The following is a 72,089-nucleotide window of genomic DNA, read 5'->3' as shown; positions in this document are numbered from 1 at the left end:
ATTTGAGTTTCAAACTTCTTATCCTTCAGAAAATGGATACCAATGTAAAATATGTTATTCTAGCAACTTTTTAGGTGGGGATTTAATGAACTCAATGTAGGAATAGTGGGAAGCCTACACTGAGTTTAATGTAGCCGTGTCTGTGACTTCCCTCAGCAGTGTGCCTTGCATATTAATGAAGGTGCACTACTGAGAGAGAGCTGTGTAACATGGTTAGAGAATCAGTGTAGAGGGTATGTTACAGTGTCTGGAGATGAGTAACATGCCCCCTGCACTATTAAAGTGCTGGATGGCACTGAAATATAAAAGTAAAATATGTTATTTCATTTTAGTTTTTTTGTGTGTGTTTGTGTGGTACGGTGCTTAGCAGTGGATATGTGCCAGACATCTAATAATAAAAAATGGATACTTTTAATTTTCATATCAAAGGTCAAGTTTAAGCATAGCTGAGTGTGTTTGCGTGGCATGGTGCTGAAACATAATGGAGATATATATATATATAGAAATGTATAGCAGTTTACAACATATTCTCGTAGATGAATCGTTAGAGTCATGGCCCTGTGTGCAGTAGGTGCACGGTTCGAATACACAGACAGACCATTCAGCATTTTACATTTGATAGCAGTATGTCATATATTTTTTACTTTATCAATTATGTATGTATTGACATTTGTTAACCGGGTTAGTCCAGCTGGGCCAGAACTCAATGTTTAGTGGACACTGAGGAGAAAAGATCCAGTTACACACAGGTCCACAATACCTAAAATACACACTCCAAGATAAACAATTAAAACAGAGAAGGTCAAGAAATATAGAAGTGTAATACATGCACAGAATAATAAAGTAGTAGTATTGAATAAATAATGTAATATTAGCATCATTTTGTTTTTTTATTTGTTTTATTTTTCTTTTTGAAATGTGGTTTGCCTTTAGCTTAGCTCTGCTAAGCACTGCTAAGCAAAGCCAAGCAGTGCTTAAACAGGACCCATTTTAGCAGTACTTAGCAATGCGCAGCTCCGCTTAGCTGGTTTAGGCACTGTTAAGCAAATGTGTTTAAGCAGTCCTTAGTTCAGCTATGCTAGTTTGCACCCCATTAAGCATTGCTAAGCATTGCCAGTTGAAGCACTGCTTGGCTGAGCTCAGCGGGTTTGCCCAGTGCTAAGCAAAGAGACGCATTTTTAATAATGGCCCAAAGGTGGCAAAGGGCTAGAACACAGCCTTATTTAAGCTGAACAGGTGGGAATAAAGCCAGAACCTGTTGGAGTTTCACCCAAGCAGGAACTATGTCAGGAGTTGGAGAGGGTGAGCATTTTCGGGAGCAGCAGTGGGGCATGTTGGAGTCCAGGGTCATGATTGGACTCCTTGTGAAAGACCATGACATCTGGCTACTGTAGGGCCAGTGCCAGGGGTTGGAATACAAATCAGAGGACTGGAACTGGCTGGCACGTAACCTCACCAGTGCAACTACTATTTCCCACAGAGGTGAGCAGGTGCATCATCACTATGGTGACCTGAAGAATAGGAAGTTGGATCTCTTGGCCACTTGGATCCAAGATGCTTGGGCGGACAATGCCCCACAAGTTTGTAAGTATTGTAAGATTGTTTTGCAAAATTCTAGTATGAATGTGTGATAGACAGGTACGCATAATGGTGTTATTCTCTCCCCACAGCTGCAGAGGAGAGAGCTCGCAACCTGGAGGCCCATGCAGGGCTCCTGGCTAGATTGCACTGAGAGTGTGGTCAGTACAGATGTATCTTGCAATACATATAAATATAAATAAGATAGAATACAGTAATAACTGCCAGTAGTTTTTTTTCTGTTTTGAGTGTTCTGCAATGGATGTGGTCATAGTCCTGGGCTGATATAAGTGAGTAATGTTAGGTACAGTTCAGTATAGATGAAAGCATGACACCTGATTACCTGAAGGAAAGAATGTTATTACTGCAGTAATAATAAGGAAATAAAAGTGTATAATGTACTAATAATAATGTTAGGGTAAGAAAGTACAACTGCATTCATAGATGTTAAGGGAAGAAATGAACTGCATTCATACTTTTAAGTAAAAAAAAGTACAACTGCATTCAGACTGGTCAAGGAAATAAAGTTCAAAACCAAAATAAAGCACAAGGCACACCAATGTCATTAATTGGATTAAAGATGTGATTGGTTGACAGTTTTAGGGGATGATATTTAAGGAAAACCAGTAGATTATGTATTGTAATGTGTGGTGAAGTCTTTTGAATGTAAACGTATTTGCATTGACGTTAAAATAAATCAGCTTCCTTCAGGCTTTATTGTGTGACCATTCCTTTACAGCCTGTTCTCTGTGTTGGTGTGCCTCGTGCTTCATTTGGTTTTGAGCCTCTTTTTTTTTGGCAAATTCTCCTGAAGGAAATAAAGTTAGTACTGCATACATTATAGAATAACAGCTGTCTTTCAATGCCTGTATTATTTAAAGTGTTCATCAATAAAGACTGTGTATACCAATCACTGTTTCATGTCACCCGTAATAAAGCTGTGTTTTGCCAAATGTGTGTATTTTGAGCTTTTGGTCAAGAAATCCAGTATTACAAGTGCTATGAAGTAAACACGGGAATAATACCTTGAAGTGACTGAGGGTTAGCTGATAAAGACTGTTTTGCTAAAGTGTAGATGTGGAGTTGTACTACAAGATATAATGCATTATGATATTTGCTCTGCACCATGATCTGAACCTGGATTAGTAATGGCTAAGGTATTATAGTGCATTTCTCTCAGGATTGTCTTGTGTTAACTGTTGCATTTCAGATATATGAATTCCTGACCTTATTAATGCTGCTGCAGACAAGTATGAAAGTGTAATAGCTGTAGACTGCAAATATACCATCTGCAACTGTATATGGGTCAGGTAGGCAACCCAACACTCCAATATGGTCAGTACACATCACACATATTCCCATCCATTTGGGGTTGTGTCCACACCTACATTCTAAGTAGCAATACACAGTTCATCTACTATATCTGTCATGCATGAATCACATGCATCTGGTGTTCAAATGTCATGGCAATCTTATATGACACTTTACCTGTATTACCAGGTCGCAGTTCATTACCAGGTGAGCTCTTGGCATCTATTATTCAGTCAGTATTCAGCAATGGCTCAGTAACTCAGCATGATAAATGTTAGGTATGATATACATTTTTTTCACACATAGACTGGGGTTCGAATCCAGGAGCATGTGTTACTAAATATTACTAGAAACTGTTATGTATTGTTAACAGATGTTCTCCCCACAGGAATTACAGGTAAATAAATGGCTGTATTATTTGTTCAAATGGGTAACTCATTTGTGTGTCCAGAGGTACCAGAGTGTTAACAGAAATGCTCAGCAAGGTGATAGGACTCCAGTAAATGAAAAGTCAAAATGTACAATACTAACACAAGATATTACAACAAATAAAAATGTTTAATGTTGGTAAGGCTTTTTGCCTGGTGTGTCTGTGAATGTCTGCTGATAGTTTAACCCCATGCCTGCCAAGGATGGCATGATAAGCCTAAACTCTCTGTACTGTGCATGATACATGTCTCTCAATTGTCATGTTGTCACGGACTATGATCACTGTTGCCAAATCCCTGGGACACAGATTTAACAGCCACTTGATTTATCCGAATAGCACAGTTGTACTACATCAGTCCACAGTACTCCATGGTAGTCACATATGTTCCCCTGAACTGTAATAGTCCCTGTAGTTATGTACCTATAAGTGTTACAGCTTGGACCATACAGCCCCATGCGGATAGCTTGAGAGGTATGTAGGTGCTACGGAAAGCTATAGGGCACAAGTATAGCTAAAGTAAGGGCAGACCTGTATAGTATAGAATAGTTCTGTTGCAAACAATATAGCCTATACTGGTAGTAATGACATGATTTTTTCTCTCCCCCACCCCTTATCTGGAACATAATTTATACATCAGGTTTGCTTTTGACATATGTTGTTCACTAAACATTATGTTGGGCCTTGTGTTTTATTATTATGTATTACAATGGTTGCATACTAACATGCCTTGTTGAATTATCTATGTTGTTGGCCTTATGCCATAACTGTTATTGGCACGCTGTTACAATACTGACTGTTATCCCAGTTATTATCCTGTATTATATGCTATGCCATGTTACGTTACTGGGTTTTGTTATTTGTTCTGCATGCTGTTACAACTTACCACATGATCTCTTCATTACTAACCTATGCACTTTGAGAAACCTCAGCACCATAGTTCTACTGGGTAGGCCAGTTCACATGGATCCACCTACCTGACCTCAACTGGCTGTGGCACTGGGTCCCAGCATATCTGGGACCCAGCCTGGAGCTGCCCCCTCCACTGGTCATGCACCAACTATGGGTGGAACCACCTCAAGGGATGGGGCCCGCCCCCCGGGTGTGGGTACAGAGAGGGAGTGGTCATGCAGCAACAGCTCCCTGGGATGGTGCGCAGGATTGTCCAGTGTGATTTGGACAATCAACTACACTGGATTGAGGACAGACTGGCTGATGTGGAGGGGTAGGCTGGCCCTGGCACCCAGCCCCTAGCACAGCCACTTTTGGAGCCGTGAATGAGCAGTGGTGAATCCCAATGGGTGGGAAGCTCAGTCGCACTGCTACCACCTGGGGGCACTTGGTTTTCCAAATCCAAAACACTCTCCTCGTCCAAGGTGTTTACACTGCCCCTGTCTGCTTTGTCTGTTTGCAAATGCTACCTTCCTACCCAACTTACTTCCCCACATGTACCTGTAACGCTCCCCAACATTCCACTATCTTGCCTTACAAAACAAATGGGCATCTGTCCCACAAAAAAACAACAACAAAAAAATCACCCCATACATACCTCTCCATTTCACACCCACTTACCCTGACCACAGTCAATCATTACAGCAATTAATCAACAAAGTTATGTCACCCATACCCCTCCTTCTGGGATGTGAGGCTCCAAATTGTCCACAACCTGCACAGCTGTTGCTCTACAAGAAATGGAGAGCTATGGTCCTTTTCTACACCCATCCTGCACATCCCTACCTAATTTTCACATTGTTTTTCCCCCTGCTTGCCCCAATTTCACCACTTGCCTATCATCTCTTTTTTCTTTTCTTTTTTTGGAACTAGCACTGGTTTAAGTGGGGCTAAGCACTGCTTCGCATCGCTGCGTGTCACACAAACCCACTTAAAGCTGCTTTAATCACCTTCTGTCTTTCTGACACTGTCCTGCAAACAGTACAATGATCACCCTGCTAAGTCTCAAACCCGGGACCCTGGCAACTACGACATAGTGCATTAGCCAACTGTTTTATGCAACTATTACAAAAATGTAAAGGTTAAGTTGTTTTCACAGGATACACCTGTCCACACATGGACCGCAACCTGCACAGTGAAACAGTTGGTGGCCCTAACACAATCACGCTGCTGTAAGGGGATATATGGATACCCACACAGACATACTCATTAACTGCCCTTGTTGACAGTAGAACTCTTACCTGTCTAGTTGTACATACTATAGCGCTACATACATATCGCATGCACCATGGAGCTTATATGTTTTTGCAGTGTCTGCTGCTACTATTCAGGTAGATAACATCTGCAGGCACTGTAAAGGTTGCCACTGGGGGGGGGGCAACAAGTTTGCTCAGGCCCTTAAAATGGTACAACTGTTGCACACACACAGGCAAGACAGACACACAGCTGCAAGGAGATATGCATACACATGCACACACACTCATGCAGTTGCCAGTATTGAGATTAGAACTCCTACCTCTCTACACTAGAGTAGTACGTATATATCGCATGTGCCATTGTGTTATTGTGTTGGGAGGAAGTCTAACTGTGCTTCTAAGGTGGAGGACATCAGTATGCCCTAACTGGTTGCCAATGGGGGGTTAACAGGTTTTCACAGGCCTTTAAAATGATATAACCATCACACACCACAGCCAAGACAGCCACACTGCTGCAGGGGATATGCTTACACACATACACTCACTGAGTTGCCATTGCTGGGATTAGAGCCCCTACCTATCTAGATGTATATATTATAGTGATACATACTTATCTCATGTGCCACAGAGCCTATGTGTCTGGAAAGTCTCTAACTGTGCTTGGTGGATGACATCAGCAGGCCCTGTGAAGTAAGCCAATGTGGGGGTTAACAGGTAGGCACAGGCCTTAAAATGTATTGGTATTGCCCACATATAGGCAAGACAGACACCCAGCTGCAAGGGGTTAAACTTACACTTCCCATTGCTGGGATTAGACACACTACCTATCTTGTTGTATATACTGTAGTGCTATGTAGTTATCGCATGCACCACAGAGCTTATGCATTTAGAGATTGTCACTGCTGTTGAGTTGGATGACATCAGCAGCTGTTGACAGGTAGGCCACTGTTGTGGAGGACACTGTTCACAGGACCATAAAATGAGTGACCATTGCACAGACATAGGCCAGGCATGTGTATACTGCTGTCTGTGTAATATCTACAAACACACACACACACACACACACACACACACACACACACACACACACACACTGGCTGATGTGAGATTAGAACCCCTACCTACCTACTATTACACACTACAGCTCACCGTACTAATTGCACATGCCACTGGTTACACTTGGTGTACAAGTGGCTGCAGCAATACATCACACTATATGCCATTCTGTGTGTCTCTCTCCCTCCCTCCCTCCCTCCTCTCTCTGTCTCTGTATGTTGTTATCTTTCGGCTTTTCTCGGTTAGGGGTTGCCACAGCGGAACTCCGGTCTGCTAATGATTGGCAGTAGATTTTCACGAATGCGAGGTGCCAGCTCAACGTTCAACCTTCAACAAAGTCACGCCCATTTACGCATGTCTTTCAAATGCCCACCCAACCACGGGGAGGACATGCAGACTCCACACAGAAGGCACGCCCTGCACTCCAACCGAGAATCGAACAGGAGAACCTCTTGCTGTGAGGCAACAACGCTACCGCTGCACCACCGCGGAAGTATGTCTCTGTATATATATATATATATATATATATATATATATATATATATATATAAATATATAATATAAATATATATAATGTTTTATATATATATATATATATATATATATATATATATATATATATAGTTTCACTTCGTAAACATGAATTGCTGAAATATCGAATTTCAGAAATTCATGTCCATGAAGTCAAAACTTCAAAATAATGAAAGTGCATAAGCGCAAATAGGACTATGTCGAATTCGCACTTATGCATGTATGTTATGTTGCGGAAGTGTTTGGCTGGGATGGTGTCTGCAGTTTAAGGTGAGTGAGTGTGTGTGAGTGTTTTTGTAACTTGTACAAGTGGGTTAGGGTAGGGAGGTGGAGGTATGATTGTGTGTGTGTTGGCTGTGTGTGATTTTTTTTCTTTACTGTTTGAGCAATCTCAGAGTTAGTATATATATATAAGTAGGGGGATGTGGGGGGCTTGCCCCCCTGCATTTGTGTAGTGTAGGTGTGTGTCTGTGTGGTGTTTTGTTGTATTTAATTGTTTTGTGCTGTGGGTGTTGTGGTTTGTGTGTTGTGTGCTGTATTATGTATGTTCAATGTTTTGGTTTCGTGATTGTGAAGTGTCAGTGTTATGATGGTTTCGGCTTTATACTGTTGAAATGCTGAAATTCGATATTTCAGCATTTCGGTAATATGAAGTGAAACCATATATATATATATATATATATATATATATATATATATATATATATATATATATATATATATATATATATATATATATATATATATATATATTTTATATGTGCCACATACTGATAGATAAGTGCAATCATGTCTGCTGGGGATAGGGAGAAACAGTTAGTCATACATAGCTGTCTGTATGCAGACATATATGGATATCTCAATTCTATAGTCAGATGTGCCTTCAGACATGGGCTGAAATTAGCTAAGTGTAGGAGCATGCCCAGTGTGACCATCAGTACTTACAAGGGGACTCCAGGTCAGACCTACCTGTACTCCAGTCCAGGAGTGTGTGTGCTATAGACAATTGGCTGCTGCATCTCATAAAACAGTCCAGCACCTCCATGATATGATGCTTGAGGGATTTCCTGGCTGTGTGCTGTTTGTGATATCTGACTCATATCTAGGGTGTGTACTGAGTGTATTAGCATGAACAGAGTTTTACATCATATGTCTTGTACATTTTATATAGCAATGTGATATCCTGGTACATCAGTGGCAAATAATTGTAAATTGATGTGAGGAACTGCTGACAGACATTTTGGGTTACTGACTCTATACACTGCCTGGGACCCATGCAACTGAACAAACTCTTCTATTCTGCACTTTCTACATTTGTCTGGCCATTAGTTCCTCCTTTTCCTTATATGTGGGCCTTTGTCCTGCCCTTCTCCAGTTCCTGGCTTTGTCCACAGTTGCTGCTCTATGTAGTTGTAGGAATGCTGTGACTGGGGTATGTGATGTAACACCACACACAGGGTTACAGACTTCACACCTCTGACTGTACCTGTTTTGCAGGATGTCCAGCATTACGCCCCATAAGGCTGCTCTGGTCCTCAGATGGTTTGTGTTGTACTGTTATTATATGGCTACATGGTGCCCACATCTCTCAACCTCTTGGAGCCAGAGATCTGGACAAAGCCATGTATAAAAGTGTGACACAGACACAGGCACAAACATAGGGACAAGTGTTTCAAATTGCTCTTATGAGCTTAGTTGGTAGAATTTAGATTTTGTATTAGCATAAATATTCTGATGGGTATGAAGTGTGCATCTCAACTGTCTGTCATTATTTTCTCACATCAACCTTTGTTGATTTACCAGTAATTGGTCAGAAAAATGCAATGTTATCAAAAACAGACCATATATATGAGGCAAAATCTGGAAATTCTGTGACACTTTTACATTCATTCTAAGGGGATCCAGTATCTGTCTGCCTGGGATGACGTGATTGACAGACCACGATGCTTTGCCAGAGATGGCCTACACTTGTCACCCCTGGGATTCTGGATAATGGCTAAGGCTCTTGCCACCCCTATAGTGTCTTTTTTAGGCAAGGTTCAAATGACAACTTCACCACTGTAACAGGTACAAGCAAGCAAAATCTGAGGGTAATGCTACTCAATGCTAGTCTAAATCTCAAAATGCATTCACTCAAGGCACTCCTTAAAATGGAGAACATCTGTGCAGTGACAGAGACCTGGTTCAAGGCTCCAGAGAGCACTGCTGCATTACCAGGCTATAATTCATACCACAACTTTCGGCCACCTGACCTGGACTGAAACACTAAATGTGGAGGCATGTCCATATTCATTAAGGATATCCACACCTCCAGGCTAGTTGCTCAGCATAATGCATCCGAGATTATCCAAGTGCAACTAATTCTGGACAAGACCGCAATCCAAATTGTAACTTGCTACAGATCCCCCACCATGCCCCAGGATTCCCACTCCTCATTTCCTGATACACTGGAAAATATAAGGGTACTACCCAACACCCTAATAATGGGTGATTTCAACTACCCCACCATTAACTGGGTAAACTACTCATGTACCAACTCTTTTGCTCAACATTTTCTGGAATTCATAAATTCCAATGCCTTGGATCAGCTTATCCACACCCCCACCAGGGACAGCAATATCCTAGACCTGGTCATTACCAGCATGGGTGACTGGTGTTCCACACCAGAGGTCAATTCCTCATTGGTCAGATCCGACCACAAACTAATTACCTTAGATATCAACATCCCACCCCCCATTAGGGAAACCACCGTAAAAATTTTTTCCAAAGCAAACTTCACGCTTCTTAAGACAGAAGTGGCAAACTTCACGACAGCCATGCAGATGGACAATAGAGGTACGACTGCTGAATCCTACACAAATGCACTTTATAAGTACTTACACGAGTGCAAGGATCATGCTATCCCTAACAGAACCAAGATGCTATACTCCAAAAAAAGGAAGCCAGTCTGGTGATCCCCTGCCATAAACAAACTATGCAACAGAAGAAAGAAACTGTTGCAAAAAAGAGTAAAATCCCATGATTGGAGGAACTCCCCGATCAGCCTCAGTAAGAAGCTAAGATCCTTCATAAAATCCTCCAAAACTAGTTATGAAAACAAAATCACCACTTATTCTAAAGACAACCACAAAGCATTCTATAGCTATGTCAAGAATCTCAATGGCAACACTCAGATCTTCTCTGAGTTACAGCACAATGGCACTAAATATACAGAACCAACTAATATTGCCAACATCCTGGCAGATAGGTTCAGTGCTAACTTTACCCCTCTCCCATCCCCTAAAGGGCCCATCTCTATACCGGAAGAATGCAAAGTTCCTGTAATCATGGCTGCACAGGTAAAAACCACACTCTCCAAAGCTAAGAACACAGCATCCATGGGACCTGACAACATCCCAGGCTGCATTCTATATGAACTACAGAATGAACTGGCACCCCACCTAAGCACCATGTTCAATCATAGCCTCACCTCAGGCTTTATAGCCACTGAATGGTGCACAGCGATGGTTGTCCCACTCCACGAAGGGGGAGCCACCACAGACCCTGGGAACTACTGCCCCATTAGCCTAATGAGCCTGTTCTGCAAGGCCATGGAACATATCATCATGGAACTTATAAACAAAGACATTAGTAATCTCCAAACTCTGGACCCCACCCAGTTTGGGTTTGTAAAAGGCAGATCATGTTTCCTAAACCTGATAGACTTCTTTGAAGCAGTCACCAAAGCCGTAGATGAGGGTAAGGTGGTTCACACAGCCTATCTGGATCTCGCAAAGGCTTTTGACACCACTCCCCACTTTGGAATTATAGATAAACTCACTAAACTAGGTATAAATCCCTATGTCACAAGATGGGTTGCCAACTGGCTCACTGACAGAACCCACACTGTAAAAGTAGCAGATTCCAAATCCGACTTCAGACCAGTGACAAGTGGAATATCACAGGGTTCAGTCCTGGGTCCTCTCCTGTTTGGTATCTACTTTTCTGAAGTACAGGCTAACACAGAAGTTCTTTGAGTAATGAAGATCGCAGATGACTGCAAACTAGGAGCCATAATCAAAACTCCTAATGATGTGGACATCCTACAAAAGGGCCTCACTGAGACAGATGCCTGGTGTCAAAGTCATGGCCTCAAGCTCAATGCCAAAAGTGCATTGTCATCCCCTTTGGTAAAAACTTTGTACCCATGAGCTACCACATAGGTTCTAGTCTACTTAACACCAAAAGTGTGATAAGAGACCTTGGGACACAGGTGGACAGTAGTCTGTTCTTTGATAATCACATCGCCACAGTAGTCAGGAAATCCTTCTACATGGCACACCTCATCACAAAAGGTTTCTCATCCAGGAAAAAAGAGGTTATTGTTCCTCTCTACTCGTCACTCATTAGACCCATTATAGAGTACAACTCCCCTTTTGGTATGTACCTCACAAGACATCTACAACAACTGGAAAGGCCACAGAAATACCTCACAAAGAGGATTACTGGCCTCAAACAGATGCCCTATGCAGACCGACTCAAAAAACTCCAGCTTTACTCCGTCGCATATCAACTTTTCAGAGGCAATCTCTGCCTAACATACAAAGCTATGTCAAACCCAGAGCTGTTGGACATGCTCCACTTAAAGAAATCCCAATCCCTCTAAGCTACATGCTCTAGGGACCCAAACCTTGTCACCACAATAAACAGAACATGCTGGAGGGATAGAGTCCTGTCCCAGAGACTTCCCATACTCTGGAACAAACTACCTATCTATATCAAACAAAGCTCCTCATTAGCACTCTTCAAGAAAAATCTTGATGATTGGATGGGAAATAGGAAATTCACCCCGGGGATCACCTTTGTGGTTCTGCTCAACAGGGGCACAGGAAAATAATTTTTTTAAGTGGCGAAAGCCAGGGTACCTTTTTGGCTAGGCTTATATAGGCCCTAGGGCCAATAGCCTAGTACTTACCTATGAACCTATGATGGTGCCCACTGACTTGTTGTAAGTACTGACACAGTTACATGACAGCCTTGACATCCTGCTGCTACTTTGACTTGTTACAACCTGCTGTTCTACTAGCCACCATCTAGGTTACTCAGAGCTGTATACTGTCCATATCTGTGGCCCCCTGTCCCTCCATTGTCTCTGGCTTTGTCTAGCTTTCCTGCAGTAACAAATAGTGACATATGGGGAGTCTGATTAACTTCTACCACAGGTGTAGCTCACATGCAGAATAGTAGGTGCAGCCAGTCTCAATCCATGAGCACCATCAACCGTGGTAATATACTTAGCCCACTAAGCCACGATAGCCATCAAACAGTACAGTTAAACTGGTGGAGTACCCAGGATGCACATGCTTGTGAGACCCCCCCATTATGTCCCCAGTTGGTCTTTGAAATGTACTTGTAGCTAATATTCTAAGGGCTACTCATACCTTTGTTTCTGCTGGGATGGGTTCTCCTCGGTTGGCTTTGGGTCTGAGTTGAGGGAAGCAAATTCTTGTAGTATGTCCCTGTCTGCCCTGTTGTAGTATGTCCCTGTCTGCCCTGTAGTGCTCTACAGTCTCTAGCTCATGTAGTCTCTGGAAGGTTACCCTGGGCCTGAACACTCTTCTCCTTCTCAGTCTGGGCACATTGTTACTATCAGCATCATCACTGACCTCAGCTTCTAGCACATACAGATGTAGCACAGCAGCAGCAGCCCCTATCATTTTGTCAGTTAAAATTCCCAATTTGTACTCCAGTAGTGCAGAGTATGTGGGGAAAATCAGATTGTAGGATTTATGCATACCTTATACTGGTGTGCTGCAGATGCAGGCTGTGTGATTGGCTCACTATAATGCATTCCAACTCTCAGGTATATTATTGGGGGTTTGAATGCACCAGTATCTGTTGAACAGGGCTTATCTGTCACTTTTACTTGATTGGTTTCCCCTAGCTATTTCCTTTTTATTTACTTTTTTCACTGCTAAGCACTGGAGCATGATGTGCAAACCTGAGCACTAGTGTAAACACTGCTCAGCAATGTGGACACTCCCCTGTGCACGGGCATACTCAGCTTTTCTTAAACTGCTAAGCATGACTTTGCAGTATCAGACACACTCCCCTGCTTAGCAGTGCTTAGCTGAATACAAAAACAGGCACCACTAAGCTCCAATCCACTTACACATAGCTTGACACACACCCTTTGATGTCCACTGCCTGTTCTACTACTACCTACATGATTCTAGCCCTACCATGAGCTGTATATGTGGAAACAGTGGTCCTTTTTGCTATTCAGTAACCCAGGATCATTTACATGCAGCTAATTGAGTATACCCTGGATACTTCAATACTTCAGGGCCTGCCTCTGTAACAAACACTGAAACCTGCCATTGTAAGACTCTGTATGCTGGTTGCTATAATGCAATACTTTTGCAACTGTCTAATCTTCAGATTTTACACTTTTTTAATTTTTTTTGCATAACGGTATGTTTGCACGCTTTGTGCTGCACAAACGTAATATAGGTATTAAAAAATATATTTTTTATTGATTTTCATTGCTTTTTGGAATCACTGGCCATAGTTTTGGCCATTTGCATGTCTACAATGCAATATCCACCCTTTTATTTGGGCTTTTATAATCCTTGTTTAAGTTTTACATTCCGGTACACGGTTTCTTTCTGCATACATTTCTAACACCAACACGGCACCTACAGGGGTGCCTTTCTGCTTCTTGGATCACAACTCAACCTTATTTGCATGAATTTCACCTGCTTATGAGGTGATTTGCATTCCACGGACACTTCCATGCACACCCCTCTGCCCTATTTACTGGATCACTCGGTGGCTTATGCTCCGTGTTGGGGCCATGCCCTATGCCTACGTGGAGAATTGCTCCATGTAGGCTTTATTGAATTTCCCCCTTAATCTTGTACATTTGTCCCCCATTATTTTAAGCTTCATCCAGAATTCTTCTGTGAAGAGGTTAAAAGGTATGAACATTACTATTACCTGTAGTCATCGCATGTATGGAGTTTTTGTTATCTCTTGATTTAGGTATGCTTTCAGTGTCTACTCTGTTGAATTCCACAGTCCAGGATCAGCACTTCATTTACTTTTCTACCTTGTAAGTCCTGAGAAGGTGCACATGTCGAGTAACACCTATGATGTGATTTCAGTGCTCACTACTTTTAATTAAATCCCAGCAAATTTGCTAGGGATTCCTTTATGTGGCATGCAGTTTGATACTCTTCCTGCTCCACCAGGAAAGATAATTTTTATGTATACTTCTGGTTATTTGCCACAGAAAGAAATAATAATATAATTTTACTTTCAAGTAAGCTTATAACATTTTACAGCTAGCGGCATCCCCACTCCAGTTGCTGTCTTGCAGTTCCCGTGCCATGCAGTTAGAGTGCCAGTCTTATTAGCATACTAATTGTATTACCACTAGAGTGAGACTACCAGGTTTTGTCTGACAATATTCAGGTTGCAGTATCATTGGGATTTCTGTTTTTCCTAAGTTGTGGCACCCTCAGAACTGCTGTATATTGAATGATGAAATGTTTGAACATCTAATGATTGAGCACAAATACTTGATCCACAAAAAAAAAAAAAAAAAAATTGCAGGGGAACATGTTCCTGTGCACCCCCATGGCTCCTGCTAATTGCATGTACCAAGATAGCATTACTGTGGGAAAAGGGCAAATTCCCCAATATCTACTGTACATCAATCTCACATAGAAAAAAAGTTGGTATACATGCAATCAGCTGATTTTTGATCACACATGCTATCTTTTTCTCAGTTTGATATGATAAACTTTCAATTAAACATATATATATATATATATATATATATATATATATATATATATATATATATATGAATGTGTGTGTGTGTGTTTATATACACACATATATATATATATATATATATATATGTGTGTGTGTGTGTGTGTGTGTGTATGTATTTGTATATCTGTGTGTGTATGTATATGTGTGTGTGTATGTATATATATATATATATATATATATATATATATATATATATGTGTATGTGTATGTATATATATATATATATATATATATATATATATGTGTGTGTGTGTGTGTGTGTGTGTGTGTGTGTGTGTGCATGTGTGTATATTTATTTATATATATATATATATATATATATATATATACATATATATATATATATATATATATATATATATATATATACATATATATATATATATATATATATATATATATATATATATATATATATATATATCAGTAGACCGAAATTCCATTTAATCGAATCTTACTTAACGAAGATGACAACACCAAATCTTATTTCAATGAATGCTCACATCACTGGAATTCTAATTCGGTAAGGGAGGCAGTTGGCTAACATTAAAAAAAAAACACACTGAAGCATGTCTAACCCACCCAATGGGGGGCTTCACCCCCCCACTCCCCCTAACTGAATATAACAACTCCAAGACTGCACTATAGTGGGAAAAACGTCAAATTTCCCCAAGTTGGTCAACTGCCTCCTTTCTCTGGATTAAAATTCCGGTTATCTGAATGTTCATTGAAATAAGGTTTTGGTGTTGTCTTTTCGGTTAAAGTAAGATTCGATTAAATGAAATTTTGGTCTACTGAAGTAGACCCATATATACACAAGGGTGCAGCTTCCACATTATGGAATGCACAGAGCTTTCCCTTGGAAAGAATGCATCTTTTAACACTTTTTCACTTTGAATACTGTTTTATTTGAGTGATGTTATTCTTTTGTAATACAATTTTTACTGTAAAAAACATTTGTAGCTTGATTAGGAATCCATGCAGTTATAGTCACCCTTGTGAAACTTTTTTTGAGATGCAGGTTGAGTTACATATTTAATACAAATAGTCACTTTTTTAATACTTCAATGATCAAAGCTATCCAATTGTGACAAAGCTGAAATTCTATTAATATTTATTGTGATATGAATAAACAGTAGGTTTACTGTGCTGGACTCCCTAGTTAGAAAAGTAATATGTTTAATGTTGCATAAACCCATGCCTAGTAATGCTTTCTAGCAATATAATTTTCTCAGTTTGTCTTATGGAAAGGTTAATAACCAAGTCAGTCCAATTTGAATTTAAGTCACCAACCGTAAGTTGGTACTCTAAAAACATCTGAATAAGGATTCCAGAAACCAGTTCTCCTGCTTGTTTGGTGAATTTATGGCTGCTATAAAGCCGACTACAAGTCAGTTGACAGAAACACCCATTATTTCAATACTTTCTTTGTTAAATAGGATGGATGAGTGAAGACTATATTAGTTACAAACTTTGAAACCTCTCCAGTGATATCAGATTTTGCATTGTGTGATAATCATTTAACATTTACTGAAAATAGAAAATTAATATTGTTAAACAGTGTTTCAGACATAATCAATACAGCTACTCTTTTCTGATGTGCTCAGTGACACAAATAATCAATTTTATTACTCAAATTTCTGGCATTACATGTTATTGTAGTTACTGAGGTTTTATGTAACTTTTTCCAGTCTGAAGATAAGATCAGAAAATATTTCACAAGTTTAATCATTCTTGCAGCCAGCATTTTGTTTCTGGTGTGTCCTTTTGGTATAGCAGTCCCTAACACAAAATGTGTTTCTTCCAAATGTTTTATTTTTTTTTACTAGTAGTAGACATGAGAAAAGCCCAATTCTAACCCCATTCTTCCAGAGCCACTGCTAAAATTTGTTGTTAAGATAGTCATGGTGATAGAAGGACATTTGCAGTTGTGAAACCAAAGCCCATACTGATATATATTTTTGTTTTTTGCCAAATTTCAACAGTAACAGGTGCATCCTGCTATAAGTACTTGAATTACTGATCATTGAGTCCTACAACAATTTCTAGATAATGATATTACTTTGTGACCATTAAGTTAAAATGGTCTGTTGCTTAGGTATTACCCTAAGAGGTTGTCTTTTTCTCCCTATATAAGGACTAGTTATGGGTGATTTCTGATCTCTATGAAGTCTTATTTCCTTTTGTATAATGCTGTCTTTAGGAGGATGGCATTAAAGCAAAAACATCAGCATCACTATATCAAGGCAATGTTTATTGGTCCTAAATATGAATAGTGTGAAATGCTGCTATTGTTCTGAATGGACTTGGTTGAAGTGTCTCATGAATAATGCAACATCTAGGGAGCTTTCATTCTGACAGTGCTTGTGATAAAGTGTTTGGCTCAGCCATTGAGAGCAGTGGTTGGCAGTACTTGCCATACCAGTCTCATCATGTTTATCTGTTCGGCATTTCCCGGTTAAGGGTCGCCACAGCGGAACTCCAGTCCGCTAATGATTGGCAGTCGATTTTTATGGTGCCGAGTTGCCAGCCCAATGCCCAACCTTCAGTGAAGGCACGCCCATTCACGCATGTCTTTCGGAGGCCACTCGACCGCTGGGAGGACATGTAGACTCTACACAGAAGGCACTCCAGCCGAGCATCGAACAGGAGAACCTCTTGCTCTGAGGTAACAACGCTATACCACTGTGGATGTTAACTCTATTTCAAAAATTTTACTATATATAACATCTTTATATAAAAAAATAAAAATATCAAATGACAAGTGATTGAACACCAGCTAATTGAAAATGCACACAAAAAAATTAAAACTTTCTTTTGGTGGGGGCAAGATGTATCAGCTTTTTTTTTTCTGGTCAACAAAATGAACTGTTGACCACATATATATATATATATATATATATATATATATATATATATATATATAAAACACTTACCCACCCTTTTCACAGGTATTAGAAGCTTCATTGGATAACATGTTGTGCATCAAGGACTACCTAAAACAACCCTAGTTCAGTAAGTTATCAAGGCAGTAGTTGTCAAATGAATCCATAAGCAGTATTTGTATAACTAGCATACAAGGTTGCTAAATATACTGAGATGTACTAAGATAACATGATATACTTTAAGATAAATATGCAATACTTCTGAGCAGCAAGGTGGTAACTATACATGAAATATGGATTTTCCTTGTGCTTGAGACCCATGATGATCACCTGTTTCCATTTTCATATTCTGCATAATGTAGAATATCATTAGAAACTCTCAAGACTAAGAATCTGTTGCCAGAATCCATCAGTGGTTAAGTATCCTTGACCTCTATGTCACCAAACTGCTTCCAATTTTTACATCATTCTTAATTTTCACTTTGCATGTTTCACAGGATACCCTGTAATTGGTAGTTTAAGGACCCTTATCCTTTCTTGCTAGCCTAAAAGCTCAAGAATTGCAAAACCTATGTTGGCTCAATAAATGGTATTACATCATGTCTATGTACCATTGTCTTTGTGACATTCTCATAGCAATGTATCAGATTAGGTAGACATTCCCTTTCATACACTAATATGTTTAGGGTCTAGGTGAATTAGACTTTTGATATCCTAGTTTATGAAGCCTTGTTTGATGTATTCCATGACCTTGCATATTAGACTAATTTGACTGACAGAGTCTCCAGTTCCATGTGTCTGTGGTCAGACACAACAGCAGTTCTCCCTACTTCAGAGATATATCCTGTAGCTAAACTTAAGTTAAAGACATTCAAGAGAGGTTCCTTGAGGGCATGTTTAACATTTTGCATCCAGGTATGTTGTTTGGACCCAGTTAAGTGGTAATTTTTGGTTTTTGAGAACATAGTTAAATGAGAACTGCATCCAAAAATTGAAAAAAAGTCATATGCCTTTCAGCACATCCTAAACTTTTCTGCATTACTAATGTCTCTGTATTGAAGTAAGTGCTTATTACTATTTTCTAACTTGTTTTACCCCAAAATGACTTGAAAGGGGACTACCATGGGTAGCATGATTTTGTTTTACAGTCGGTGCTTTAACCTTCCTGTTGTCATTTTAGAGGGACAGTGAGAAATTCCTATGATGAGAGACTTGTTTACTGAGGTTCTCTCTTTCATCAGCTTACAGCTGTACTGTGACTGCCAGCCTTTCACTGTCGGCACGGATCTGCATTTTTTATTACTTTGCTTCCTCTGATTGTTATTATTAGTGGAGTCTCTGATGCAGTATGTTTGAATGACAGGCTGTATTTGAATGTTTGAATTTGAATATTGAATGTAGCTGCATTTATTTTCCTTTCAAAGTAACAACTGCAGTTCAGTTTTCCAATGTGAGAAAGCTGTCCCTGTGATTAAGATCTGTTAGGCTGGGGTCTCACAGTGGCACAGCAGATAGCAACGTCACCTCATAGCATGAGGTTCCCCGATTCGATTCCTGGTTGGGGTGCCTTCTGTGTGGAGTCTGCATATTCTCCCTGTATTTGTGTGGGTTTTCTCCAGGTGCTTCAGTTTCCACCCACATTCCAAAGATGTGCAGTAGGTGGATTGGACACTTTAAATTGGCCATAGGCATGAGTGTAGTGTGAAAGAACTACCAGAGCAGGGCTATCCACCCGGTGGTATAAACACTGGCTCTAGATGACTGTCACTACTGAAGTGACTCCCCAACCCCATGTGCAAAAATGGGGAAAAAGGGGTTGTGGATGGATAGACTTAGGCTGAGCTGGTTTGTGATGCATTTACAGATTTTAATACTGTTGCTGGAATTTAAGCCTTTGATATTAGTCTTAATTCCTCAACTCCCTGACTTCAATAAAAAAAACACTGTATGCATTGCAAAAATGCTGTAACAAAACTCCACAAAGAGCATGCATTTTTACATAAAATACAATGTAGAAAAATACAAAATCAAATACTGATAGAAAATCAGAAGAGTAAAATAAAATATTTTCTTTCTTTCTAGCACTCAGAGTTTGATTAAAGGGAAGGAACTAATTTATACTAAGGAAAAAATAAGTGGGAATTGTATTTTCTTGTTCATTTTCTTCTGAAAATTAAGCTCAAAAGCCCTGTTTTTTTCAGACTTGTGGTTACACTATTTATCTGAGGTGTGATGCTGACAGTCTGTGACTGACAAGGCACATAAAATGCCAATGTTTAATAGGCATTGTTTTCTTAATGATCATGTAGATGGAATAAGTGAGCTAACCTAATTACGCTGCCACTCTTAGTAACCTTCATGATGTATCAGATAATGAGACAAATGTAGGAAAGAAAAGAAAACAAATAAGTTCAGACATAAAACAAATGTAATAATTTTTTTAAAGGATGCTTTTTCTGTATGTGACATGTTTAGTGCTGGATTACAGGGAAAGGATATTACTTTTTGGAAGAAAAACCTTGACATTTTGGTGGAGTTCTCCTTTAACTCATAACATCCAAGTGACGTCTCCAAGTGCATCTGCAGATAACTCCTATTGATGCCCCTAGGTGTCAAATATTGCCTGTTTATATTTGCATCAATAATTCCAAACCATGCTATGTGCAAAGTTTTAAATATTTCATCTTAAAGCTTACAGAACAGCAAACTCAACTCGTTAATATTTGACCTTTGTCTAGTGCACCAAAACTGATATTAACTGTTATTTTTATGATATTAATTTATATAGCTATAATTTTCACATTTCTAAATATCTCAGCAACCAAGTAATACAGACATAACCTCCTGGCCTCATTTGAAAGCTCCCAGCTAGATGAATAAAATGCGGGTGACAGTATGACTGTAACGTGAGTGGTTGCTGAGATATTGTAAGTTGTTTATAAAATATTACAAATGTAATAGTTACTGTGTTTACTGTGACTTATAGAATTCAGTTTAAGACCTAGAACCTAAATAATACAACTACTATAAAAATAGTTTGTGCTGAAGAGTTTGCCATTTATACTTCTTTAGTAACTTCTATGGTTTCAGTGATATAAACATTTGTTTGAAATGTGAGGACATAATTTGATTCTGTCAAAAGGCTGAGGCTTCGCCCATTGGAAGTTACAATGCAAACTTCCTGAGTGCCATTGGAGTGAATGAGTTAAGATACATTTCTTTATAATCTTAGAGTATGTCCGGTTTTCAAGAATTTGCAGAATTTTGATAACTGTGCCATGTTAGAATTTTCATCTAAAAGCATATTAGTTTTTGTCTTTGGGTCTTTGTAAGTGCTGCCATTTTGAATTTGTTCAGATCACTGAATTCTTTTCATTCACATGGTCCAGTCAGATTATTTGCTGTTATTGGAGATGGTAACATTGTGAAAGAATGCTGTAGTTTTTTAAGTGTTTGGAGATATAGGAGTACATGGGTCAGTGCCACTTACTACCAGTGGCTATTCTACAATGTAGGTAGTAGTGTTGCCATGGGAAGATTGAGCCATGCTGTTTTCTTTTCTAGTACCTGAAGGAGATAATGCCTCATATTGCAGTCATCCCTTTATATACATTTGATAAGTACAGGTTTTAGTTAAGGATAGTATGTGGTATTGCTGTGGTTGTGGTAGGCCAATATGTTGGTTTCATGCTGGGTAATTAAAAAAGCATTTCTAATAGCTACCCTCTCTCTATCCACTAGTAAATATCTAGTTTTCCCTTCTCATTATCAGAAATTAGTTCTTTCTCTTTAATCAAACTATTCCCCTTTGGTAGCTATGAATACTACCTACCCATAAATAAAATCTAATTTTTCACAGTACCTTGAAGATGTGGCCAGTATTTCAAAACTCAGAAAATTTGCTATGTCTATTACTTGTTCATTAATAGACATTTTTGAATTAATACTGACTTAAACTATCTATATATTTTTCAGAAAATAACTGAAAACATTTTGCTTCTTTAAATGAATTGTTCAACATTTTTCTCTTAGTTACATTTAAGGATTCTTTGCTAAAAAATGGATGACACCTTATGCCTGCAGTCTAAATAAATTCACTCTATGTCCAGTGTTCTGCCTCCTTGTTAATAAGTATTTCATTAGTTTCTTACCCTGCTGTTTCTTTGACCTGACATTAGCACATCATTCTTGCAGAAAACTTAGTATCAAATGTTCTGATGATTTTCTGTCTTAGTTATGGGGAGTCTTGGCTTCTGCAGTAACATACATTAAAGCTTGAGAACACTGTTTCAAAAATACAACTTTTTACCAAAATTACCAAGGAAAAGAGAAAGGCAAATACTTTGTTGTTTTATGCAAAATCCAAGTATTTGCCTTCTTTCCAGTTAAAAAAAAGTCTTTTACGTGATTATATGAAGTAGGTTATGAAATGGGGGATACAGACTCCTGCATGGTAGAACAAAGGACTCATCCTGTGCATAACTCAATCATTTCAGACAAATGGCACAATCTTCTGATATTGGCTTTGTATGTTTTTTACTGGAATGCTCATTTTTTTCTAGGAGACTAGCTGTAAGTTAGTAATCTATATTTATTCTTTTATTCTCTTTACTCACTTAATTTAGTTAATGGTCCACACAGGAGCTGCACCCTTTCCTAGCAGATAATGGGAGAATGGCAGAATCAGGCTAACAGGGTCACGCAACATGGACACATAAATTAGCTCACACGTGGCACCCACATGTGAGCAATTTGGAAGATTACTGATTACTTGCAGTACTCATTTTTTAGGAGTTTTGTTGTGTTTTAATGGGGAAGTTTTTATAAAACAGTGTGAGATCTCTTTAAGAATGTGATTACTGCTTCGTTGATTAGCTTGTTATATATTCTAAAAGCATGGCTTTGTGCTAACACAAGTTAGAATGCAGGAATTGAGGTGCTAGGGGGAAAAGAATAATTTTTTTGTATTCAGCAGCTGTAGAGGTCTCTATTTGGTATGCTATTCTAGTGTTGCATTTGATATGTATTGTAAAATATATTTTTATTCTTGCAAAACTTACAGAAAGGTGTGCGGATTCTGAATGAGAACTACTTTGAAATGCTGGCCATGACCAAGAGTTAATGAAATGAGCAAGTTTTCAGTTTTTTAACACATTTGACTTTTATAACCTTTGGAGAATCTGCTTTGAAGCAAGTTATGCTATATTGAAGTAAATTTACACAAAAAATAGTTATAGCTTAATATACAGTGCTGCTGGGAGATGTATTAAAAATTGGAAGCAGTCTGGGGACTGAGAGGTCAAGGATACTTAACCTCTAATGGATTCTGGCAACAGATTCTTAGTCTTGAGAGTTTCTAATGATATTCTACATTATGCAGAATATGAAAATGGAAACAGGTGATCATCATGGGTGTCAAGCACAATATAAAGATCCTTTTAAGATGTGTTAGTGTTCTGTGAAAATATATTTACCATTATTGTGAGACAGAAATTGCCACTATAAATCTAAAAATCATATAGCATATTTTGCCAACAGGAGGCTTTGTTGACTAAGTTAATCCATGAGATCTGTGTAGAATGCAGTGTAATGTAAATGATAGATTAGGTAGTAAAACATAAAACAGACGTTAGACATTAGAGGCAAGAGGGCAAATACTGTAGCCAATTATGAAGACAGAGTTTTTCTAATGAGACAATTTAAAAAGTCTGGTTGCAAGGTACTTTTATTTATCTTATCTGGTAATACAGGAGAACAAGAAATAATGTGAACTGAGGAGAATAAAGGTTTTACATGGCTAAGTGGCATTGTTGAGTATGCTATAAATTGCTTTATTTATATATACATATATGTGCGCGCGTGTGTGTTTGTGTGTGTTTTATATATATATATGTATGTAGGGTCTATGTTCAGCTACTGAATACTAGAAAACTCAAACTGCAAAACATCGAAAGAAAAACAGCGAAAGGGACAATTATCGAACAACCTCAACTTCAAAAAAAAAAAAGAAAATACATTGAATGGCCATAGTTGACCAACATAGCACACACAACCAATCAAGGTGGGGTGCTGTGTTTCCCACACCCTCGTAACTATATAGACTAAATCCAAGATCACACTACAGTGAGAAATAGGGCAAATTTAAAAAGGTTTCCCTTCACTTACCTTATGCATCGTGCTACTTCCTGGTTGTTGGCCAACTATGGTCATTCAGTGTATTTTTTTTTGAAGTTGTCATTGTTTGATAGCTGTCCCTTTCAGTGTTTTACATTCGTTATTTCTTGGTTTGAGCTTTTTAGTATTTGGTAGCGAAACATCGACCCAAATATATGTATATAGATGATGATGATGATGATCTTATAAAAGCTAAGACTTCAATTACCATAGCCACTGTTTTGACACATTTTTTGCATTGTTTTTGTCACATTAAATGTGTGTTTCTCTGTTGAATAGTTGTACTTTTTAAACTTTTTTTACAGTCTTTAGATAGAACTGCTGCTCTCCATGTCACAGCATCTAGCAGTGGTCTGTACAGATGGTGATTTCTCATGGCATAATTCCCCCTTGTAATCTCTTTAGATACAATCTCTTACAGTGGAAGTTTCATTAAAATACCCTTGCTGTCTGGACAGATTTTTTACCTACTAGAGCATTTAGTTTGCACATAGTTGAGCATTGCTCATCAAGTTCCTTGTATTATTCAACTATTCAATATTTAAATTTCCCTCTCTCCTCCATAGTAGATCAGTAGCCATGGATATGCACTTCCTAACTCTCTGTGGCCGGTTTGGTTGAGATGAGTATTTTGAGGCATTGTAGCAGTTGCCTTATATATACTGACAGCCCAGTTATTCTTAATAAAACAGATAAAGTATGTGAGAGGTGTAAATACACTTTAATGCTGGTGGCAAAACTCTGTCATACAACCAAAACTTGTTAGAAACACTTGCACCACATCTACTGCACAGGGTAAAGACCCTACACATAAAATTAGTTATACTGAGACACTTACAGGTACCCTTTCTAAAACAGTAAGATGACCTGCACAATGCAATCAAACAAAATAAAGGGTCCTCAGTCATCAATTAAACATTCCATTAATACCCCACCCAGAGTTACACTGTATCCAATGCCTCTTCTGCTAAACCCTTAAGGAAAACCAAAACACAGCCAACTTTCCTGATCATTGGTGATTCTATAGTGAGGCACACTGATATTCCCTCACCAGACTGAGTAAGGAGAGAGTCACTGTTAGATGTTTTTCCAGGCTAGGATCCATCAGTTCACACAGGCTATCAAGTCATTGAACCACATGTACCAGTATGACTCTGTCATAGACAACATGGGTGTTAACGACCTGAGATGTAACTCCTTTGACTATATGAATTGAGAAATGATCAAGCTTGCTGATTATGTCTCTTACTCTCAGGCAGGTATGAGTCTAGCAGTGAGGTGTATACAACTTTCTCCAAGGATGATGCCGTGTTACCAACAGGAAATGATTGATTTTAACAACTGGTTTAGCTTCTGTTGTCAATCCAAGGGGGTATAATATTTGGCATCACAGGAGGACATGGTTGACAGACCACTCTCCTTTGCCAGGGATGATGTGCACTTCTCCCCTCCAGGTTTTCGGCTATTCACGAAGACCTTTTTCACACCCATAGTGCCTTTTTTTAGGCAATGCAAAAATGATAAATCTCCAGACTTAAGTGAACCTATGAAGGAATATCTGAAGGTGGTATTGTTCAATGCTAGAAGTCTTAACAAGAAACTCCACTCCCTGAAAGCCTTCCTCTCCTTGGAGAGTACATCTGTGTAGTAACAGAGACATGATTTAAAGTCATGGAGAGCATCCCCAGCAGTGCAAGGTTATAATGCCTTTTCCACTTTTATACCAGCTTCTGCACAGGAGGGAACTAAAGGTGGAGAAGTCTCAGTCTGTATTAAAAACAACCATCCCATCCAGGCTAGTGAAAGTGTACTGTATGACCCACTGGAACTCATACATGTACAACTCACCATAAACGGGGTCTCAGGAAACTCATATTACCTATCTTAATGTACTAGAGTACCTCACTGTTCAAACCAATGCAGTCTTTATGGGGATATGATCTACGCATAGACTGGGAATCCTACACCACTTCTAATGCACCAGTAATTCCTAAACTTCATTAATGCCAGCATCTTGGAACAGTTGGTTCATTCTCCTACCACAAAAGCCACTATGGAGGTGGAAGAGGTCCTTGACATTGTACTCACAAACATACCTCTCAAATGCCCAGGTTTTTGCAGAATGTCCAAATTTTTGCTTCATATTTTAGGTGTTTACCTCATAAAATGTGTGGTTTTCTGGCAAATCGCTGAGGAGTTTAGTCACTAAATGATGACATACATTTGAGTTCCAGTCCTCATATCTTTCAGAAAATGCATGGTAACACAATCGTTTTATGCTAGCAACTTTCTAAGTTTATAAGAAGAATGGTAAAACTATGTCCCTATTTTTGGGTTTTTGTCCCCCCATTATTTTATGCTTTGTCCAGATTTCTTGTTCTAAGAAGTTGAGAGAGATGCTCCCAAACATGGGAGAGCAATATTTCTCACCCACTGTAATATTCTTGCTTGTCAGATCTGACCATAAGACAGTATTTCTTGAAATAAAAATTAAATCTGGGTACCCAGCAAAGCCAAAAAACATTTGGGAACTATTCTAAGCCTAACATCTCTCTGCAAAGCAACACCTTGGCTAAATTACAAATAGCCTCAAAGCCAGCAAACGTCATAGCATATGCTGAGCTATTTACAATCTGAAAAGGCAAAACACCCTGGTGGAATCACCATATCAAATGGTTATAGAGTGAAAGAAAAAAATCTTGACCAATCATAAGAGGAACAAAGCCCATCTTACTTAAACCCCCCTGGTCATTCTAAACAGGCAGCTGAAAGTATTAACTAACACTACAAAGGCTAGATTTGAAGAAAAAATAGCTTCTCAAGCAAAGGACAACCACAAAGCTTTCTACAGTTATGTCCATAACCTCAAAGGAAATACGCAGTGATGCACAGAACTTATTGTAAATGGCATCACCCACAATGAACCAGAGGCCATTGCCAACCTTTTGGCTGACAGGTTCAGCTCAAATCCCACACGCCCCACCCTGATAGTCCAAAGGAAATACTGCATACCACAATCCTCCCAACCATTATTAGGGAACAGGTCATCAATGCACTTTCCAAGTCCAGAAACCTTGCATTGATGGGCCTCAATAACATCCCAGGATGCTTACTGAACAGCATGAAACTTGACCTGTGGTCCACTTGAATCACTTTTCAACTGGAGACTATGTCATATTTTGTGCTCAAGGAATGGATGATGGCTACAGTCATTTCCTTGCACAAAAGAAGTCCAGCCACTGATCAGGGTAACCACAGGCCCATAAGTCCGACCAGACCCATATGTAGGGCCATGAAAAGAGTCATCATGGATATGATAAATGAGAACATAGTAATCTGCAAATGCTGAACCCATCACAGCTCAGCTTCATTAAAGGAAGGTCATGCCTATTAAATCTGGATACTTTTTTGAGAGGACCACCAAAGCAATGGATGAGGGCAAGACTGAGGACACAGCTTCCCTTGACCTGGCCAAGGCTTTTGATACAATACTCAACTCAGGCATTATTGACAAGCTCACTAATTTAGGTATAAACCCTTATATCAACTGCTAGATAGCCCAGTGGTTCACTGAAAGGACCTAGGAGGTTAATATAGGTGAGGCCACCTCCGTCAAGAGGCCAGTTATTTGTGGAGTCCCCTATGGCTCAGTACTGGGCCTGCTCCTTTTTGGCATCTGTTTTCCTGAAGTGGAAGCAAATACTGAAGGTTTATGGCTGACTAAGTTTTGCAGATGATTGCAAAATGGAGGTTATCATTGACTCCCCCCCCAGAGACACTGCCATTCTTCAAGAAGGCCTGTCTCTGACAAATAAATGGTGACAAAGCCATGGTCATAAACTCAGTGCTAAGAAATGCATAACTGCGCCCTTTGGGAAGTCAACTATCCCAGCTAACTACCATGTTAATAATATGTCCCTAAGATTTGACTCAGTGGTCATGGATCTGGGTATGCATGTGGATAATAGCTTACCTTTGACCACTATGTAGCCACAGTAGTGAGGAAATCCTTTTATGTTATGCAACTTATAAGTAAGGGGATGGCATTTGGGTCCAAAGAGGTCATTATCCCACTGTACTTTGCCCTTATCAGACCAATCATAGAGTGCAGTGGTCCCTTTGGTATGTACCTAACCAGGCAAATGCAGCAACTAGAGTGACCTCAGTGGTTCCTTACAAAAACAATACAAGTTGTAACAAACCTGCCTTATATAGAGCACCTTAAAGGTCTTTCCCTCAACTCCATCTCCTACAAACTGCTGAGGGGTGATCTATTCTTGGCTTACAAGGCATCTGCAAACTGCCACACTTATGAATCTCTTGCATATTCATATGTTCAACCGTACCAGAAATACAAGGCCTAGGGACCTAAATTTTGTCTGTGACTTAAATAGAACATGCTAGAGAGACAGATATGTGTCCCAGAGACTGCTCTTCCTATGGAACAGGTTTTCCATCCATGTAAAGCTGAGTTTGTCTATTACCCAATTTAAGAGTAACCTAGACCAGTGGATGGGGAACAGAAAATTTACACCAGGTCTGGCACCCATGTCCCTTATGGGCAGAGGTAGCTTATAAATGCTTGGCTCTCAATGTCCTAGTTGAATCGAGGACATCATTATTCTTTTGGGAAATATTGGCTAGGCTTAGAAAGCCCTCCCCCCAAGTTGTTAGCCTAGTAACAATCCTTGTGTGTGTGAGCGGATCTATTTATCTAAGTGTGTATATATGTGTGTGTGTGTGTGTGTGTGTGTGTGTGTACACACACACACACACACGCACGCACGCACGCACACACACACACACATATGTGTGTGTCTATCTATATATATATATATATATATATAGATATATATATATATATATATATATATATATATATATAATTACCCTAAGCTGAACAGCTGATCAAGTATAAGAAGCGTATTTCAAAGTTATGTTACTCAGTTATACGTAATGCTGCTATATTCCAAAATGAATTAAAAGCAGTTGACTGGTAAACTAAAAAACATCTAACATTAGAGGAGGCCATAGATCACTTTAACACTAAATTCCTAAGTATCCTTGATTCCCATGCTCCAGCACGTACAATAAAAACTAGATCAAATACAGCACCATGGCTCACAAAAGATACCAAAGCAAAAATCAAAACTAGAAACAGAGCCTGGGCCAGCTGGAGAACAACCAAAGCCCCACTTGACCATCTAAAATATCGTCAACTCAGGAATGATACAAAAAATCTATTTTAATGGATGAAAAAAGCTTCTACCAAAATATCCTACAAAATCACCACAACAACCCTCAAAAGTTCTGGGCAGGCTTAAATCAACTACTTTGTCCAGGTAACTCCACCACCCCAACCCCGGCTAACTACACCCACAGCTCCCCAGAGACAATAGCTAGCACCTTTAATAACTTTTTCACTGAAACAATCCAATCCCTAACAAATCAACTAACCCCCTCTAACTTAAACCACATGCCTAATCTACCTAATAATCACCCGGAATTTGGCTTCCAACCAATATCCACTAGTTTTATCAAAGCACTTCTAAATAATCTAAAACCTACCACCCTCGCTGATGACCTCCTTCCTGCAGAGTACCTGCAAATAGCTGCAGATGCCATTGCATATCCCATATCTATCCTCATCAACAGAACCTTATCCGAAAATGCTATCCCCTCCCTCTGGATAATATCTCACGTCATCCCACTCCATAATGGTGGTAGCTCTTCAGACATATCCAACTATAGACCCATTGCCATTCTTTCCCCACTAGCCAAAATAATGGAGAAATGTGTACACAAGCAACTAATGCAATACCTTTCACAGAATAACTTACTATCCGACTCCCAGCATGGTTTCAGGCCATACCATAGCACCACCTCAGCCCTCCTTTCCTTTACTACTGCCATAAACCAAAACAGGAATGACAATAGGCTAACCTCTGCCCTCTTTCTTGACCTATCAAAAGCCTTTGACATGGTCAACCATGAACTTCTCATTCTTTCGCTAAAATCTATTTCCCTCAACAAGCCTGCTATCCAGTGGTTCCAGTAATACCTGACTGGTAGACAGCAGGTGGTACTATGGTAGGGCAAACTCTCCAGCCGGTTACCTCTCACACTTTGTGTCCCACAAGGGTCCATACTAGGTCCACTACTCTTCTCTATTTTTATCAACAACCTCCACACTGCTGTCCCTAAAGCCACCTGCATCCAATACGCAGATGATTCCACTCTCATCTGCTCAGCCACCTCCCCATCTGACTTGCAAATCTTAACCCAAAATACATTTAACACTATCAAGAACTGGCTCACCAATCAACCCCTACTTCTGAACCCCAATAAAACTAAACTTCTGCTCTTCTCTCCCACTAGTAGATCACCACACTTTCATTCTCAGTCACATCTAACAATGGTACCACTATTTCCCCAGATAATCACACCAAACTGCAAGGGGTTATCATAGACAATAATCTCAAATTTGACCTACAGGTCAACAAAACCATACAGACCGTCAATAAGAAGCTTGGATCACTGTATAGAAACAAGACATTTTTAACCCCACTGGCTAGGACTGCAATCGCCCGATCACACCAACTACTCTCTACTCTCTTATATGCCTCGCCTGTACTCTAAAACCTCAACAAATCCGAACTAGGTAAGCCGTCCCATAGCTACAATCATATTGCCAGATTCGCCACTGGCTCCATCTATAGAACCCACCACTGCCAGAACCTTAAACAACTAGAGTGGCTAGAACTGCCCAGCTTAAATCAATTCAATCAACTCTTAATAGCACACAAAATTTTGTACCACCCTGAGGATACCCCCTCACTTAAAAATATTATTAAGCCATATAGCAATCTAAGATCCCAACGGTCAGCCAATAAACTACTTGTCCAAACCCACAAAGTTAATAACTCTGCTGGTGAATCCCTGTTTGCCAATTTCATTGGCAAAACCTGGAATTTGTTGCCAAACTATATAACCCTACAATCCTCCAAAAGTCTCTTCAAAAAAAACCTCAAACAGTATCTCAAAGTGAATTGGCTATGCCCATGTACCAACACTGATTAAGTTATAAACTAAAAGCATATTCTGCAATTATCATAACTTTTAACTACATCACCAAGCTCTGCTTCCAATCTGATGTCTCTTACTTTTAATTGTCTGTCCATGACAATTGTGAGTCACTACTAGGGAACACTACTAACCCATTGTATATAATCACTTTGTTTTTATAATTGTTTGCTAACTTCTGTGTAATCTATTTAAGTTTGTCTTTGTGGAGCTTTTCTCCCCGGGCCTCTGCTGAAAATGGACATGTATCCAGTCGGACTATCCCGGTAAACAAATGTAAAATAAATAAATAATAAATAAATAAATAACCATTCTGATGTAATTTAGAGTTTAAGGCTTATGCATTTAGGACTATTACATAAAATTACTTTAACTATTTTTTAGTTTAAATAAAAGATGTCTAAAGGTGTCTATACTTACTTTAGTGGTAAGCAGTCAATGTGCTTATTAAGACAGTTTCCCTTAGAGTGAAGGCATTCTTGGTACTTCAAACAGTATGTAGGGTTATTACCCCTTTTTGTGATAATGGGTTTTGTAATACTGGCTGGCAGATGTACTCATAAGTATTTGAATCTCATCTTACAAATGCTACTCTTCAGAATCATTCAGCTACAAAAATCTATTGTTGGTACAGATGCTGTGTTAAGTTAATGGCTCCTGATATGCCATTTGTTGTACCTATTTTGGTACTGGAAATATGTGTTGTAAGAATATCTGTAAAAATCTAGTTAGTTGCTACATTTCACTAATGAAAAGCAGATACTGTACGGATGGCAACCACTTTGTCCTGTTTATGAATCGCAGCTGTTTTGTTTATAGACATTAAGCTTCAAAGGATGTTATGCTAGAGAGGTGCTAAAACCTGGAAAACCTTCCCTCAGCTATTCGCACTGTGCAGTATACTGCCTCTTTTAAAATCACCCAGTGCACACACTTCTATTCCAAATGGATTTGTAATTGCACTAAACCTCCTCCAGTCACTATTACCTAGATCTTACGACCTTTCTACTATTTCCTTTCTTCCTTGATTCTCACTTATTTCTATTGCTACTGATGACATTCTCTATTAACTACCCTTTTACCTTTGCTGTTGCCACTCAGAACTTCCTACGCTTCCATATCATATTCTCTCACTCATGTTCTTCTCTTATACTATAATTGCTACAGCCTTTAAATGTCTTCCCTAACCCTCAATCTCAGCTCTTCTTTTTTAATCACAGCATCTTATTTTCACTCACATAACTATATCAGCTATACATGTATTACATTGTAATTTAATATATTAAGTGTATCTAGTGTGTGAACATAAGCTTTATATATTCATCCTTATTTTTGGGTTAACTATAGTTCTACTACACTGTATTCGTTTTATCAAGTGTGTATCAAGTGTTGTATATATTGAAAGTGCTCTTCTGTTCATATACTTACAATGTATGCCTGGATGTACTATGTATTCTATTTTGTGTTTCATGTGGAGATTTTCTCCCCAGGCCTCAACTGAAAATGGGCTCTGTTTGGCCCAGTGGACTTTACTGGTAAACAAATACCAATAAATCAATATAGAATGTAAATCTGTGGGTATCAAATCACATGCTGGTTACATGACAACCAGTGGTAAGCCGATGCTCCATGTTTTACAAGTATCTTAAGCAGGTCTGTTTAAATTGGAAAACACTGCTGAAGAATTGTGCTATATGAGTAAATTGGAGTAGATACTTATCAAAGTAAGAGTGAGAACTGGGATACAGGCATGTATTCTGGGAGACCATTGAGTAACTTAACCTGTCTTACTAATTCCACAAGATCAGTGTCTTGCTCAAAGTCAAATATAAGCTGAATGAATAAAACCCTGAACTGCAGGAGACAGCTCATTAACAGCTCTTATCTTTAATCCTAATTAAGGATTAAAGCACTAACTACCAGATAAAGTAAAAGTGTGAGCTGAGAGAGCTCAACTCACATTTCTCACCTTATTAGACTATATACAACAACTACTCGATAGCTGCACCCATATACAGATCTGTTATTACTGTTTAAGTTCAGATTAATAACAATTATAGCAGCTACGTTACCTGAAATGAAATGCAATTTGACTTTCTTGTAACTTTACTTTTATGTAAATGATAAAGAATTGAGGCTGCAGAAACAGACCTTGTGATACCTTATACTTTTCATAGCTGTGGAAACAAAGCAACATTACCAATGAGGTGATTTTATTTGCTAAACAGGTGGGTGGGCTTGTATGAAATTTGTAGTACTATATATACCAGCTTCACAAGACTGACATCCGAATCACCGACTTTTCATGTGAGGTAAGTAACTGCTTGGCCATCCTGTTGAACTTTGCCCCTAACCCCCTCAATATTGCCATCTTGGAGTCGGTATAATTAGGTGGCTGTGGGGGGCAAAGCCCCCCCCCATATCGGCGGGTTTAGTTTTATTTTATTTTGTTGTTTTATTTGGGATGGCCAAGCTGTTACTTACCTCGCATAAAAAGTCAGTGTTTCAATGTCTGTGTTATGCAGTTGTCGGTCCTTTTGTCTCAGGGAAGTGGGAGTCGGGTAATTGAAAAGTCAGTGTTCTGAAGTAGATCCATATAGATATATATAGATATATAGATATAGATATATATGTATAGATGTTTGGGATCTTTACACAATAAACAAAATGTACCTCAGTTCAAGTAAATTCTTACATTGTGTTAATCATCACAGCTGGGTATGTCATATCAATGTATGCCATCACATAGTACATAAGCAAGGAAATTTATGACTTTAACATATATGCAAAGGGAAATTGATCTATTTCTTAAGGCTTTAAGTGTATTTTTCAGTTTAGTGCATATAGATTGCAAAAAAGATTTATAATGAAGTCGTGTAAAGCTTGGCCTAAGGAAACTATTCAGTGGTCCACTCCTTTGGCAATTGTGTTTACTGATTGATTTAAATTTTATTATTAGCAAGACACTATGGTATAGACACAAAAGAAGATTGCAGTTGATGTGTAAGCATGCTAGTTAGATGGAAAAACATACTAGTTAGATGGAAATGAGCTTAAGACTTAAATGTCAAAGTCAAACAAGTAAGTTAAAGCAGAGTGATCTCTCTTTTAGAAGTATTTCAATAAGTGACATTAATAAGGAAAATGTTATTTTCTGAATAGTGTGTGTTACTTCATTAGAAAGTTGATTCAAGGATATGTGTACAAGAGGTGAGAAACTTCTTACAGCTTGGGTAACAAAATATATGTGTTTGTGCTGGACAGTAGCCCTGTTACTTGCTGTTTTATTTATTTATTTATTTTATTTATTTTACATTTGTTAACCGGGAGAGTCCGACTGGATACATGTCCATTTTCAGCGGAGGCCCGGGGAGAAAAGCTCCAAGTACATAACAGACATATGAACATTGTTAATGCAAAAAAAGGAAGATAGTTGAGTTCTAAATACAATATAAAGATACATCACATCTAAAAAAACAACAGCAGCATATAAAAAAAAAAAAAAACATAGGTCAGTTACAAAGGCGAGGCGCCTTGTTAAAAAGCGGTTAAGGATAGTGAGGTAAGAGAAGGGTAAATGATCGTGGTTAATCAGGTTTGGAACAGGGACATTGCCAGAGAGTATTGAGATGGGGTTTAAGCTTTTTTTTGAATTGTAGGAGTGAGGGTTCTGAGGTGAGCATGGTCGGTAGGGAGTTCCACATTTTACCTACAAAGTTTGAGAATAGAGAATCCCCAGCAGAATTATTGGCTTTGGTAGTTTGAGCTAAGATCTTATTGGAGGAGTGTAAAGATTGCAGGTTAATATAGGGGTGAATGATGTTTTGCAGAGCTGGTGTTTTCTCTGGGTGATACAGTATCTGGTGAGCCGTTTTGAGTTGGTTGAAATGGAGTTGGCTGGAAAACTCTAACCACCCTAGTTGCTTCAAGTTAGTGCAGTGGTGCGTTCTAAAGGTGGAATTTGTGGCAAATCTAGCTATGTGATTGTAACAAGAAGCAAGTTTGTTAAGGGTTGTCTTGTTTAGGTTTGTAAAGAGGGGAGGCATAGAAAAGAGTTGATAGTAGGTGTGTGCTGGCAATTGTAATTTTAGCGTGAGGAGTGAGAAAGTGTTTTACTTTATAGAGAGAGCCAAGCTTTTTATTGACGGTTTTGATGGTAAGATTGAAATGGGTGTCAAATTTAAGGGAGTTATCAATGGTAACACCTAATAGCTTTGTGTGAGCTTCTGGTGATATAGTGATTCCATTGGAGGATGTAATAGAGAAGGTGGGGGGAAGAGTCTTGTTAGTGGGTGAGAAAGTAAGTAGTTTTGTTTTGTTGGGGTTGAGAACTAGTTGTCGACTTGAGAACCATTTTTCTATTAGGTTGAAGGTATCTTGGGTTGAAGCAGTGAGGTCTGCCAGGTTGGAGGCAGTGCTGATGATAGTCGAATCATCTGCATATTGCATATTGAATGCATGTGGCATGTGGCATTGTGGGCAGGTCATTAACAAAGATGGTGAAGAGAAGAGGGCCAAGAATAGATCCTTGGGGAACTCCAAGTGTAACAGGTAGGCATGTAGATAATTTGTCCTGCCATAGAACAGCCTGTTGCCTATTGGACAGGTAGGATTGGAACCATTTCAGCGTGGAATTGCTGAGTGATAGTTTTTTTAATGTATGGAGGTATAAGGGTATACCCCTGTTAAGGGGTATAATGCAATTTTAGAAAGTGTGTTGGCTTGAGAAGCAGGAAGAGTCTGTGCATAAGTGCTGTGCTCAAAGAGCAGTGGATAACCAGGTTGCATTTGCATATACATTGCAATGACTCTTTTCTACTGGCTTAGGTGACAAATCTGTTTGGTGACTTTATGAAATTGCTAGGTGCTTGTAGGTAAGCCAAAAATAAAAAGAGACAGTACTCAACTTATGGGATTACATGCTTTTGGTTATATAAAGTTGGTAGAATAGGAAGCCTTGTGATTTTATACTAAAGTTTCTGTAATTTGAACTACTTTGGTAATTAATGAGTTGATATGCCAGTGCTAAGAAACATGGTAGAGGAGTGAAACCTGCATGAGAAAAAAAATTCCCATTCCCATTTAGCTTTATTTCACTTTACATGGTGAGATTCATTTTTCACAAGGTCCATTATTTTAAGTCAAAGAAAGTATAGTAGTTAGCTGACTAACAAAAATTATCGAGAATAAGTGAAGCACATTTTGGCATAATTAAGTGAAACTGTGAACATAATTTTTTGGGGTTGTATATCTTATCAAATCAATACCGTGGTGGTGGTGCTACGGTAGAGTTGTCGACTCACAGTTAGACATTGCCCGTTCGATTCTCAGTTAGAGCGTCTTCTGTGTGGTGACATGCGTGAATGGGCATTCCTTTGTTGAAGGTTGTGCGTTAGGCCTGGCCAGCCAGCGTGTAAAAATCTACTTCCAATCATTAGCGGACCGGAGTTCCGCTGTGGCGACCCCTAACCGGGAAAAGCCGAAAGACACAACATATCTTATCAAATCAAAGTGATCATAAACAACTGTCAGATTTGCAATTTGTTTCATAAAAATAATGGCAAGAAGAAAATATCAAAACATAAAATAACAACTATACCAGGGAAATAGCTTTAGATTTTAGTTCGATGACTGATATTACCTAATCATTGATGACTGTGGTGATAAAGTTTATTTTTCCTGAGTTTTGTTGATTAACACAGTAGCTGGCATGTGGTGTTTTGTTAACCCTTGAGTCTTTTTAAGGGCTGGGGATTTTGTGAACTGAGTCAACTGCATTGCAGGTGGGTGTAGCAACTGCAGTCCTATCACAGGATTTGATAGTGTTTAAATACCTCACGCTGCACAAGAACATATGAGTGGAGTTTTGTTTTACTTGATTTTCATTGGCTAGCACAGTAGCTGCAATGTGGTGTTTTGTTATCCCTTGAGTCATTTTAAGGGCTGGAGAAATGACCGGAAGTGTTGCTCATGTTTTTATTTTTATCCCTCATGTCCTTTTAAAGGATGGAGATTTTGTGAATTGAGTGACTGCATTAGGGATGGATGTAGAAGTTGTAGTCCTATCATAGGACTTGGTAGGGTTTAAATACCTCACTCTACATTACCAGACTTCATTTTATAAGGATAATTTTGATATGATAGCAGGTGATTTAAATGTTACTCATATTAACTGGTAGGATTATGAATTTACTAAGGGACTGGTTGGTGATTTGGTTAATATTGGTAAATAATATGGATATTTTCAGATCGTATCATCCCTTAACAGGGGTGATAATATATTGGATATAATGTGGTTGACAAACTTAGACCATATAAATGATAGTTACATTTGTCAATAACTTTCCAGTTTTGTTCATATTTATTTTTCTTGGATATATGAGGTTTATAAGCCCATTAAGACTTTGAATAATAATGGGTGCAGACATGCTTTTTATAGTGTTGATTATGATAAAATTAGAAAGTTCATATCAGAATGGGACTAGCATGCTGATATTTGTTCGGCTGATGTACTGATAAGTTGAGTCACTACATAGTTTCTTATATTGTCTGACTGAGGAATAAGTGTCCCTGGTTCCTAGAAAGTTAACTTTGGTGGAATACACCTCTGAAGAAATTGCCTTAAGGGGCCAGAAATGTAAGGAATGTTAAAAATAAATTTCGGAAAGTAATGAGGGATGCGAGACAAAAATATGAGCAGAATTTGGCTAGTAACTCAATCCAAAATAGGAAAACTTTTTATAGACAGTTGAACAGTATATAAATGTGGGTATCATTATTAGAACTGGTGATAAATGGGTTACTGATTATAGCATATTGTAAAAATATATTTTGACTCATTTTATATGTGTCAATAAGACATTAGTAAATGACAGACATTTAGTTCTAAGGGTGATTTTGTCCAGTTCTTTTTTTTTTGTTAAGTTCTGTTAATTTTTTAAAGATGATTAAACCAGGTTCAGCAGCAGGTTTGGATAGCATTAATGGTAGTTTTTTGTCAGCTATTATTAAGGATATTACCCCATGTCTCTGTTACCTTTTTCAAAAATCTTTGGAGACAAGTTGTATGCCTGCTATTTGAAAAATGGCAAATATTGTTTAGGTCTGTTACCCATTCAAACACTGCCAGTCAAAGGAAATACACAAAAACCTTTAATCTTCCACAAACAGGTAAGCATTTTCATCCATAGGACTTCATCGTATGACAAGAAATGCCCAATAACAAATAAATCCCAATTAACTAATAACATTTTATGAAGATAAAATCAAAAATTAAAAATTAAGTTCTCATAAAGTTCTACTGAAACAGTCTTTTTATGTAACAATTTAAATAAAAAAAATAAAAACATTAATAAGTAATGATAATTTATTATTTTTTTATGTTATCTTTATAAAATGCTAGTAGTTAATTGGGATTTATTTACTATTGGGCATTTCTTGTTATATGATTTCTAGTAGCAGCCTATTTATTTACTTTTAAGTGACTGTATGTTCTTTTCTGCTCAAATATTTTTACTGAATTTTCAAAATGAATATAATTTTCATAACTTTGTAGTATATATATATCACAATTTACATGTTAACAATAATATAAAATCAACAACTACAACATCAAAACAAACCATTTACAAGGGTGTCTTGATTTACAAAGGTGGTATACATTTTTCCATTCAAAGTTCATTTTATGTAGTATTACAGTCATCTTTCTCCAGCATTTTGATCACTTTCTGCCATGAGTTGTAATAAGATGCAGTTCTTTCTGTTCTCATTCTAATGGTTCTCATTCCCATTCATGATATATTCAGTGCAGTGTTTCTGTATTCTTTAAATGTGGATAAAGTCTTACTTTTCCAGTTTATAGTAATGGTTTAAGATGGCTATAGCTAGTAGTATCCATAAGAGTGAAAATTTTGTTCTAGTAACACATTGGGGTATAGGAGCATTAAACAAAGTCAGAGATTTAGACAATTAATAATTATCATTAAAAACTATTTGCAAGAAGTAATTAACTTTATTCCAAAATGATTTAAGCATATGACAATCATAAAACATGTGCAACCAGTCTGCTCTTAAGTTCCTTTTACATCTCCAACACCCTATATTTTGTTTAAACATTAGTTCCATTTTAGGTGGTGTTATTTAGGACCTATGAATACATTTCCATGTGAAAAGTTTCCATTGCAATGAAAGAGATGTTTGTTTTGTGGAGAGAAGTATTAGTTTTTATAATTGTCATTTGGTATTTGATTATTGATTGTTTTATAGTAGTCCCCAAATTTTCCTTATGATATAAATTCATTTTCTTAATTATTTTATAGATGTTTGATAAATAACCTTTTCCATAAACAGCTTGGATTGTTAAGAAGATCATGCACTCTATAAGTTTAGATACATTTTGTCTGATTGTTAATTGCACTGTTTCTAATCTGTTTACAATTTATTGCCTTATATCCTGTATAGTTAACCATAGATCATTATCTAAATCAAATTTGTTTATTATTTGTTCCACTGTTAAAAATGTCCAAGAATCTAGTAACTGATGCCATTAATTCAGTCCATGCTCTCCAAGAGTCTTAATTGTGCCTATATCAAATGTTTTAATATTATTTGTGTGCATGCAATAGGATGTAGCAAGAATGACCAAGCTTTTATGTTTGGATTTCTATTTATAAGGGTTTTATATCCTTTTATATATTATTTATGAACTCAGCACTTATATTCTTGTGTTTGTTTTCTGAAAAATGTCCTCTCATCATCCAAGAAAAATTATTTGATACTATTTTTATATATTAAGATGGCAATGTAAGACCTGATTTTCGCCATATCCTTTCATGCATACAGTGCATTTATTTCTGTAACTGGAAGACTAATTCATTTTGCTTCTCAATCATTTAAGTGATGATTCGAAGCAATTCTGAGTTTGCTGAGATACCATAGGAAGTGTAACATTAGTTTATTAAATAAAGTTATATAAGATTTGGAGGGAGGGATAGAGAAGGCTTGTATGAAGTGTAATATTTTTGGGAAAATTATCATTTTAATTATATATAACCTGTTGTCCATTGTAACAATAATTTATTCCATTACTGAATGAGTATTTTAATATTATTTAGAATATCAGTATAGTTTGTTAGTCTTATCTAGTACATCAGTTAATGTAACTCCTAAGTATTTTATTTAATTGTCTGCAGCTGTATTTTTAGAAAATTCCTTATCTACATCTTTCTTACTAGAATTTATAAATAACATGTTTGTCTTATTTTCATTAACTTTAAGGCCTGAGAGTTTTTGAAAGTGTTCATTTGTGTTTAATACAGCTTTTAGTGAGGTGTCATTGTCTAAGGTTAGCGGAATATCATCTGCAAACAACTGAACCTTCATTTCCAGACTATTTTCAATTTGTATACCCTTAATAACTTTGTCCATCTGAATACAATTTGCAAATGGTTCAATTAATATGGCGAATAATAGTGGTGGCAAAGGGCATCCCTGTTTTTTGCCTTTAGTAATTTCTGTAGATTTAGAAAAGCATGATCCCATCTTTATATTTGCTAGGGATTTTCATAAAGTGATTTAATTAATAGTGTGAATGCATGTGAAAAAACATATTCTTTTAGAGCTAACCATAGATAATCCCAGTGAACAGAATCAAAGGCACTATTTATTTCTAAACTGACCATGGTCTTATTTGTTGTATGGTTAATGTAATCAGTTAAAGATATGCTTCTTTTAATATTATTGTGTGTATTTCTTTCTTTTATAAAGCTAGTTTGATCTTTGTCTATTAGTAGTGGAAATAGTTCCTTAATTCTAGCTACATGTATTGCCATGAATATCTTATAATCAATATGTAGTAAAGATATAGCTCTATGAGATGAACATTTATTTGCATTTTTATCTAGTTTCAAAATAGGTGATATTGTATATTTCCAAGAAGGAGGAATATTTTTGCCTCCTTTTACTAATATAAACACTTTTAATAGTAATGCTATTGCTTCTTTGGTTAGTAGCTTAAGCATTTTGGGGATCATGTTATCTATGCCAGGTGCTTTGTTTAGCTTTAAGTTATTAATTTGGGATTTAAGTTCAGTCATAGTTGTTTGTCTATTAATATTATATGATCATTAGTTAGTTTGTTTTCTTTTGATATGTTTTCTAAAGAAAGACTTTAACATGTTTTGAGGTTCTATTGTTCCCCTTTTGGGTGTTAACTCTATGAAAATATAGTTTAAATGCTTCTAGTATCCCTTCTAAGTTTGATGCTTTCTTTTTAGAATCCGGAATGTACATTTTCTTTATCTGATTTGCTTTTGTGATCTTTTTAGTTCTATTTGCTATTCTTTTCTGATTCCTGGGATTCATTGAATAAAAACATAGTTTGATCTTCTCTAGATTGATCAATGTCTTATGATGTAGTATCTCTAGACATTTTTTCATATCATCTAGTTCTCTTGTTAGGTTTGTCTTTCCCTTCTGAATGTCTAGTTTTATTGTATCAATTCTTGCTTGCAATTCCAGTAAGTCTTTTTTCCATTGCTTTTTCTTATTATTGTATCATGTTAATGCTTTGCCATACAAGTATGACTTCAAAGAGTCCCATATATGTCTCAGAAACATCTTCAGTACGATTTATGTTTAAAAATGTTTAACATAAAATTCCTTAACATCCTTTAAATTTGTTATGTATGAAGGAATTCTAGTTACAGTTGTTATTTGTTTTGTATTCAAGTCTAGGGCAAAAGTGATTGCATTATGGTCTGACAATGGGGGTGTGACTACTTTGACCTTATCCAGCTTTGTAGCTAGATTTCTTGATATGTATACTGTATCTATTCTTGAATGTCAGCCATATTGATGAGAATAATCTATAAAGAATAAAATATTAGGTTCAGCATATTCATTAATGTCTACAATATTAAAAGTTTCAAAAAATCAGATAGTACCTTAGATATTCCTGCTTTCTTTCATGTGTTTTTTGCATCAGTGTCCCCATCAATCATTATGCAATTAAAGCCTCCTCCTATAATTATTTCCCCTTTAGCATGATGTACAGTATCTTCCAAGTGTTACTTGGCTACTTTGACACATAATCCAGCTATCCAATAAATGTTTACTAGAGTATATATTTTCCCATTTATGAATATTGTTACTAAACAGAACATCCCTTTTTTATCATGATATGTGTTTTAAAATTTTTGTTATTAAAATTGAGTTTTTCCATAAGACTGCTACTTCTCTCATCTCCTCTTTTGTGTATAATGAGAGCTCACTAAAACTGTATAGCTATTAGTATTAACTTTATTTATGTCTTCTTGTATAAGGTGTGTTTCTGGTAAAAAATGATCTGTGTATTAAACATTTTCAAATATTTTAGGAGACTTCCCCTTTTACAATTATTCAGGCCATTTACATTAATGGATATACATTTCACAGATAAATTATTACTAAACAAACTGCTAGTCATGTGTATATATTTTTACCAGCAAGCAAACATGTATAACTAGAGAAGATGACTTATTTTCATTTGATGAATTACATTAATTAAAACTCATAGACACCCAATAAAAAAGAATTGAGCAATAAAACCTTAAGAACTGAGATGAAAAACAAACTAACCCTCCTATGGGGAAACACACCTCAGCTTTGAATAGTCTAGCCATTCATGTGTACCCTCTAATATTCCTTCCAATAGTAATTTCTTTGCCCAACTATCAAAACATTCTCTCTAACAGAAAGAAGCTTACTATATCTAATATTCTTTTCATATAAAATGTTTTTTTCACAATCATTGAGTTCAAATCCAAGAGAATACTTTAAACATAGTCATATTACTATACTAATCATATTATTTTGACATTAAAATAAAGCAAATTACAGTAACTTTCATATCTATAACTGAACTCTGTGAAACTACCAGTGTTACAGTGTATAGTAGCACTGTCTGCTTCATATCTTTCTCTTTATTATATGTCATCCATTTACAGCAGTTTTCTGACTATTTGAATTAAAATCAAATATACTGTATCTGTTTTATATGCTTACTAAATTAATAGTTAATGAACCTCTCATTACTTTTACTTCATTTAGCATAGTTTTAAATGTTTTAGGCAAAAATCCCATTAATAAGCTGAACAATTCAAGCAGCTCAGTTTTGACCTTTAACTCAAGTGCTTACATCATGCCTGAGCCATTTACTTTTGTTTTTCAGCACACTCACTGTCACAAAGGAGTTTTCATCTTATAAATAGACTAATAATGGAAAATTCCATCCTGGGAAACAAGCTTTTCGTCTGGTGACCTCAGTGAAGCCGAGGAACAAGTAAGTAAGCAATTTGAAAACTTCTAAACATGTTCCGTGCTTGTGGAGTGTTTAAGAGCTTTCCCTCCCTCTAAGTGACTATTTGTAAAGCTCAAACAAGTCTCTACACATTTAAAAGAGGCTTACATTTACCAGAAATGAGTTTTGTTTTAACTGTAAAACAAAAATGCATCCTTATCATGCTTTAGATGTATACCAACCATTAAAGCAGTTTAAGCTATGAAACATTTATAGAAAAACTTTTAAAACACAAGTACATATCTTTTTCCATTTTGGGATTGCAGTGTTTAGGTTAAAAATGAATTATTTTTGTTGCATATGTTTGGAAATGTCATAGATTTGCCATTTAATTGAAGTGTGGTTGAATAATTTGGATATGCTTTAAAGGAGAAATAGGTAAAGCAATTATTTAAAAGTTACTCATCATGTAGTCTCTTCTACTTTTTATCTGCTCTTTTCCATTCATTCCTCTCTGCTTGATGTTTTAGGGAAAAACAGACCAGTCCTCTGTTTGATTTAAAGTTCTGTTAAATGTTAAGAAAGACACAGCTGCATCCAAACTATTAAAAGTTTTGGCACCATTCAGAAAAAAAGATGTTAAGCCTTGCAGGGAACAATAAATGAACCTTGAATTTTATTGTCCATTTTTTATTAAAGGTAAACATTCCATTCTTTTAGAAATTGCCTCTGATGAGTTGTCATTGTCAAATCTTATTACATTGTCTTTAATTTAACAGGAGAGTTTGAACATGCAGTTTTCAGCACCAGTTCTTTATCCTGGGAAGAAATACATATTATTATTATTGATCTTAGACTTTTATTTGCTTTACTAGAAGATGAAGGCACTGCCAGTGACCTGTGAGCTCTTTCAGTTCCATAAGAAAGAAACCCAAGTAAATTCAGAACATTTGGAATCCAGGATGTGAGAAAATTCACCATATTGTCTCCTTAAGTCTTTTCTGGTAGCCTGTAAATAAACAGGTTGTTCTTCTTGATCTATTTTCTAGGTCCTCTAGTTTGTTTGATAAAAAAGTATTTTGTTTTGAAAGAACATCAAGCTGATGTTCTAGTTCAGTGAGTATGCCTTCCATGTCATTTAATGTCCCTTCTATGCCAGCACTCTGATTCTTAAGTTGCATTATTCATTTTGTAATGGCTGCATTTTTTTGTGCATTTTTCTTTAAAGGAGTCAAGTTTATTATCTATTTTGCCAAATTTCAATGATAGATCCTGCATAGTAGATAGTAAAGTTTGTAGTTCCTTCTTCATCATCTGGTCTTGCTAAGCATTCTTTGAATAACTCATTCTGAGGAGAAATCGGAGCCCTTTCTGCTTGAAGTTTGACAGAAAAATTGAAAAATTAAAATAAGGTAATCCAATGTAGACTTCCAAAGACTGTAGTAGATGTTACTCGATGAGTTTAAGAAGTCTAGAAGTGCCAGTTGTTAACATTTTTTTTCTGTCAGAAGTATTACCTAGCTAGCAGAGCTAAGAAAATGTGCTGTCAGCCTGTCAGCATCCTAGCCACTCCCTCACTGTATATTAGTTCTGATGAAGTCCTATGCACAAAAGTGCTTAGTTGTGTGTGGAAGATTAAAGTTTTATATCTTTCTTTTGGCTGATGATGTTTGACTGGGGTGACAGTCCTTTCTATTTTTGTTAAAAATCTTTGGTGGGGCTGTTTTCTTTTGTCTCAGGCTACTTTTTGGTTCTTAAATATTGTTCAGGTGCCTAAGAGGTGTCTATGTACAGCAGAGAATTACATGTCGATTATTCTCACTTATATTGTGTGAGATGTGCTATACAAGTCCACCCTAACAGTAACTAATGACATCCAGCAACCCCGCAGGTTAATAATGCAGAAAGTCTCATCACCAAATTACAAATAAATAAAAAATAAATATAGATACATTGTCTGCATTTATATACTCCCTGGAAAAAAACATCAATACTCTAGAAAACATCCTACACTGGTTATCCAGTAACTATCCCTAGGAAACCATAATCTTAGGCAACTTCAACATTGATTGGAACACCTGTTCATCTGAATCTCCTACTGCCCACATAAACCTATATGGGTTTACACAGACCATATGCACCCCCACTAGGTTCAGCAAATGCAAGGGCAAAGAAAGCACCCTAGATTGGAGACTTATCAATGGCCACCCCCAAATGTACACTTCAGTGATGCTACCCGATGATTTAAGTGATCACTGCCTTACCTATATCATTAAGCTCAAAACTGACAACCCCCATCAGCCTGCCTATAAAACAATAAGAAACAATAAGAACCTTAACCCTGACAACTTCCAAAAAGAACTCAAAGCTTGCAATTGGTCAGTCCTGAAAAAACTTCCACTAGAAGAAGCGGTGGATTACTTTAACCCAAAATTCCTCACAATCCTTGATCCACACGCTCCTACCCGCACCATTAGAACCAAAACAAAAACTGTACCATGGCTATAAAAAGATACAAAATCTAAAATCACACACAGAAATAAGGCATGGGCCACTTGGCATGCTACTAAAGCCTCACTAGATCAACTCAGATATCGGCAACTAAGGAATGACACTAAAAATCTATCATTCTAGACAAAAAAAATTACTACTCCCCTCTGCAACAGAAACACTAAAATAACCCTCAAAAGTTTTGGGCTGGAATAAATAACCTTCTCCACCCAGGCCATACCACCACTCCTAACCTGTCAGCTGCCGTTGACAAATCTCCAGTAGAAATCGCAAACACCTTTAATAGCTTCTTCACAGAGACTATCCAGTCCCTAGCTACCCATCTCACTCCCACCTGCTCAAACTCCAGTGCTGATGTACCTAGCCCTGACCCACCCAATACTCAACTCTCCTTTAGCTTTCAGCCTGTCCCTACTCCTCTAATCTGAGCCCTAATCAAAAAACTAAAACCAACTACTCTAGCTGCTGACCTTCTCCCTGCTGAATATTTTCAAAAAGCTGTGGACGCCATAGCACTTCCTAACTCTATCCTGATTAATAGATCCATTTCTGAGGGGACCATCCCATCAATATGGAAAATATCCCATGTAATACCTTTCCATAAAGGGGGTAGTTCCATAGAACTGTCAAACTTTAGACCTATAGCCATACTGTCACCACTAGTTAAAATCATGGAATAATGTGTCCATAAACAACTTGTGCACTATCTTATTCAAAACAAGCTGCTGGCTGACTCTCAGCATGGCTTTAGGCCATACCACAGCACCATTTCAGCTCTCCTATCTTTCTCTAATGTCATTAACCGCAATCATAATAACAACAAACTATCCTCAGCACTCTTTCTTGATCTTTCAAAGACCTTCAACATGGTCAGCCATCAACTACTTCTCAAAACCCTGAAAGCCATCTTCTTAGACCACCATACTCTACAATGGTAGACAGCAGGCTGTCCTATGGCAGGATAAGCTTTCAACTCGACTGCTTATCACCCTAGGAGTCCCCCAGGGCTCTATACTAGGTCTTCTTCTCTTCTCAGTCTTTATTAATGACTTTCACACCATCATCCCAAATGCAACCTGCATCCAATATGCAAATGATTCTTCCTTGATATGTTCAGCCTCCTCTCCAACAAACCTACTGTCACTAACCCAGAATACCTTCAGCACCATAGAAAATTGGCTAGCTAATCGCCAATTGATCCTGAACCCTAATAAAACCAAGCTGCTACCTTTCTCCCCTACCTGGAGGTCCTCCTCTCCATTCTTCACCATAAAATCTAACAATGACACCATTTTCTCCCCAGAAGATCAAACTAAGCTCCTAGGAGTAATAGTAGACAACAACCTCAAATTTGATATGCATGTCAACCATACTATCAAGTCCATTAACAAAAAACTTGGCTCCCTGTACAAGATCAAACCTTTCCTCACCCCTCCTGCTAGGATTGCTATTGCACATTTATTCTTCTCTCTATCCTTCTTTATGCCTTCCCCTGTATTCACCAACCTGACCAAAGCTGATCTCAACAAACTATCCTGCTGTTACAACCACATAGCTAGATTTACTTCTGGCATGGCATATAGGTCTCACCACTGTCACAACCTAAATCTTCTAGGATGGCTAGAATTTCCAACCCTACTGCAGTTTAACCAGCTCATAGTAGCACATAAAGTCCTCAACCAACCTGAAAACACCTCTGCACTCAAAAACATTATCAGCCCCCACAGTGCCCTCAGGCCATTAAGCTCATCTAATATACTAATGGTTCTAACCCAAAAATCCAACAACTCTGCTGGGGATGCTCTGTTTGCCAACTCTGTTGGTAAACCTTGGAACCTACTTCCTGCAAACCTTACCCAAGAATCCTCACTAACCGTATTCAAAAAAAGGCCTGAAAAATACTTTAAATCACATGGGCTTTGCCCTTGCTCAAACTCTGACTAGCACCACCCCTATAATAAGTGTTCCATTTCTCAACTGTTTATAGCAATCTTACTTATGCCACGTTACAAATGAATGATTGTATAAATTGACAGCTTTTATCTGGTTGTATCCTGTGTGTAAAATTTTGATATGTATTACTTTTCTGTTTTGTTAAGAGGAGCTTTTCTCCCTGGGCCTCCGCTGAAAATGGACATGTATCCAGTCGGCCTATCCGGTCAACAAATGTAAAATAAATAAATAATTGTGGGAATGTGTTTTGAAAGGGTAACTTCTGAGTATCTTACTGGTATAATTTAGCAACAATTCACAACTGTGTATAGGTATATTAGGATTTACAGAGCATTAGTATGGTTTGATCACGAGAGCGAAGCCCAGGCCAGATCACTGATGGACTCCAGTTTCCCATCGTTTACCCTTCTTAATTTCTTAACACCTTTTTTGAATTATCACTTAAGACAAAAACAAAAATACATTTATATAAAAGAAAACAAACCATTTTAAAATGTTTCCAGTTAGAAACATTCTAAATTGCACATATTCTTTTGTATAATGGTCATCAATCCAAAATTACATAAGTTGCTCAATTCCTAACTTCCCTTAAATCTCAATCTTCCACCAAAACATTATTCTGCAGGTATTGTTCTCACAGTTTCCATTTTGTTCTATGTACTTTGCTTCTACCATTTTCTAAAGATTCCACTTCCAGTTCTTTTATCTCACTTACAATATTCAGGACTTCAAACAGTTGGTCTAGACTCTGATTTCCATTTTCTAGTAATTGTCTTTTTGGCAGCCACCAAAATTAAATTTAACAACTTAACAAGGCTCTACTACATCTAGGAAAATTAGATCCTGTATCACAACTCAGAAAATAATCTCCTTAGTTAAACCCATTTCTCACCCAATATTTCTGACAGTACCTTGTAGGGAATTTTTAAAATCTGCCAACTCATTACACTCCCAAAACATATGTTCCTATTTACCTCTTTCTTCCCCATTGCACCTCCAACATTTTCCATCTACCTGATGAAAAATTCTTCTGGTTGGGGTATAAACATATCTATGCAAACACATCCAGGCAAACTCTTCTAGTCTTTGTTGCATATTTGGGAGCCATACACATGTCCTTCCATTTTTCCTTGTGAATTGTTTGTCCAGTTTCTCTTCCCAATCTTTTCTATCCTCCTTTGATTGGTTCCTATAGTTATTATGCAATATTTTACATATCCCACTAGTTATTCTTTTTTAACAGCAGTTTCTGTTTTAGATTCAACTAAAGACTTTACCAGAGCAGATTTTCTACTTAGGATCCCCTATCCCTTTCTCTTTGCCTATACTCTGATAGTAAACTCTGATAGGGAAGGCAGTCTCTAGCATGAAATCCAAATGATTTCTTGGCCTCTTTCCATTCTCTTACATTTCCTTCTCTAATTATTTTCTCCCAGTACCTTGGTTCCTTTGCCAGTTTTCTGTTGTAAATTCCAGCCCCCTTCTTGCCTTTTCCCTGTGCCCCTAATTGCAGTCATCCTTATTGGTAAAATTTCCTTTCTCCGTTCTCATGTTGGCTTAGGTCTTTGAATACTTTCTGCTACTTGATAAATATAATATTCTGTATGGCTGTTGTTATTCTCCTTAAGGATTTGCATCCAAAATTTCACCCTCTCCTTATTTCTTGAATTTCAACCCTCATCATCCCTTTCCACTTTGAACTATAAGCCTTCTGTTTGTGTTATAAATAGCAGCCTTAACTGTGTGGCTCTAAAATATCCCTTCAAATAACGTAATCCTAAACCACCTTTTTCTATTGGAAGGATTGACTTATCCAACTCAGATCTTGCCCTCTTCCCCTCCCAGAAAAATTCCTTCAACTCTTTATTAATTGCTATCCACATTTCCTCTAGTTGATAGAATATGCCTGACCTGTGTATAAAACTAAAGAGACTAAAAACATTTTCACTGCTTGTATGCTGCTATCCATTTCCCTAAATAAGAGCTTCTTTCAGGTTCTCAGTTTTTATATTATCTTTTGTTTAGTCTCTTCCCACATATTCTTAGCTGCCATAACAGAATTCATCTTAATCTATACTTTTAAATACTTCAATTTATTGTGTCCCCATAACTGAGGGTATTGCTGAACCATTTCATATATGGGTACATAGTTTCAGCTATAGCCCTTGTTTTATTCATTCATTCTATAGCCTAAAAAGACTTGAAACTGTCTCAAAATGGTCCACAACACTGAGATTTCCTTTTCTGGTTTTATCAGGTAAAAATAATACAATTTGGAAATAAAGCCAACTTTTCTTGATTACCATACTAATTATATCCTTGAATTTCTGAGTCCCTTATTTTCTTTACCAATGGCTAGCAAATAACAAAGGGAAAGAGGACCTCTCTATCTGGCTCCTCTGTTCAGGTGCAACTTGTCAGAGCGGAACCCTCCCACTTTAATTTTTGCCTCCAATCCCTCATATATCATCTTAATTAATGTTATTATTGTATCAGAGAATGCAAATGCTTTCATTGCCCTACTCATAAAAGCCCAGCTTACTCTGTTGAATGCTTTCTCGGCATCAAGATCCACCAATGACAATGGTATTTTCCTACATTCTGCCTCCCCCTGAATTGTCATTGCTCTATTAATGTTGCCAAATGTTTGCATCCCCTCTAGAAAACCACATTGATCAATAGAGTCTATATTAGAAGACCGAATGTTTAGGTGATTGAACACCTAAACACTGATCTTCTAATATCAAAAGCAAAAAACGGTGAATGGCTGATTTAATGCAGGGAAAGATTTCCCTTGGCTGTTCACCGGAGTTTGCTATTTCCCTACTGTTGAGCGATCTTGGAGTTGGTATATTTAGTTAGGGGGGTGTGGGGGGCACAGCCCCCCACTTAATTTAGATGTAAAGTAATGTTTCTTGTGTTGTGGCCGAGGGACGTGTTTCCCTGGGACATTTGACATTGTGCAGTTCGATATTAGAAGATCAATGTTTAGGTGTTCGATCACCTAAACAGTCGGTCTTCTAATATAGACCCGATCAATATCTATCCATTTTGGCAACACCTCTGTCATCTTTAGCTATTATAGACATAAATACTTTATAATCATGGTTTAAAATTGAAATAGGCCTCTGTGAAGCTGGGTCTGATGCATCTTTGCTGTCTTTAGGTATTACAGCCACCACAGCTTTCTTCCAGGATGTTGGTGCTTCCCCTCCTTTTAAAATAGTGTGAAACAAAGCTCCCATCTCTTTATTACCTCCTAGCCTCCAAACATTCACAGAAATACCATTTATTCCTGGAGACTTTTCTGCAGATTGATTATACGTCACCAATTTTATTTCATCTCCTTCTATCTTAACTGATAATTGTTGAGCCTCATGTACCTCTAACCTTGGTATACTTAAGTCTTCCATAAATAATTCCATTTGTGCTCACTCTTGATTTTCACATGTCTCAGCTTTATACAAATTTTCATAACATTTCTGAAATATCTCTAAATAACTCTACAGGATCTCTGTTTATTTTTTCTTGTTATAGTCTCCCCAAGTTTGGCAACAACCCTCTTTTCTGTTACCTAAGTCATTTTGCTAAAAGCTTTTGTGCTCTGGAGTTATTGCCTAAAAACAGTTGCTTAGAAATCCTTCTAAACTCATGCATATTATTCAGATGCTCTGTTTTTTTCTTTTATCACTTTGCACTATTACCTGTCCTTGTTCTGTGAGATTCCCTTTATTCTGCAATACTTTAACGTTTGTCAGCCCCTCTAAATAATTCTTGTTACTTCTAAACCATATAGCTTTTTATTTTATTTCTACCCTATTTTTAAACTCCACTTTCATTTTATCCCACTCACTAACTGTACCTTTGGAAGAACTTTCTATCTTACTTAATAATGCTTGAATACTTTCCACTATCCATTCCTTAAATTCTCTTTTTAACAGGTAGGTGGGGAAGCACCAATGTCTCATTTTTACTTCATTACCCTGCATTTTTAACTTAGTTCTATTGGTGCATGATCTGAAATAGTTATTGGATGTACGACAAAGAAATTAATTAGATGGACTTGGTCCTATGAAATATTATTTCTGTCTAGTCTAGCCCAGTTGTTGCACCTCGGGGAATAATATATGAATTCTTTCAAAGTTCCCACTACTAAATTCACACATTCCATACTATTTTCACAAATTTATTCTGAAATCTTGCTTCTTTTGTTATAGTTTCCCCTCTATATCACCAGGTACATCTTCACTGTTGCAAATCAAGTTCCATTCCCCACCCATAAGTATTATTCTCTGCTAAAACCTGATTATTTCTCCCAAATGTTCTTAAGCTCCATAATAGCAGTTTTTGGTGGACTGTTGATACATACCAATGTAATCCTCCTCCCTTGCCACTAACCCCCTATTACCACAAATCTACCATTATTATCTTTATTTTCTCCTCTTCTATCACTATTGTAGCTCCTCTAGCAATTAGTAGAAGTACTCCATGTTTCCTTTGTCCCCAATATTCTGCTGAATATATATCCTGAAATCATTTCTTTATCTAATTCACATGCTCACTGCTTTCCATATGTGTCTCCTGTAGCATTGTTATTTACTCTCTCCATTTATTTACATAATTCAGTACTGTTATCTTTTGTGTCTCCTGTAGCATTGTTATTTGCTCTCTCCATTTATTTACATAATTCAGTACTGTTATCTTTTTGTCTATGGGCGGCCATGGTGGTGCAGTGGATAGCATTGTCACTTCACAGCAAGAGGTTCTCTGGTTCGATCCTTGGCTGGGGTGCCTTCTGTGTGGAGTCTGCATGTCTTCCCTGTGGTCACGTGGGTTTCCTCCGGGTGCTCCGGTTTCCTCCCACATCCCAAAGACATGCTGTAGGTGGCTTGGGCACTCTAAATTGGCCCTAGGTGTGAGTGAGTGTGTGTGTGTGCTTTCCATGGAAGGTTGGGCGCTGGGCTGGTAACTTGACACCGTAAAACTCTACTGCCAATCATGAGCGGACAGGTGATTCATTGTGGTGACCCTAACTTGGAAAAGCCAAAAGAAAAAGAAAGAATCTTTTTGTCTATACCTATGAGGCTATTCATTTTCCAAAGTAGTATGGATTGTGTAGCCATTATGTTAAGAAATTCTTATTCCCAACTATTATATATGATAGCATTTTTAAATGTCTATTTTCAGCACATCCTTTACCCTTGACAATGTCTCCACTACCACACTCTGTGTACTGTTCCATGGCAAAACTATATCTGGTTACACATTTTAAATCTGTGTGGGTTCATAGTGAAGGCTTTACTGAAGATCAAGTTAAACATGTACACTTGTACTCTCTTGAGCCTTTTCCTTTGTTTCATTCAAAAAATTGGATCAGATATGACTGACAGTTCTGTCTATAAAACCAGGGTGGTTATGGTCCTGGCGGTTGCTGTCTTTCATGAAAGCAGTCAGTCTTTGTGAATGGATTTGAACATGACCATCTTAGTCACTGAATCAGGCTTACTGGCCTGTGGTTCTGCTATTTCTTTTTAATCTCCCTAAATGTATTTAATCACCATTGTTCTTTTCTACTCATAATGTACTTCTGCAGTAGACAGGACTTGCTGAAGATCTTAATGAGAGGTTGAGATAACATTCTAGGTATGTTTTACACTATCCTGGGACAGTAACCTATTAGGTCAGGGTGGTTTGTCCTCACTTAGAGCAATCAGTTTTGCCTCTACAGCCTCTCTCTCTCTCTCTCTCTCTATATATATATATATATATATATATATATATAGGGGCTATATTATATGAATGAAAGTTCATATAATTGATCGCTCTAATGAGCGAAAATCCCAGAAATCGAGATGCATGCTGTGGGATCACAGTACAGTGAAGATTGGAGTATTTGCACTTTTCTCACTGTAATGTGATCTCAGAGTTGGAAAATATATTTAGCGGGGGGTGTGGGGGGTGCAGCCCCTCCACAATATCGTTTTTGATTTCTGGGATTTTTGCTCATTAGAGCGATCGATTATATGAACATTCATTCATATTATATATATATATATATATATATATATATATATATATATATATACGGGTCACCTTCAGATGCCCGACAACGCGTTTCGCCGACACGGAATCCAATGGGACGAAAACACCGACAACGCAGATGACCGACAAGGTGAGAACCCGACGGACTCGGTAAGTGTGCGATTGAGTGAGGGATTTAGTGTTAGGGAGCGGACAGGTAAGTGTGCGATAGTGAGGGACTGTGGGTTTAGGGGTGGGTTAAGTGAGTTAGGGTTAGGGTGCAGGTAGGGTGTGTGTGCGATAGTGAGGGACTGTGGGTTTAGGGGTGGGTTAAATGAGTTAGGGTTAGGGTGCAGGTAGGGTGAGTGTGCGGTAGTGTCGGATCTTGGGGTTAGGGGTGGGTAAGTGAGTTAGGGTTAGGGTGCAGGTAGGGCAAGTGTGCGGTAGTGTCGGACCTTAGGGTTAGGGTTTGGGTTAGGGATAGTGGATATGTTATGTAGTGTACTGTGTTGTTTACATGTAGTGTGTTGGTGTAATGGTTTTCGGTGTTTTGCGTTGTCGGTATTTTTTGTTGTCGGTCTTTTGGTGTCGGTGATTAGTGTGTCGGCGAAACGCGATTTCGAGGATATAAAGGTGATCCATATATACACACACACACACACACACACACACACACACACACACACACACACACACACACACACACACACACACACACACAGCCATTTCTCTAGTGTACTTCCTATTTTACATTTCTGCCTTTCTAGCCTGACATTAACTCCTTTTCCTAGGCAAAAATGGGATTAAATGATATTCATTCAGTTGTTTTAGATTTCTAACTCCCATCTATGTCACTTTTTTTTTCTGGCATAGTTCAGCGAGAGCTGTATCACTTTCCTTTGTTTAGGAAATATGCTTAAAGAAGCTTTTGCTGCCCCTCCTTGCTCCTTCCCCCAAATTCTCATTCCATTGCTGCCTTTTCTGAATCTTACTTCTTTGCTGTCTGTGGCTCAGACCTTCCATACTGCTTCTGGTTGAATCAGTTCTCCATCACTATGATTTTCTTCATCTTACTCTAATCTTTAATTCTTTTCTGCAGACATTTATCACTTGCCTTAAATGTGTCAGAAGGCCTATGTACTGCACCTGCTTACTAATTGTTCCATCTGTCTAAACTTATAGACTGTTGACTTGTACTGTTTACTCTTCCCTCTCTTTGAATGGGTGGTGTTCTTCGTCCTTCACCCACATCTGGTATTTAATGGCACCACCTGTCTCTCTCCTCTTTGTCGTTCCTGTATAACACACAGCCTGATAGATACAGATCTTACCTCCTTTCTTCATTCACTCCCATCTCCTTTATGTTGGTAATCTCTACATCACCATCCAAGATTAGAGCCTGCAGCCCTATAATTTTCTTCAGACTCCTTGTATTGCATAAGATCATCACCAACATTCACAGAGACACAAATGCGCACATACCTTTGATTCATTGCTTCACACATCTGTCATCTACTTTTGTATAGTGAATAAGCGTCCTATTTTTCATAGCCTCATACCCCTCCTCTTACGTTAATGACAAAAAAAAATAGAGACCGACCTTTGCACTCTCCTGTTTTGCAGTGCTGTCCTTTCTAGTCTGCATTTCAGTTCATCTGTGACTCTAAGTATCTCCCTTTTCTGGCTTCCACCCATCCCCAGTACCATGCCTAATCCTTCTCCCTACTCACTATATTCCTTATTTGTTCTTTCCTAGAAATACTAACACTGACAACACATCAAGAAAGTTATCTCGGTGGAGCCTAGAGGGCCAACCGAGAGCAGTGAATTTTGAGAGCTCCATAAACTAGTATAATAATATAGAAAAATGTTACTATTTTCAAGTTTAAAATGTCAGAAATCTATAGGTAAGCTACTAAACTACATAAATATTAGTTTTGGTGGAGATATACAAAGTTTTCCTGTCAAGTAACTTGGAGATATATTGAGTCACTGAATATGAACAACTCAAGGAATTTTCATCCAGATGCTGCTTTGAAAAAATAACTGCAATTGATGACATCTACCTTACAGGAACTATCTTTGAAAATGGATGGCTTTAAAAATGACTTAGAAAACCTCAAATTAAATTCTCAAAAACAGACTGATACTCATAAGGAACTATTACAGCAACACCATACAAAAATAATAAATATAGAGACTTCTCTAAATGACACTGAAGGGAGACTCAAAGAGGAAGAATTCCAAAAAGAATTTCTGCTTAAACAGAATACATGTCTGCTTAACAAAATAGATGACTTAGAAAAAAGGGAAAGGAAAAACAACATAAGGATCTTTGGTCTGCCTGAAAACATTGATTCTTAACAACCTGGATTCCTGAATTTTTAGACTTGAAAGAGGGACTTTCATTTGAAATTGAAAGGGCACATAGAGCACTGAGGAAACCTGCTTCTAACTTAACAAATACTTCACCTAGATCCATAGTTATAACATTTCTTTCATTTCTGGACAAGGAACTAATATTAAAATCTGCTTGGAGAAAATTACCCTTAAAATACAATCAAAGGCTGATAAGGTTTGACAATGATTATTCTTCCAGAATACTAGAACAAAGGAAAAAAGTCTGGCCAATAATAAAACTGTTGAAACAAACCAACATTAAAGAACAGCTGGCCTTTCCAGCCAAGATAAAAATACTTTTTGCCAATGAGATGAGAACCTTTAATGACTTAGAAGAAGCTACTATATTCATCAAAAACAATAACATAGTGTCGATCCCAGATGAAATGGAATGGATGGCCCCTACTCTTAAAAGAATAAAAGAAACAAATCCTTGCACTGATGCTAGAAAGAAGAAACAAAAAACTGATTCCAAGATAGCTGTTCTAAAAAAATAACTCTTACAACTACATCTCTCAAAGTATCAACTGATATGGTACATCACTTGTCATCTGTTTTTATTTTAAAAAAGGAGGGTTTCTTAAACAACTGAGAAACAGTAATGATTTATTCAGAATGTTCAAAGCCTCCAATAATTCTTCACAAACAAAGGTAGGTCAAGATGGGTTACTATTTACATTATATATAAACCAAAGAAAGCAACATATAATACAAACATAGACATTTTTATTCCCCTGCTTGAACTCAATGAATACTTATCTTGTTCATTTTTCATTGTTTTACTTATAATAATTTAAGTAATTAATTAACCAATTCAACAAGGTACCATTCATCAGAGTTCAGACTCAAATGTAACAAATTAACATCATATATAATAGCAGTAACAGTAGAGTGTTTTGAAAAAAAATGCTGTCATGGAGACTAATGCCTTCTTCAGTTAAAGCATAATTTAAAAATATCATGTATATCCTGGTTAAATCATAGTAGCAAGCTCTTAGTACAAATGTCATAATTATTTTGTCTAAATATAGTTAATATCAATTATGGCAGGTATCACCGCTACAAGTGCTGTTTGATCAGTCCTGATATGGTGTGCATGGATGCAGCTGTATCTGGCAGCTAGTACAAATGTCATTATTATTCTATCTAAACATAGTTAATATCAATTATGGCAGGTATCATAGCTTCAAGTGCTGTTTGATCAATCCTGATATGGTGTGCATGGATGCAGCCATGTCTGGCAGCTAGTACAAATGTCATTATTATTCTGTCTAAACATAGTTAATATCAAGTATGGCAGGTATCATAGCTTTGAATGCTGTTTGATTAAGCTTGGCAGGGTGTGTATGGATGCAGCTGTGTCTGGCAGCTGTTGTATGTTGCCATTTTCATCTCTGGGAGGCTGTGGGTTGCGGCTTGTGATCAAGGTTTACTGATGCTTGTGTATTAGGAAGAGACATTTGGTGTTTTAGCCTGGATCCAGGGGAAGGGGGTGGATAAAACTGTGATTTGGGATGTTTTGGCAGAGAATAGTTTGTTTATACATCTGCTGAGTGAGAGGTGGGAAGGCTGGAAGAATGTGTTATATCTTGTTGTGCTGGCTTGTTGGGAGGTTTTTTTTTTTGATCTGTTTCCTCTCTGTTCTTTTCCTGGATGCTGCCTCGCTGAAAGGGAGGGAATTTAAGCTTGAAGTTGCATTGAAGTGAAGCTTTGCTTCAGGTGCATTGTGATCCTCTGGTATGCAGTACACAGACACACTAACAGAAACAGATGCTCCCAGGTTGCTATGGTAACAGAGACACAGTGACGATAATGCTTAATGGTTCTGAGGAGCCTCTGAGATGATTCTTGGCAATGAAGTTTTTGGCTTTAAAAAAAAAAAATATATATATATATATATATATATATATATATATATATATATATATAAATATATATATATATATATATATATATATATATATATATATATATATATAAAGGGCTGTTTTAGACCACATGTACACATATTGATCATCTTCCAACACTTCATTTTAGCTCATTAAGTTGATTCTTGATTAACAAAAATAAATACAAATAATAATAAGCGCAATTTTATATTTAAAATGTATTTTGGTCCAAACACATTAAGGATTTACATAAGAGTGGAAGTCTGAGTTATTGTGAAAGACTAAGAGCACTTGGTCTTGTGCAGTACCCTTTGCAGTGTTCTGGGAGGTCAGCTTGCTTAGACGTGTTGGGCATATGGGAATAGCTGATTCTAGGGGTGCTTGGGGTTGCCAGGAAGTGCTAGAGAGTCATCAGATTTCCTTTGTGGAAATATCTGTGGGAATAGAAGGTGTGTTGAGTGGTTCACTGGCAGAGTGTTCACTGCATGGAACAGGCTGGTAAAATGGAACAGGACATATATTGGTTTGGATATTTTAAGAACTGCCTGGAAACACACCACATGAACTAGTAAATGGTATTCTGGCAAAACTGGATAGGCATTGATGCCCGTGCTTGAAGTACTGATATGTGTGTATGTAAGGATGGAAATATACTTATAACACATAAGAAAATAGAAGGGTCTCACAATTTAAAGTCTATGGACTGTATAAACATGCTTGGAAGGAGCTAATAATATGAATAAGCATTACAGCTTGTGGTCTCTCAAATAACTAAGCAGCCAAAAAAAAAAAACACACACAATAATTATGTAATGTATGATTTTTAGTAAATCTAGACATAAAATATGTAATTGTCATATAAGATGTAGCAATCTGCTGAATTTAGATATTAAAGACAGGGTTTAATAACATGGGCTTGTGCATAATAACACTACTGTTTTAACTTGTCATAAATGACATACACTACATTGAACATCAAGGGGAACCATGAAGATCTTCTCATATAAGTAAATGTGCATAACAAGTCATATAATTGCTTTAACTTGAATTGTGGTTTTGTAACCCATCTTGACCATACATAATACTTAAGCTGTTACCAATGTAACTAATGTTCTATACATGACATCAAACTGACAAAGTTGTTCAAGGGAAACAATAAAAGTCTGAACTAGGAATGTCACAGAATGTAACAATCACATTCTGAACAAATAGTATTAAATTGACAATAATCACTCAGTTTAACCTTTGCTGATTATACAAAATAGAATGCTGTCATTTAAATCTAAAAACTTTCAGCATTTGCCATAAAATGGCAATTTATAACTATGGAAAGGGAACTTGTAATTATTAATCACAATAAGTGAATTTGTTGTTTTTAACCTATAATTTCACTCATTTTATAATAAGAAATGACAGATAAGAAAATGTTTATGTGTAGGAAATGGGGGGAAGAGGGATGCACTGATGATTAAAATGCACTAACTTTCATCAATGTTCACATAAAACACTCTTGATGCTTTAAGTAAGTTATCAACAAACAAAGTGATTACTTTGCTGCCAAACAATGAAATATAACTTCTGCTATATCGAATAAAATACATTATATTATAAACATTTGGTATAAATATTATTGCCATCTATTTATATTAAGTAATAAGTTTTGAAAGACTTCATCATAATCTTTTACTGAGTTTTTATATATGATACATCCTACTTTACTATGATTGAATTGCTTGTCATCTATCTTTCATGTAACTATTAATTGCTTATACAATAAGTAGACATTTATATTGCATTAGAATTCTGTCTAATCTACAATAGTACTATATCTGTTCAAAATAATATAAATATTTCTTATTCCTATTACAAATATTCTACATATGATAATTCAATTTATGGAGCTCAGATGTTCTGGAATGTCAAGGTATGAGTGATAATCTGATGGACTTAGGTTTATCCATCAGATTAGGAATGATTTTCATTCCATGGCTAGTGCGGATCTTAGTTTTGTTAACAGTTGTTAATTTAAATTTGTTATTTCACAAAAACATTTTTAGTATGCCTGACCAAAACATTACTTTATTGGTAAACACTCAAAGTATAAAACTGATAATTTCCTTTAAAAGCTCAAACATATACTTTATAGTTATCAGAGGAAAATGTTTAGTAGTCACAATAAAACAAAAAATACATAGTCTAAATAACCTAATATGGATTTAACTGTATTATCTTTAAATACCAATGACTTAAACAATCCTAGCAAGAGATCAAATCTACTAAAATATTTAAAACTGAACAAAGCACAAATTGTCTTCCTTCAAGAAACTCATTTCAAAACAAATGACAATTACTAATGGAATCCTGAGGAATATATGATATTGGTGCAATCCACTTATAAGACAAAGACAAAAGGGGTAACAATTTTATGGAAAACAAATGTGATTAACCCAGAAATCATTCATAAGTATGAAGATAAAGAAGGCCTTATGGCATTAGTAATAATTAAATATAAAAACAGAATATGGACCCTAGCCAATCTATACTGGTTCCCAGGCATTGGAACAGGAACTGTTAAAAAACACTTGGATTTCATTTCCAGTAATTGTAAAGGCAACTTAATATTAGGAGAAGATTTTAACTGTATATTTGATATTTCTGAAACTACAAATAAAAGACCACAGTGTACATCTGCTGTATCAAAAGCATTAAATAAGTGGGTAGAATCATTTCATCCTGTAGATACTTTCAGATTTAAAGAAGATAAATATTTATTGTTTTCCCATCAAGATCACAGATTTGGTACTCAAACTAGAATAAACAAAATATTTGCTGCCCGTAACTTACACTCTAAAATCATTAATTTCTCAATCACTCCCTGCCCCTTTTCAGACCACAAATCATTGATACCAAAACTTCAAAATGGGTACAAACTATTAATCTTTAAGTCCAGAATTCCTGCATATATAACTAAAATTAATGAGTTCAAACCCTCGTTATTATCTGAATTACAGTTCTTCTTAGATATTAATTACACCACAGAGTTAAATAAAATAATGACATGGGACTCATTAAAAGCTTACATATATTGCAAAACCCTAACTTGGTATAAATAAATCAGAGAATGGGATTCTGAATTATTAGATCTGCAATCCAAACTTTTGTCAGTAAAAACTGAAAAAATCAAAATCATTTGGAGATGAAAAAGAAAGTAGAAATATTAAACAATAAATACAATGAAATTCTAACACATAAAACTAGTTTAGCTTTAGAAAAACTAAAAATTAATACCTTGGCCACTTCTCCCAAATATCTACATAATTTATCCACAAGAATAAAAATACAATCAAAAGCTAATAACATTAAAAGTATCTTCCATGAAAAGAAAGGAAAAATGTCTTGGATATAGGTGACATTCTTGATGCCTATAGAAATCACTATATGGAACATTTCCAAAAAGAAAATATACATATTGATCAATTAAATCTTGATGAAAAATGTTCTAATATAAAAAATACCAGAAAAATGAATACTAGATCTGCAATCCCCCATATCCTACAAAGAAATTACAGATACAATAAAAGAGGGTAAAAATAATAAAGCTGCAGGTATAGATGGCATAATTATGGAAATATATACACTTTTTCCTTCAAAGATACTATCCCTTTTTCATAAAACTCTATTAGAAATTCAGTCACAAGCTTTAATACCACCCTCTTGGAGATATTCCTTAATCACACCAATCCTAAACAAATCCCCAAACCTCTGTGCCTCATATAGACCTATATCATTATTAAATAATAACTATAAGATATTTATGACAATATTAACTAACAGAATGAAAATATCACTATCCAAAACAATAAATAATGATCAAACTGGATTTGTAGATCATAGACACACACATGGCAATATTAAAAGGATAATTTATCCTATAGATTATGTTAATAAAGAAAATAAAGAAATACTCATAATTGGCTTAAATATAGAGAAAGCCATTGATTCCCTAAATTGGGAATATTTATTAAAAATCCTTATGCTATTTGAATTTCCTCCAAACTTTGTTCATCTCCTAACTAATATATATATATATATATATATATATATATATATATATATATATATATATATATATACAAATAATTTAGCGTATGGCAAGTTAGGTCCTTTTACCTCTGAATCTATATATATAACAAAAGGCACTAAACAAGGATATCCCATGTCACTGATTCTATTTGCTCTGGCTATTGAAATATTGGCAGATTCAATTCGTAACAATATAAAAAAGAAATAAATGTTTATGAACAATACAATTCTAAAGTAATGCTATTTGCTGATGACATATTACTAACATTATCTAATACAAAAGAGACATTAGAAGTATTAGATATATTATTTGAGAAATTTCACATTTCACATGACTGCAGGACTCCATTTAAATAAATCAAAATCAAAATTTTTATTTTTAAATAAAAAAAGAACTGCAGACTAAGGGGGATCACATCATAGGGAAACAATAATCTACTTTAAAATATCTAGGAATTGAGTTATGCAAGGATAATAATGCATTAGTCTCAAAAAACTACAATAATATCATCAATACAATTAAAATCTCTGTGGAAAATGGAGCAAAATAATATTAACATTTGAAGATAGACTACAGTTAATAAAAATGGTTTTAGTGCCCAAGATCCTATATATAGCCTTGGGAATGCAACTGTTACCAGAAAGGAATATACTTCAAGAAATAAATTCATGCCTAATACAATTTTTATGGTTTCCCAAAAGAAACTGAATAGCTTTAATACATCATATCAGACCATGGAAATAGGGAGGATTAAACTTTCCTGATATAGAAACATATATAAACGCATCAATATCTAAAACAGTCTCAGATTGGATAAATCCAAATTACTCTGCAAATTGGAAAGCAATACTAATTGTAATATCAATAAATGAATTTGATTTACAAAAAAAAAAAATTCAATTAACAGATAAAAACAATTTGCCATGGCACATATGTATTAGTATGCAATATAGCATAACTAAACCCATTAAAACTCGTATGATTATTAGATTGGCTCATTTAGGAAAATTGTTAATGCAGGTATAGATTAAAAAATTTGGTTTGATCTTTTAACAGCAATTATAGTCACAAAGAACTTTCAGATAAAACATATAGAAAATTATTAATTCCTGGGAACAGAAAGGATTTGTTTGTTGGCTCCAATGTATCAAAGAACTAAAGGTTTTAGATATGCAAGTAATAAAAACAACATACAAAATTCAACATGCAGGACTGGCTAACTTTACAAAGTATTTTGTCATACTCACAAGATTTAAGTAGAATAATTAACAGTTCTTCATTTAAAGAAATAGCTAAATTTACAAAATACATATATGAAATCATATATAATGACTTTGACATGGGAAACAGTATTTCAAAATTTTACAAAATATTGATAAACTATAAACCAACACCCAAAACCTCATATTGGAAATATTTAACAAAAGGACACTCAATGCAGTTAACAGAAGATATTAAAACAAATATCTTATCATCGATAAAATATACATCCTTTACACAATACTGGAAAGTTTTTAATTGGATATGCTTGCACAGAGCATTCTTAACCCCAGATAGAGTCAGTAAAATTAGTTTTTCCATAAAAGGAATATGGTGGAGATGTGAGCAAGTACACAGTGCAGATTGGAACCACATTTTCTTTGATTGTGTTAAAATTAAGCCATTTTGGAATGGTATTAATAACTTTCTACAAGCTTTATTTAATGAATCATTTTATTTAACTGATGCTCTTGTATTATTAAATGTGAACGAAGGTCCTCATTTGAATAGGTCAAACATGTATCTAGTATGGACTATGTCCGATGTCATGAAAGTGCTTACTTTGTGTGTATCTTTGTTGTTTTATTGAATAAACTGTTTGCAGTAAGATTCTAGCCTGTAGGCTTAGTGCAGTATTTTATACTTATTTAGTATGGACTATACTTGCAATTTCAAGGATGTGTATGACAAGGAGATGGAATGCAAACGTACAATACCAACTTTGGAAGACTTCTACAGCCTACTGAAAACCACGGCATTATTGGAGATTAAAATTAAAGAACTAAGAATTTATCCAAAGCCATTTATCAATAACCCTTGGGGAAAAGTCTTATCACTGATTGACACTATACAGTAATTGCTCAGACACTCTGATAATGGATTGGACATAATTATAAAGTAACTGTATAGATTAAGATCTGTTATAGTGTCAGGCTAATGTAAATAGTATACATAGTTATTTAAGATGTTATGTATAAATACTATGGAATTCATTCAAATGTATTTGAAAAAGAAAAAAAATGAGAGCAAGAAAGTTATCTCCAATCTATCCTCACATCTTGCATTGCTTGCTATCACTTCCACTGACACCTTTGTAAACTGATGATACCTTCATATGCCACAACAGGTGCCCGATCTTCTCTATTTCCTTGCTGATCAGCTTGGGAGCCTCTTCCCAAATCTTGTTTATTTTAAAGTCCATTGTTACCTTCACTGTGATCTAGTCTTTCCTGTCTGTCTTACCAAAAATATATCTCCATTCTAGATTGAATAACAATTTACAAGGAATTTTTTTTTCCTCTAATCCTGCCCTTTTGATCCTTTGTTGATTTATCTCTCATCTAGTGACACTATTAATTGCATTCATAGTCCTTCCAGCATCATCACACTTCTCTGTGTGGTATATTTCCATACTGACTTGCTCACTTCTCATTCTCCTGCCTTCTTGTCCAAGCACACACTCCTCCTGCCTGATATGTTCATACCTTTCTTATTCCTTCTCACTGCTGTGTTTTGGAGTAGAGATGTCATAAATCACTGTAGTTCATAAAATTTGGTTTAAAAATTCAGTTCGCAGTCACATTAAAAAGACATTTTAAACAATTTGAGTCTATGATTCTGTTACAAAGGGTTAAACACAGAAAGATACTTCCTTCCCTAAACATTTTTAAAAATACAGATTTAGGCAGATTCAACAATGCAGAATAAACTTTACTGAACAGTCACATCCCAACATACCTAAATACCTGTTCAGTGAGCAAGCTTGAAATTAACTGAATAACTGATCTTTTAATAATGTTTTGTTGTGGGTATAAACATAGCTCTCAACAGTTCCTGATCTTCTTGGGTGTCCCATAGTTTGATTCAAATTTTGCCCCGTACCTCTTAATATGTATGATTTTTCAATGCAAGATTGTAATGAAGTCGCTATGCAGCATAAATAATTACATTTATGGAGTTTTTATTTTTCACCAAGTGTATGTCAGTCCAATCTACTTATTGTAACAGCTTTCCTACTGAATAATGGCAATAAATAAAAATATGTCCTCAGTTTGGGGCCTTTGCCTCTCATTGTATTTGTTCTTGCCCCTGATTTTTGACTGAAGAGATTAAAAGCTATGCTTGGGGTCCTATAATTAACAACACAAGCACTTAGAGGCCTGGGGTGTAGCTGTGTAAGTTTATGCATAATTCATGAACACTCAGGGGTTTTCTTTCACACTTGTATCTGAACAAAGGCTGTTTTCCACTCATGCTTGTGATTAGTTATATGCTACCAATGCTTTTCTATGGAGAGAATAGACACCCAGAGCTATGGCAAGATTCCCCCTACTCTGTAACTGTAAATGATACTTCATTGTCAACTCATTTGAGGAACTTCTAGGTTATTTAGGTTACTGGATGACTTAAGGTATTATTTTTAATTAAAAAAAAATTAATGTTGGGACCAAATTGTTTGGTAAAAGTGATGTGTCAGCCATGAGGTACTTCAGAGTATTAAAATCCAGAAAATTGCACCAGCAACTCAGATTAATGGCTCATTAGTAAAGGTAAGTGAGAAAACAACTATTAGTATAAAATAAATACTAATGAGCCAATACACAGCCAGGTTAAAATGTAAAACTTTTATTATCTAATAACTGGTAAGGCTTTTGCAACTCTCAGTTGCTTCTTCAGACCATAAAGAACATACTAAAAACACAGGTTCATATAATTGCAGCAATTAAATAAAACATCCAATAAACATCAAAACATAATGAAATGAACAATCAAAACTTGACTGCGCATAATTACTAGACTTATTTTTGTAATCTACCAATCACTAGGACTATGCAAGAGCTTAGCCTATTAAAATGTATTTCTAAAATCTAATGTCCTATCAGAAGACAGTATTCATAGTAACATGGTATTACAGCATACCCTTATTAGAATACTTTATTAAACAAGTAGCTTTAAAGTATCCATGTCACATCCAATGTCCCATTCTATTTTTTGTCAGGTTATTTATCATATTAATCATCCTCTTTAAAATTCTTAATGAAAAACCTAATAAAAACAGATCTTGTAAAATAACTAATTAAAAATTCTACATAAGAATATCAACAAATGACAGCAAAAGATTTCATGTAACTCCCAATCCAATATTATAACAGATTAAAGGGATCATATTTCCGATTGCTACGTAAATTGCAGCCCATATTGTCCTCTGTGGAATTCCAAATTTTGTACAAACAAATCTATTATCCCTATACAAAAAAAAAAAAAACAACAAAAATAACTGTGCATTCAGTCACACCAGAGACTTAACAGTACAATAGGTTCACCGAAAGGACATAAAAGTCTCTTGTATATTTACACTGTTAAAATATATTGTTAGTAGTTATTTAAATCCATTTATTAAAGTGTATCACATTTTTAAGACAATCATCTAGTAATAACCTTATTATTATTTTTAAAAATCAAATAAAAATATTTTCAAAGCTGAAGGTGAATTCACCCTATAGCTACTTGAAATGTCTAGGGACAAGTTGTCATCTAATTTCTAATTCAGTGTAGTCACTCAGAGGCATTCTATAAAAATATATTTAATAAGGATTCACAAAGTAATTTTTTGATTTTACACTATCCGTTTATATAACATAATCTTGTGAAACATCTCTAGCATCCAATGAACATTGATTATTCCTCTGTTCAGCCAGTGGCTATGCTACATACGTGATTTGATGAAAATCTTTATAACAACTTTCTATTGGATCTAAGATGTGTACCAATGGAAAAAATCCTTTTCCGAAAGTCAGCCTATCAAAAGACACTGGCTTATTACATGAAGCTATATGTTTTCTTTTTGCTTAACACAACAATAGCAGATAAGAACAATATAATAGCCAGTATAAGTTTTACATATTATAATTCCTGTAGTTGTTTTGCATATTTAAAATTAATCTATCCTTAGGGCACCTAAATAATCAGATGAACCAACTCCATTCTACAGAAAGAATCTCTGGAATCCAATAATCATTGATTTTGCCTCAATTTGGCCAATCGATATAGTAGACATGTGATTGGATGAACTAGTTTATACAGGCCTTTTATTGGTTCTAAGGCATATTCCAATAAGGAATGCCCTTCAGAAAAATCAACCTATCAAATGACTCTAACCTTTTACATATAAATTCATGTTCTTCTTTTTTAACTTAGAACTTCAACTACCTGAACCTTCCAAAAACAGTCTACCTAGCAGCACAAGACCAGTTTAGAAAAAGACTTATCTGGAAACTGCTCAACTATAACAAAAACTATGTACTGCCTTCCAAGAGCACCTGTATAATGCCTTTTAATATATTATAACAGTAACATCCAGCATCGACATCCAGTATTTGCTCAGATCAAAACAAATATATGAGAGCCAATAGACACTAATTATATCTTCACTAAAGCAAATAATGATTTGAAGTAGCGATTAGTTAAAAAAAATTTCCTTAAATTGCTATTAGGTGGTAAATGTGCTCCAGTCAGATGTATTTATTTGAAATATCAGCCTTTTAGGCTCTTTATAATTTATCACTTAGAGACATATGGGTTAACAGAGGTCATAGCAAACGTATAATACCAAACATAAAAACTCTATCTCATAAACATTAGCTATAGAAACCAAAGGTTCATAGAGCACTTTAAGCATTCAAAGCTTCATCCATTCAAGCTTTAAAACTTATATGCGATGGCAAATTAGCTGGCATCATTGTTATGTACGCATCTAACATTAAATATGTCACTACACATATAGTGAACTGCATAATAAAATTAGCTCACTGCAATTGTTGACTTTCAAAATATCCTAAAGTGAATCATTATCAATTGATAATAAAAAAAAATTAGAAGCCATACCATCACTTTATCATTATCGTTTAAGCTAGAAAGCCTCTATATCATATTTATCAGACTATGGATTTTGGCTTTATAAAATAGTGATGGGTAATACCAACAATTGCACTTCACATCTAAAGTGTACCAATAAACCTAGGGTATGAACCCTTGGATAACTCATAATTCAAGACTTTAGAAATAACATTTTTAAATGTATTCATACCTTAAGATGATCACCAGGTTAAATAATGCATAAATGTCTTCTAATTTTCACCTTAACTTGTGCACTTATACGTTGCATTGTAAATGCCTTTACTCCCAATCTATAGTGTAGATTATTACATTTTATTATGGTATATAATTAAATATATCTATTATTTAAACAACCTTCTAGCTTTAAGTATTGGCTTCATAGGAATGCAACCATTCAAACCCTTTTCTCCATCTGCATGTAATTTAATAATCCACCTGGTTTCACGTGTCTCTGTGATGTTTCTTATATCATCCAGACGTTGATTGTTATATAGGGCTTCTATTACCATAAAATTAAATCTATGTTCTGATGTAGTATCACATACATGTTTAAATAAAGCATTATTGTGATCACTAGTTCTAATACTATATAAATTCTCGCTAATCCTATCTCTCAGGTGACTGTTAGTTTTTTCTACGTAAAATGAATCAATCACATAACATGCACTGTGCTAGGTATATAATGTCAGTGCAATTACAGTCCACCTCTAATTTAAACGTATACTCTTTATTAGTTATAGGGTATATAAAACTACCTGTACCGTTTATATAGAAGCAATAGGGACACTTACCACACGGATGAGTTTTCATTCGTGTGTTAACATTATTAAGTCCAACTAGGTCCATATCTCTGTGACACAAAGGTTCCTTTTAATAGATTTTTTTATTTTTGTATCTTATCTGTGGTTTATCTCCTACAATTCCTTTGATTCTATCATCACTGGCCAGAATATTCCAGTGTTTTTGTATGATGCCTACCATATCCCTCACATTATTGTTGTAAAACATACCCATCTTAATGTTTTCATCATTTTGACATGTAGCATGTGATTCAGTTTCACATCCCTCTGAAAAATAAGGTCTACCTTTAGTTGTTCTTAAAGTGTGTATTTCTTCCAAAGTTTTCCATTTTACCTTTTAACCTGGTCATGTATCGGCTCATTAGCATTTATTTTATAATAATACTTAAGAGTATTACTTCATTATTTTACATCACCTTCATCTTTCTTTTGTGGAAGACTGCAGCTCAGTTTCCACCAATGATTTTATATTAGACAACTACATAACACTGAACTTGTTGCATTTTTTTTTCAGAAGGGACAAAATAGTTCAAATTAATAATGATGATCTTATATGCTCATATGTAGGTGCTAGGCATGCAGTCTAGAAGATCATAAAGGAGTCAAGCCCAAATTCCATATTGCCCCAAAACATCATCTGGTTAAGTGACTTGGTCAAGGTCACATAGCAGGCAAATGAAGGTGGCAGGATTCAAATGCTGTATCCTTGGCACAGGAAGGAGCTCATTAATATTTCAAGCTTTAGTCCCCTGTACTGTCAGACACTATATCCACATGTGCATTCTTAATGTTGATGTATTAAATAGTATTTTCTCTGTAATGCTTCTTAGGAAAAAGAAATGTGTGCAGCCTGTTAGAACTGGGTATTGTATTGTGACTATAGTCCATAACCTCTCATCGATTACTTTCACAACTAAAGCTCTATAACTGGAAATCTCATTTCATCTCTCCAGCAGCTGGAGATGTAATTGAAAAAAACATACTCCGACCAAAACCGGAGTAAGGACTACCCTTACTTGCCTTGCACTCCAGTAGCAGCACTAAAAAGTTACCTATTGCTGAAACCAATTTTTGTTCCATTTACAGTATTAGCAAATGTTTGGACTCACCACTGTAACCTTGTCAAGGATATAGATTGGTTGCCAGTAATTGAGTTTAATACTTTCATCTTTTTTAACTGCCTTCTGTTAGAACACTGCCCATCTCTAAGGTTTAAATTACCATTTAAGGAACAAAATTATTCCTTAAGAAATATGAAATATGATGACATTACACTAATCAGACCACCCTTCAAAAATAAAATATGTGAAAAAGATTAAACTTGACTAGGACCTGACTAATGCAATCATTTGCCTGCTGAAAATAAACCAGTAACTATACAGAAAGACTTTGAGAAAGTACTACAGAAATGCCTTGTTAAGGAAAGCATCTGCAAGTGCTGCAGGGACAATGGATAAGCTACCATCACCCTCTAACTGTATTTAAAGTAAATGAACACCAATCTGTGTAAAGTGTATTAACTTTTATTGTATTCAAAATGCCAATCTGCGCATATTGTAATTAACTTTGAACTTTATTTCCTTTTTATTGAGATATTGCATACTATTTTCTACGTTTGCACTGCTAATTAGTTACTCTTAATGTCATGCTTGTCCTATCAAGCACAGGTCATGGTTGAAAAGAGTCAATGGACCAGTCCATTTACCCATTCAACGAATAATAAATAAATTAAAAAAGCAAAGATAATACATTTTTAAATAGCTTCAGAGCTTATATATTACTACTTTCAAATGTTTTGTAAATGAAAAAAATATCACTGTCTCAATATAAGGTGGCAGATAAGTAGATGAAGTTATTCTAGATGGTCTGTTAACAGCTCTGTGGGACCTTTGGGCATAAAGGTTTGCCTGTATATCTCATTGGACTCATCACTTGCTGGGTTGATATCAAGAAGAGTGACAGCCAAAACTATTTCCCTCCCTACCATCATTGTTTTGCCAGTGTTGAGCCAAGAACAGTGTCTGATAATGCTCTGTTTTTCATTTGTCTCTGTAATCATTGGCCCTATCTTTCCACACCGCTAGTAGAACAATAAGCTAAATGAAAATGCTTCTGTTGCTTCTCATGAACTCACACTGTGTTTTATGAAAACAGTGTTCCTTACCCTTTTCCATCTTGTTTTTGCCCTTTTCTCCTAACTTCCTTATAATTCTTCTTGCTGTGTCTAGTTGTAAAAAGCATCTTGTTTCTAAAGATGTGCTTATACACTGGGTAGGCTAGCATAGCTCCAGTAATAAAACAAATGAACTGGATGTAGAGGAACATCATACGCTGAATTTATCAAAACTCATTTGGTAGAGACTCTGGCACTTTTCCCCTCTGCAGGAAGACCTCAGAGATAGTTTATAATAAGTTTTGGAGTGTGTGTCATGTTTTTCTAAACATACTGAATTTTACTGTATACTATCATTTATTCCAGTTTCAAAGAGAATGGTTTCACTGAGTGATGTTGAATCATCCTGTAATCCCACAATATATTGTTTAACTGTTGTTGACATTCAGTTCTTTAGTACTTTACAGTTATAACATTTGTTCCATAAGTCCATTGATTATGACCAGAGTGGAATCACCTTGCTGTGCATAGACCAGCAATGGCAAAACTTTTGGGTTTGGCGTGTCAAAAGCTCCTGGCACAAAATAATTCAGTGCACTTCACATGAGCAACGAATGCAAAAGCAGTGTCTTTGATAACTCAGGTGTTGGTGATTGCTGATGTGTCACCCAAAATGCTGTGGCATGTGTCACCTTTGGCATCCATGTCATAGATACGCCATCACTGGTATAGACCCTTGATGCTCACTTGACTCTCACATCAGATGTCTGTTAAGCAGTAGATCACTGATTTGATATTTTGTGGAGGCTTTAGATGTGGTTATAGAAGGTACTATCTAAATGTTTGCAATCTGTTGTACATGTGCAATTTTC

Source organism: Protopterus annectens, chromosome 6.part0 (genome assembly GCF_019279795.1).
Source record: "Protopterus annectens isolate FY-2018-M chromosome 6.part0, PAN1.0, whole genome shotgun sequence".
NCBI classification, from domain to species: Eukaryota; Metazoa; Chordata; order Ceratodontiformes; family Protopteridae; genus Protopterus; species Protopterus annectens.
The sequence above is the reverse complement of the archived record's forward strand: the minus strand, read 5'-3'. Positions refer to the sequence as shown.